This window comes from Folsomia candida, unplaced genomic scaffold (genome assembly GCF_002217175.1).
Source record: "Folsomia candida strain VU population unplaced genomic scaffold, ASM221717v1 Fcan01_Sc076, whole genome shotgun sequence".
NCBI lineage: Eukaryota > Metazoa > Arthropoda > Collembola > Entomobryomorpha > Isotomidae > Folsomia > Folsomia candida.
Genome location: NW_019091268.1, coordinates 1 through 72089, shown reverse-complemented (window position 1 = coordinate 72089; position 72089 = coordinate 1). Strand labels below are relative to the sequence as shown.

Below are 72089 nucleotides of genomic sequence, written 5' to 3'. Positions count from 1 at the left end.
TAGCAATAGCAGGGGGGTCATTTCATCACTTTGGATTAACATCACAAATTACGAAAATTATTAAATGTGTCAAGTTATCGAAGAATCAGCCTCCAATTTTAAGAAGTATTGAGAATTTAATATCGATTAAGATAGGTGTAGACGGGCTTCCAATTTCCGGAAGTCAACCCACAATGTCCGTCTAAACTAATTCAAAATATGTATCTACATTCATCTAAATATGTGCATACATATGGCAAGCATGCATTCATGAAAACGTTTTCAATAATTTTGAAATGCTTGCAATAATTTATTTATTTTCCCATGCTTATTTTCCGCAGGAATTTGATAAACTTCACTGAATCCTGGCTGTACCTTAATTATTGGATTAATTTTTTCATATTTGGTAAATGTGTATTTACATATTTAGGAGCTATATTATATAGTTTTCGTTCTAAATTATCATGGATTAAATTTGTTGACACAGATACGAGATCATGTCGGCTTGCCAGGACAGAATATGGGCCTCTCAGGCTATGAAAACCGCTCTGCTGCCGATAAAAAAAGATAAGCCAAAATTTTCTTTCGTGAAAGATGATTTTCAAACGATCTGCTTGGATGAACCAATTTGCACAAATTGTACACCTGAAAATTTCCATTACTCTACAAGATCTGGCTTCGAATTGGACCTGACAATTTCTGCTGAATTACGAAGTACGCCATCAATTATCACTGCGAGCCATAAAGAGGAAACCAAAATTTCAAGATATTATTCTACTTCAAATTACTACCAATCAAAGTTAGCAGTCGCAAAACCATTAATATATGATTGCTCAACTAATTATATCCCTTGGACTAAGAACTACTCCGAACGATATGCTCAATCCTTTTCACAGAAATCAATTTCGGACCCATTTTACCCAACCACAGAATTTTGCAAATTTGGTTGGGGCCCCATGTTCAAGACCAAATATGCAAATGAAAAACAAAAGCAGTCTGATAACGAGGAACGACGACTACAATTTATGTCCATCACACCAGAGGATAGTTTTTTTGACTTGAATCTATCAATCAAAAATCCATATATGGAGAAAAATGAAGAACTTCGAAAACAAAGCAAAGAACACATCATACAAGCAATTGATCGGGCTATGGAAGAAGAAAAGGAGCCTGCCCCACCTATTACGGTTTTCATTCTATGGGAGATGTACAATGGAAGACCTCCAAAATTAAATAAACCGGAAAAACTTACACTACGCGATCCTGTCGAAACGATAAACCACACACTAGTTCGCGTACTCAAGAAGTTATCAAACCACAGCAAAACTAATCCTTTGAAAGTAAATTGTCGAGCTGAAGCTTCGCACCACAACGACCAGGGCCAATTATCAGGCCAAATAATCATACCCTGGAACACACAGGAATGTGCATCAGAATGTTCAAAAACTCAACACAGTAAAATTACAAGATTTCTCAAAAATTTATTTGGGAGAAAGTCTGCATCTGAAATAAATGACGCAAACACCAAAATTGATGACCAGCCAAATTTCCGTAATATCGGAATGGAGGGCTCCTCGTTCAGTTCGGGGCCTTTCATTCAGATCAGTCTAGGGAAGGATCCTAGTCAACGGGAGCAAAATGCAGTCCCTGGAACACACTCGGACTCGGACCAGTCAACTACAATTTCTAAATCAAATTCAGGAAATTCCTCTACAAACAATAATGCGGATGAAGACCAACCACAAGACATTACTCCCTCTTCGTTAAAAACTGCGGACAGGTTGGATGCCAATATACCGTCCGCATTGTCTACCAATAGCCCTGATAATAACGACAACAATAAGGCCGATTTGGATCCAGAAACCATAATCAGAAGCACTATTACGCAAAATGAGTACAACACTATGATGGAAGCTGATCCGATAATGACCGCTGGTACCGGATTTACAGTAAGAAGGTCAAATCTTTCGGACATTGAAAAAGGAAGCAGAAATATAGACGAAAACGTTGTCGACGGATATATCTCAATGAGATTGAAGGAGTCGGACTGTCAAGGGATTGAGTATATTCCTATCCAATTCATGGCACCATTGGCAGAATATGACAGAGCTAAGCAAAGAGCTTTTCACAGAGTGGATGAGGACGGAGCTGTCGAGTATCAAGTAATTCAACAAATGATGACCAACGCCATAGCCAAAAATCCAAAAACAATATTACTCACAATATGCCAGGGGGCACATTATTATCTAGCTCATCTAGATGTGCAAAATTCAGAGATTCAGATAATGGACAGCATAGGATACGACGAAGAAAGAATAAAACAATTAAGGAAGGCAATTACAACAATTTTAACATCAGTTGAAGTAGAAATTGGGACGAGGAGATGGAAACTTTTTATTTTGAATAATTTACCAAAGCAGTCAAACTTTTATGACTGTGGACTCCACGTTATGCACAACGTGGAGTCGGTGTATCTTCACAGTGAAAATATTGTTCCAAGGTTAACGGCAGATGATATGTTGGTGTTCCGGGCCAAAGTGGTCAATCGCTTCGAGACATATCGCCAGAATCTATTGAGGACAGCTACAATTATTAATGTTGGCCCAATAATTGCCCACGAAACAATAACTAAAGTTCATGCAACCAAAGGTCCAAAACTTGGAATTTGTATTGTCGTCGAAGAAATTATTAATTTCGCCATCTCCAACTTCCCATGCACCCGAAAATTGGCCACATGAAAAAACAGAAGAATTAATGACAATTCCAAGAACCAATGTATTCACAAACAAAGATGACATTTATTTTACAAAGGATCATCTAGATTCAGTCAAAAATGAAGATATTTTACCCGATGATGTTCTGGAAGCCTATATTCGTACCATTTTGCGGAGTAGAAAAAACCAATTCACGCTATTGTCGACCCAATTTATGCGTAGAAATGGCTACGTGAAGATTAATGGGTCAAACATTACCGATGGCAACGGTTACCGCATTTCAAAGTTTGAAGTTGAAGACGAGGAACTATTACCTGTCATCACTCCTTTCATCGTCACTACGGTTTCACTGGAATCCACCAGCGTTCTCGTGATATTTTTTACTAACGAATCAACGATTCACATATTTTACCCGATGGAAATTAATCCTACATCAACAAGAATGTTGAAGGATTTAGGCAAAACTGCACAAGAAGCAATGAAGAAGGTATATCCATCTCAAAATTGGCGCTATCGGATTTTTGAACGCATCATGACAACAGATTTAAGGAATAGTGGAGTTTGTGTTCTGCAACTCCTGGAACAAGTTGTACACGGAAAAAAATACCAACCAATGAACACCAAATCAATGAGAGAAAAAATATATCGGACCCTAAACAAATTGAGGATGGGGGTTCCTGCTTCAACATCCCTTGACAAGAATGAGTTGGGCGACATTATTTCGGCCAATCCATCTATAAAAATAATAGAAGGTAATTTCCTAAAATTATCCTATATTTAATGAAAATCGTTTATTTTAAAACCCACAACTTTTTATGATAGAAAATATTCACCAGGATTCCAGCTCTGCTCCCATATCTGTTAGCAAAATTCAGTCCCCTGAATTATCTGACCACAGCGGTAAGACATGTACATATTTCCGCAAATCTAACTTTACTTGCTCGTGGAATTATTGCATATTTAATATCTTAATCCAGTAATTGTAAAAATGAATGATAAATTTAGTCACGGCGCATCCACACCGTATTATGTAATTCATACAGTATGTCAAATTATTGTTGAGCCAACTTAAAGCGCTGGTTTGTTACAGAGTGCAACACAGAAATCTGAAATTTAGTACCACCCATATTTAGTACCACCCAGTAACCGATTATTGGGATTATAATCATTATGTGATTATAATCGTCAAAAAATAATCCTCTCCCAGGACTATTGTTGGGATTATAGTTCTTGATCCAAATGCAATTTTTTTAAAACGTCCGAAAAAGTAGCCGTTGCTATGATACTATTTAATGAATCCTGCTGGATATTTTAGGCAAAATAATCAAAAAACAACAACAATCAGGTGCGTTCACGTTCACGGTATACGATTATAATCGATTGTGATTATAATCGTCCTGATGATTATAATCGGTTACTGTGAATACCACTAATATGTACATATGTACATAACACCAAATATTTTTTAAATGTTTAGGAGTTTAATAACGCCAAATTATTATTACAGATTCCGAACCTATTTCCACAGACCATCAAACTTCCGATATAAAAGAAGAAATTAAAGGCACTGGTAAGAATTTTAATGCATGTATATTTTATTCCAAATGATATTTATGTATTTGGAACATTAACAGGAATTTCCGAAACAACAATTGGATGGGAAAAATTGTCTCCTAAATGCAATGGTGAGTAATTACTGGCATATACAAAGTATAGAACTATAATGTAGCTTTATTAAGGGGTGAAGCGAAGCGAAATTTCTTATGGATATGTATTGTCTGTCTGTCCGTCCGTCCGTCTGTCGGTCCATCTGTATCCACGATAACTTTAGAACTAATTCGAATTTCGACATGCGGTTTTCGCCATCGTGATCCTAATTTTTGAAATCGTGTGACCATGTTGCTTCACCCCTTTGCTATATTTCGTTTACAGCATTTAAATTCTGTTCAATAGCTCTGGAATGGAAACAAAGACAGTGCATATCAGACTTGCTTAAAGAAGCAATTGATCAAGACTACAGTTATGCAGATTTCTGCGACTCCGCGAAATTGAAGTCTCTTCATCATGGAATAAAATGGTCAACCTTAGTCAACTTGATAAGGAAATTGCATAATGAAAACTTGAGGCAATTTACATTAAATGAATTACGCAAGAAGTACGATCCCAGGACCGCCCATGAAATCTGTGGGGAACTGACTCATTATTGCTGTATGCAGAAATTTGGGAAATCATCAGGTGCATTTTTTACTGATAACTTTGTGCTTAATGCAATGGGATTTTTATTTGTAATATCTTTCTAAATCTAGATAAGCACGTGCAAGGTTGCCTTAAACAAACGGTTTTCAACGAAGAAGAATTCAAGCTGATTGATGAGAAGCAGACACCTCCAAACCTGACAAGTCCAGAGCATGATATCATCCGAGGTAAAATAACTAAGTCTTTAACAGTTCGATATTTTTCATGCGTTTACTGGAAATTAATTAAACTTTAGAAACAGCATACCCGGACAAGCGGACGGACAATAAAATTAAACACGCTACATTCACTCCTAATCCTAAAAACCGTCCAAAAAATTTGAGGCAAAATCCAAGACGAAAAATTTACATCACTCCAAATTCTTCCAACCCACATAAAAAGGTCTTCTTAACGCCATCTTCGGGTTTCAAATTTTGCTCTTGCAAAATGGTTTCATTACGATGTCGCAGACAGCCCGAATCCTCCTTGTGTGGATTTGTCAGACTTACCATCTTTGGGGAAATTGGACTGGAAGTGTCCGTTTTGTACAAAAGATTGTAAGTATATGTATTTAGCAACCTCGTATTTAGAAATTGTAAAATAATAAATAATAACTAATGGCAAACATTACTCAAACATTAGATTACAAAAGTTCTTCAGAAGAATTGGGACAGCCCCGTAAACCTGTCACACAAACTACACGGTCATCATTTGACGGTACGTACATATCTCCAGAAATATATTAAATGGGAATGAATCAAATTAAATTACGCAATTCCCAATATTTATCTAAATGAGAGTGACGATACATATTTTAGAAACTAAACTAGATTGTATAAAAGCTTTACATTTTTTTCTACTGATGTAATTCTTCTAAATGTTTAGAATTTTAATATCCAAATTGTTAGTATTAACTTGTAAGACTCGGCTGGGTAGAAAATTCAAAATTAGTGTGCATTATGCTGCTTAAAATTTGATGTCATTTTGCTTACATGCAAGGATAATCTCTTCGTCGGTTTTGATTTTTTCAAAATTAATTGGTTACTACGAGTCATAGAGTGGCCGTGGAACTGTAGACAATGTCCCAATCATTGGCCCATAGTATACAATGCTAATGTCGCCAGATATCCCCACTGCTTCCGTGGCCGATGTCATCAGTTCCAAAGATTGGCGGAGGCAAATGCCCTTTTTATTTTCTCAGAACCGAGTTTAAAATTGGTGCTAGCAGTCAGCAATTCAAAACCAATCAATGTTGTCATTAAGTTCTAGACTCATTGGTTATTTTCATATTTTTTATATCTTTCATCATTTTAGATATCGTGCTTGATACCGAGCTTGCGATAGACGCCACCGGCACAGATTTTGATAATACCGATCGAGACAATAACGGTAAGTACAACTTGTCTATTGCAAATCGAATAGCATGCAGCTTCATTGTACTCTAAATAAAAATAAATACAATTTACTCAAGGTTGAGTAGAAAAGAGGACGACACAAGCAAAAGGTAAAATTTACCATTGACCCACCGTTGTTCAAAATGTATCCACCTGGTAGACAAATTTTACACAACTTTGGATAAATGTTACCATTTGGTTGTGTCGTCCTCTTTTTCACTCAACTTGAGTAAAGTGCATTTATTTTTATTTAGAGTGTAGCGTTGATTTCAACGCTGATTTTGACTTTGTATTTTGAAATAACAGAAAAATAGTTTTAAAATTATGACCACAAGCGTACACATACGTGTAGGTACTTATACGCATATGAAGATATACGTATGTATGTATGTTTGATGGTACATATAATAATATGTATGTGTTATGTTCCCAAAAATGCAGCTTAAAAAGCACTGCAAATATTAGAAAAACTCACTTATGCATATGTAGGTACATGAAAATGTGGATGAGTTGTTAGTCATGCCTTTGTGTGAAATTAACGAATAAGCAACAATTTTGGAATAATGACGCCTGAGCGACACAGTTTTGCTAGCAATACTCCTCAGCTCTTCATGGAAATACTTTAATGTACATACATATGTAAGTATGTATCACATTAATCCTACCCGTATTGATCAAGCATCCCTGGTTGAACGCCACAGCAATGTGTAAAAACCTTTACTCAAAGCTTCTGGTTGTTAACTTCTGGTACATCTTTTTTATTTTGTTTTCTCCAAATTTCAAACAATTGGCGAAAATCCCGCTCCATTTTTCAATTTTATTTAAAATTTTTGTATTTTTTAGTACGTTACAATTTTTAAAATCGTTAAAAATTATTTTTTGAATAATAAAGTTTAAATATGAATCCTTATAACAAATCATACTCCTCATGCAAAGATTTTTATAATCATGCAAACTGGGTTGGAATTATGAATAGTTCTTTTCAGATTTTCAAAATTAATATTTTTAAATTGTGCAGTGAATTTATTATATTGGAATATATTGTACAAAATTAGTTGGAGTCTTGATGCATACATGCAATACATAGTTTGTGGGTCGCAAGTATAGAACCTGTAGGTATTTCCCCATATACTTGAAGCAATTCGAAGTAATCAAAACTTTCCGGAAAGTTCAAGCTGCATCGTGCACCCGCTTGTTCAATTTCCAAATTTTTAAAGTGGGCCCTGAAACTGACCCCAAAGTATTCCGTGTCTTGAAAGAAGCGGTTTTCCATTCTAGAATCCCATATACATAATGTATAAACTAGGCCTTGGATGAAATAATTACTGTTTTTCAGACCACAGTGTCCAAAGTAATGAATTAAGTTAAAAAAACAGCCAAGAAATTTGATAGTGCAACAACCGCCAAATGCATGCAGCCGAGAAGTAAGTTAACCACGATCAAGAAAAATTTTTCAATACAAAATCAACTTACTTCAAATATTCAGGGACATGTAGTTCGCCTAGAAAATTAAAATTAGTTCGAGGTTCTATATTTGCGCCCCACTCTTTGTAGGCTGCTTTTTATCACAAGTACAGTTGACTGCGCTCCATCGTCCACGGTTTTTTCTATTTTAATTGTGAATGATGATTCTGAGTATGTCCAGTGCAGTTGCGTAGATGTGCGGAACATTAAAATGGCGGACAAATTGTTTTAACGCCGCGGGAGTTGGAACCCCTGTCAGGCATTTATTTTTATTAATTTTTACCATCTTTGTAAGTGTGGAGGGTTCGGAGACCACCATCCCTTTGAACTACATACGATGACCAGGTGACCGTATGAACGATATGAAAAGTGCGAAAATTTCTCACTTTTCATTCCGCATGCACGGACACCGGTTCATCGTAGGTAAATGGGACGGTGGTTTCTAAACCCTCTGCCTTAACAATTCAATAAAAATGCAAAACAGCAAATGCACAGACTGGGGCTTGATGTCAGTGAATTCGACTTTACAAGATGTCGAAACGGTTTAGATGAATTGCGCTACCAACCCAAATATTAGACCACCAATGCAAACAAGTCACTATTGGCTGAAAAACTAGGTTCTACGTCGAAACTTAGAACGAGTGATCCCTTTGATATTTTTTTTTAAATAGGAACGGCATCCATCCAAAATCTTTTATGGGTTTCACCAGGGTGCATAAACATTTTGTTGCCCGTGGTTTCTCCTAACTTAGTGATGCAAGGATGAATTTTTTCAAAAAAATTAAAAGTTCGGGAATTGCATGCAATTTTACCAGAGCAACCAACAAAATTCATGGCAAAATTGCATGCAATTCCCGAACTCTTATTTTTTTGGAAAAAAATCATCCCTGCATCACCCCCTTCCGAGAAATCACGGACAAAAAAAATGTTTATGCACCCTGGGGTCTCACCTATGCAAAAATGTAGACTTAAGATATAACGCACATTTGAGAGACTTGCTATGATCTTTATACCGCCACTAATTTCAAATTTGCACTTAATTACCCAGGGTGGCCAGACGATGAAGATTTGCAAAATGCTTCAAACATCATACCTGAAGAAGGGACACAATTCTTCACCATCGACGACATCATCGCTATAGAAGATCTTCCAGAATCTATAAAGGATTACGTTAGACCAAACACTCTAACGATTAAAATTCCTTTCCCTGAATTTGTCCCAATTTGGGACTTTAAGTTAAAACGTCATTTGAAAAAATCCAACTACGGAAAAGTTATTGACACTAAGCTGCAGTCGATGGATTTTCCGTCTTCGTTCAATGTCAAGACAACGTATCCCCTCAGCCCAAAGACTCAAAAAACAAAAGGCAACATTTCAAGCATTTTCGGGTACTGCAAGCACGCAAGACACGAACAGTTAAAACTTACTGATCCCTGTAAAACTACCTTCAGTTGCAAAATCAAAAACCATCCGGCCTTGCACCAAGATTCAACCGACGACACTGGACACAGACAAGCCACCGAGGTGGATGAACACGAGGAAGATGTCATAATCGAATGTGAACTGGAGGGGGAGTTTGTTTTGTTTCAAACACACAGCACGTGTAGACCTGCTAAAGCCGACCAACGTGATAAATTGAAAGAAGAACTCAAGACTTCAAGAAGCCTGAAGGTGCACATTCAGCACCATAGCGACATTCCAGCGCTTAGGCGGGTACACAACAATTTTACGGTATCAAGCGCTGAAGTGATGCGCAAAATACGATCTGAAGCCCTTTCCGATGGGTCAACAAGGTCGTTGGGATTTATCAACGCAATGTTACACGTTGCAGATAAACTGAATTCGGATCCCGAATTTCAAGACAGCACGAAGGGGCTAAGTGGATATATTCGGCACCAAAGTGCCTTTATCCCACATTACGTCGTAATGTTTTCTCCAATACAACTTAGATTTGCTTCTTTGTGCGACGAATTGTACCTTGACGCTACAGGAAGCGTCGTTCCTCCTACAGTGCTGGCAACCCTAAAACGGGTGCTTCTACATGTTACAGTTGCCAGAAACCAAGTCCAGACACCCGTTCCAGTATTGGAAATGTTGAGCACTGTAGGAACCGTGTCCTTCATAACTACAGCCATCATGGACTTTGTTTCCAAAGTCCGCAAGTGTAAATCTGGATGGACCCCACGGCTCGTGGTAACGGACTTTTGTCTCGCTTACTTGCACTCCGCATGTTTAGCGATTTTGGGTGAAAGCCTGGACACCTATATCAATAGGAAGTTTTCTCTGCTTACTAGCAAGCCGCTAGCAGATAAATCGACGATTTTGTTTGTGTGCTCGGGGCATTTTATGCGCGCAAATTCCAAATATCTACGCAAACATGCTCCCCCACAGTGCGTCTTCCCGGCGCTGCATGCGTTTGCACGACTAATCGAAACTCGCACCCCTGAGGAACTCGACAAGAACGTCGAGATCATAGTTCAGTTGTTTGGCAACCCACAACTAGAAGAGCACTTGGTATCCAGCTTCAAGGATTCGTTGATCGATGGAAACTCATTGTATATTACGACTCACTTCCCGGGCATATTAAACCACACCAGAGACAAGTTTATTTGGAAACTGTAGCAACTGCCATTAACCATCATTTTGGACTATCTGTTAATTGGACGAAGAGACCAAGCGTTTGCCCTGTACAAGAAGGATGCGAATGTGCACTAATGTGCTTGTTGTTTCTCAAGGCAATTGTCACACCACTAGCAACATTTGATGGTATTGGTGCAAAAGAATGCCTAGAATACAGGATTTCGTCAACTTCTAAATTGTTGCACACCACCGAAGTTGGGAAGAAATTCTTACAAGATTGCCAAAGAGAGGGTCATGGAGTTATGGATAGATTGCTTCATAGAAAAAGGGAAAGGAATCGACAACTCATAATCGAGTCAAAGATTGAGACATTGGCACGGTTAAGAGTTAATTACTTCACATCCTCCGGCTCAAATCCTGATGGAGCAGACGAAATCATCGATCTAATACTGGAAATACATTCGGACATACAATCGGGGTCTAAGAATTTTTTGGGTAACAACAACTGAAAACCAAGTAAGAATGAATATAACTCTATGAATTATTACAGATAAACTAATTCAATGTCTTGGTAAAATATATTAATTTTTCAACTTTTGCCCTTAGATACTGCCGCTTGATTTACGAAAGCCCTGTTCGACAAACATTTTCACCATGAATTTTAGAATTCCAAATTTATCATTTTAACCTGTCACTGAACTCAATGTGAACACGGATGCAAGATTTACCCAGTGGGCGATAAGAACCATCTAAGAAGACACCTCGGCGAAGGTATTTCTTTTATTTTTCCCAAATTGCAATTTTTTACGTCTGAACCTTCTCGTAACTACACGTTTGGGTTATTTCTCGATAGAAGAATTGGTTCCCATATTTACATAATGAATGCAGTAACAGGTTAAAATGATAAATTTGGAATTCCAATATTCTATTTATTGTTCATCGTTTTATAACCCAACAACGTTACCATACTCCATCAACCAATTGAATCAAAAAGTGGTTTTATTCCGTCCTTTAGTTAACTTAGTGTTACAATCTATCCCTCAGGATAGATTCTTAATTCTTGAAACGTTAGGTCCAAGCATAATGAAACCATGTGTATACATATGTACATATAAATCCGTACATTTATACCGATTTGTATTTCATGATAAATAACATGTGTAACTTACTTTAGGTAACTAAGATCAAATTTAACATACATACATTTTACATACAATTAGAGAAGATAAACACTTACATTCGTATTGTATAATTCAAATTAACATGAAAAAGTCGATGATGAGAATTTTATATAGGTATGTAGGTATGTAAATGTTTTTAAAAGAGAAAGTGATGAAACTTCGAGTGTTAAACTAAATCAAGAATAATTTATTGTACTGCCCGGCAGCAAATTCTCCACTACAAATATACCACATTAGCTTCTTTCACATATATTATTACACAGCCTTATAATATGGGTGTGTATGTATTTTTAATTTATGCATTTCGACCTTTTCATAATAATATCATTGTTTATATTAAGGAAACGACTCTTTTTAAGGCTAGGGAATTTGAGTGTCCGACTCTTTTGTAGTCAGCTTTTCTGATGTGTTATGTATGTGATATGATTATGTATTTGCAATATTGAAATTACAGAAGTTCACTGTCTCTTGAATAATTCATATAATCGTGGCAATAAATGAACAAATGTATTTATTAACCAAAGAGACGACGCCAAAATATGTATATGTATACAATTTATCAGTTGGAAAATTTTCATGAGTTATTGGTACGAGTTCTTTAATTTATTTCAGTTATATGCTAGCAATGCAGGCGTTTTACATAAAAAAGTCGGAATTAATGGGGACAAATTTTATTCTGTTCATCACAAAAAATAAGCAAACTAGTACTTTTTTTTCGTTTTCCGAAATTCTATGATTAAAACTACAGGCATCAATCTTTAGGGTTTTCCAAGCTACATAAAACAATTAGTTTGCAAGATTAATTAAGTATTAATACAAAAATACAAAAACCTTTTCATCAGAGCAGTTGTCACTAAACTTGAATTTCATAATGTTTTGCAAGCGTTTAAGCCCATCATAAAACCAAGCTCCTGTACACATAACTTTTAAAATCTATCGCAATCGGATTTTTAATAAGTATATCATACTAATTTATTTGAATGATTTACTTCCTACGTTCTTAAAAATCCCGTGTTGATCGTCACCGCTCCCTTAGCCACTTCACCAAATAGTGATAATTTTTCATGCATGGAGATAAACCTTGCCCTCATGGCGACAAATTTGCACTGATAATTTTAATACACTTTGGTGATAAGCATTATTCGCTCTGTACACCCAAACATGTAATGAGCATACCCCGGACAAATATTTTTTTATCCTACCCTACTCGTGTTGAGCTCAACATGAGTAGGGTAGGATAAAAAAATATTTTTCCGGGGTATGGTAATGAGGGTTAAAATTATGCACTTGATTGCAACTCTCCTGGTTTTTCTTAGTGAGGCAAATACCAAGCAACTAAAAAATTACTAAGTATGCATTTGACCCACCCCAAAAAAGTGACCATCTGCGATATCTCAACCGATTTTGATGAAATTTTGCACCGGTCATTGTTACATAATCTAGAAAAGGGATCTGATCCGACTAAGCGATTCTGTGATTTTGACCGGAGTTATGGGCAAAAATGTGGCCTTAAAAAGACATTTGTAATTATTGCTAATTACTGGCAAACTTTATCAACAGTTTGATACCCACGAATTGTAGAGCAGTTTATCCCGAAAATTTTAAGTATAAATATATCAAAATCCGCTAAGAATTGGCTTAGTTATTCCAATTTGAAGTTCAGAAATTAAAAGTAAGATATTAAAGAAATCGTCATTGACAACGACGCAAGACTAACAACACAAGAATTAGAAAACACTCCCACAAAATAACCATTCAAATTGTAAATGCAACAGTATTGCTAAACTGCGTTACATGGTCATTGTCTTACTCCTTTACACCTGGGATTTTGGATTTACGAAGTTTAGCCCGTCGTCAGCATGCGACTATTTCCTCCACCTCACCTTGGGTTTTCTGGGCCTTAGTCCGTCAGGTTTCGGCCTTTCTGGGCTTTGGTCCGTTAGTCCTTGGCGCGGTGGAGCAAACGACAAAAGGCAGTTGCAAGCAGTGGCCACGGAAGTTGTGGCGGCAGATGACGGGGACATCGAACAACCGAGGGAAGGTCCCTCTGTCCACACCCTTCCACGGCCACTCGTGGAGAGAAGAAGGAGATAAAAATGAGTAGAGCTAGATAAGATGACAAAATGAGTTACTAGCCTCCGTCCCCACTGGTTGCAACCAAATCGTAATTTGAATGACATCATTATAAGAAACAGTAGCAAATCAAAGACTTACTGTTTGCTTATGCTACCCCGCCCGTTTTTCGTTACTTTTGCAACTTTTACTCCCACCACTTCACCACTCTTTACTTAGGCGACCCGCACTACCCACCATTCTTTATTTGTGCAACAAGCACTACCCGCCACTCTTTACTTGTGCAACAAGCACTACCCGACACTCTTGATTTGTGCAATCAGCATTACCCTCCACTCTTTACTTAGGCGACCCGCACTACCCGACACTCTTGATTTGTGCAACAAGCACTACCCGCCATTCTTTATTTGTGCAACAAACACTACCCGCCACTCTTTACTTGTGCAACAAGCACTACTCGACACTCTTGATTTGTGCAACCAGCATTACCCGCTACTCTTTACTTAGGCGACCCGCACTACCCGCCATTCTTTATTTGTGCAACAAGCACTACCCGCCACTCTTTACTTGTGCAACAAGCACTACTCGACACTCTTGATTTGTGCAACCAGCATTACCCGCCACTCTTTACTAGGCGACCCGCACTACCCGCCATTCTTTATTTGTGCAACAAGCACTACCCGCCACTCTTTAATTAAAAAAACAGCTCCACCCGCCAGTCTATACCTATGCAACCGCCCAACTTTTACCGTCGCATGCTGACGATTGCAATTCATATACATATACCAGCATAAGAAATGGCGTTCAACATTCCGTATCACATACTCTGCAATGCCGTTGGAGGTGATCTGCGAGGTGAAAATTATTGCGAAGCAAAATCGGTGTATGGAATGGCTCTAATCAAATTAAGAGAAGAAAATACATTCCACGCACGAAAATTCTTGAAAGAAGTCATATCATTTTGTATCGAAGTAAGTAAAGAAAAATATACAAACAAAATTCAAGTGATGAAATTAAAACTGATCTCATTTTCGAAATAGGAAGTTAACTGTACCGAGTCCACGTGTTTGTCACCGTTGACACCATTCATTGGACTGCGAGACTCGGAGATCATTTCAGTACTTGAGGATGAATTAAAACAAAAGCCAACTAATTATGTAGTACCGGATCCTAATTCTTTCTACGTAAATATTGTAACAAAACTCGGATTGCAAAACACTCGAGCAAATCGAGAATATCTACGTGAATTTGTGAAGACGTCATATCTGGTACAAAAATTTAATATTATAAAAACAAAACAAGTATTATTCTAAAGATTTGGTTATTGTGAAACTTCTACAGGAATTTCTTCAAAGGAAAAGACATCAAGAAATCCTGACATCATTTAGCTTGTCTGATAACCACAACGTACATGCTAAACATGGAACCTCACTATATGGGGACGTGGCTTTGAGATTAAACCTTCCTAACATCGATGTAGTTCGCTTCAGCCTGTCCAGGTGGAGTAAACATTTTTCTAATTTTGTGGGGACGACTGGGAATGAAAGAAAGGGAAGACGAAACGAGCCCATTACAAGACGCCCTCCACGTAAACGACCCCACCTTGACATCGAAGATATCCCTTCCTCATCAATGCTGCAATTTTGTACAATAGAATTCCATACAGCAGTTCATCAGTATCCAGAGAAAGTTTGTGACCTGTGCCATCGCATGCAGTATACATTGAAAGCTCTCTCAACTGCTGGATTAAACTTTTTGCACGAACACTTTGTATTCCTATACATCTTCATTTATGCCAAAGATGCCATCGAGCAGCAAAGAAGAAAAATATCCCACCTCAAGCCTTCTTCAATGGAATGAAACAGGAAACAATACCAGAAGTGATTAAGTGCCTATCGCCTCCTGAATTTCAACTCATTTCTCAAGTCCGGCCATTTATGAAGATATTTTATCTCCGCAAAGGACGAGGACAGCAAGCAATAAAGGGTTCAGCCATTCATTTTCCAAACTCCTTGAAAGAAATATGCCAAGAACTTCCTCTACCCAATTCCAGTACAGAGTTTGTGGTCGTCCATGAAAAAATTGAAGGAATTCAAAATCAGCATGACTTCAGAGTTCGCCCATCTGCCGTTTTGAAAGCCCTGCAATGGTTGAAACAAAACAATTGGCTGTATAGAAATGTTGCCATATGTGAGAGGGATGAGAGTGCAATTCAGCCAGTAATAATCGAAGCTTCAGTTACTCAAGCAATGGTGCCACACAAGAATATACCAGTTACTATGCTTACGTACTCGAGTTTAGGACAAAACAGGCGAATTCTCCGAGCGTCTTGCAACCAAGCATCACATGGTAGATTTAATGAAGCTGGCCGAGGCAAGCAATGCACTGCAATGTCCATGACGAGCTTGGCCTACTCTTGCATTCAAAATCCATCGACTTGGACCACAGATACCCTAGATGATATTCTCCTTCGTGGCGACAAGTTATACCATGAAAAAGCCACTCGCGGAGAATTCCTTACAGCTTTTGAAGCCCAGGGACAAATTGATAACATATTTGGAGCATTGACTGTGGCAGTTGCTATTGATGAATCGGATGCAAGAAGTCTCAATGGACAACTCAATCGTCTGGCTAGACAATTGAGTTCGCAAGTTCTCCGCCTTGATGCAGCATTGAGAAACTTCATAGAATCTGAATACACCACTGCAATACTTACTGTTGGATCGTATTCAATGGCTATCATGAAGTACGTAGGAAATGTTTATCTGTTCGACAGTCATTCAAGGGGACCGCATGGACGGGTTGCTGTCAATGGCTTAGCATGCATTATCGAATTCGAAATATCATTTGCAGCAGCTGAAATTTCCAAACTTGTGCATAGGAATCTGGAGCCCAAACATGATCCAAAAAGTCAGAACACTGCTAATTATCTATTCAATATCACTCCAGTAATTACAGTAACAGAGTATCGAAGAGAAGAAGAAGAAGCTGTTGTCTCCACCAGTCATAATTCAAGACATTCAAATCCTGCACCTGCCACGTCTCAAGACACTGGTGACCGATTCAGTGATTTACTGCACGAAGCTCAAGCATTTGGGGAAAACGTTATGGTGGATTCATTGCTGCACAATGTTGACTTCAGTGTTCCTGATATTGGAGAAATTGTTACTTCCTCCAAGGCACAAAATACACCATCACTTCTTATCGAAAAGGAGAAAGGTCGCCCCCTATACCCTAATCATGAAGCGTTTCTAGAAGAATTAAGTTTTGTCAACCTCTTTCCCTTTGGGCGTGGAGGCGTTTCTTCTGTTAGACCTGTCCAAATCACACCACTCGACTATTTCCAAGCACGAGTTATGTCCAATGACACACGATTTTGGGATAATAGTTATCTCTTTTACGCCCTCAATAGAATGGAAGAGCACAAATTGAAACAAAATATTGCAGTATGCGGGCAAATGCGAACCAGTAGTAATGGCGTACAAAATTATGATGAATATCCTGGATTGACAAACGTTCACCTGTACATGTCTGCTATACGTGGAGGTGCATCGTACTGGAAATCTTACAAAGGATACCTCATCGCAATGATTGCTCAGCGAGGCATTCCCAACATATTTTTAACTGTATCATCGGATGATCTTAATTCCACTGACTCTATTTGCGGGCTTCTACTTGCTGATGCCATGCGAGGAAATTGTAACGCCGATTTAATCACACAAATTCAGCAGAATTTAGAATCTCGTAATTATGCGGAGTTGGATAAAATTGTTAACACGCTTAGTTATGAACAGAAATCAGATCTGCTTAATCGGCATCCAGTTCAGTCTGCTCGGCATTTCAGTCATCGAATCAACAATTTGATGACACTTTTACGAAAATGTGGGAAAGAGATATTTGGGCACGAAGTTGACGATCACAGTTGTCGGATTGAATTTCAAAATCGAGGATCTGCTCATATACATATGCTGCTCTGGCTTAAAGACGCCCCACGCGATTATCACTCTACTGAGGGCAAAAGACTTATTGAGTCAAACATGTCCTGCTCCATACCTGAGGATGACGAACAATTAAAGTCGTTAGTATTGAAGTATCAGCAACACCGTCATACCAAGACTTGCTTCCCACGTACGCAGTATTGCAGATTCGACTTTCCTAGAAAGGTGTCAAAGGAAACCGTCATACTTGAGGAAGATGACATTAACCGTAACAAGGGCCGGTTTTGTATCTGAAGCGGAATGAAAATGAAACTTACATCAACAATTACCACCCTATCCTTTTGAAAATTTTGAAGTGCAACATGGATATACAGCTCGTCACGGACGCAAATGCTATAGCATTTTATATTGCCAAATACATCAGCAAGGCCGAGCCCACAGACATCCAAGACGAAATTCAGATAATTATGCAACAGCTCCAATCGAACTCGAAGGCCTCATATTATCAGATGGCAACTAGTATTGCGATGAAGATAATGAACAAAAGACAAGTTAGTGCACCCGAAGCGGCGTACCGGTTATGTCATCTTAAGCTGCGTCACAGTTCAAGAGGATTTGTCTTTATCCCTGCATACTTGCCTAACAAAAGATTACATTTAATTCAGAAAGAATCAATAGGAAATGCGAATGTGAAAATAGGGCTAAGTATTATTGACAAATATTGCCTCCGTCCAACGAATTTGGCCGATATTTGCTTGCTGGAGTTCGCAGCCAAATACATTGCAGCTAAGAGAGACGAAACTGAAGCAGATTTACAAGAAGGAAATGAGGAGGAAGAAGAAGAATTTGAAGGACACACTATTCGTTTAAATAATGGAACAGTCATGAAGATCAGAAAAAGGCCAGCTATTGTAAAGTATCCTAACTTTGATGCCCTTAGTCAATCAGAAGATTACTATTACTGCATGATGCTCCTGTACTATCCATTTATTGACGAAAATGCTATCACGAGTGGCTTTCAAACAATAATTGATGCATTTAAAGAAAGATCAGGTGAATTTAGGAATTCTACTCATGCTGATTTCCTTCGCCCAACCCTTGCACAAGAGATTGACAGAGCTCTGATTAGAATACAAAATTTTGAAGAGCCAATGACACCGCTAATTGATGGAGAAAATTACGTTCCTTACGAGTTTGAAGATGAGGATAACAATGGTCCAGAGAATGAAATATTTCAGCCGATAAATGATGTAGGAAATTTGCAAGAACGATTCCATACGCTGTCAGAAGAGCAGAAAGAAGTGTTTTTGAAAGTTAAAAGCTACTTGGATGGAGCCGACCTTGGCAAAATGATTGCTGCTATCTCTGGATCTGGAGGAACAGGCAAAAGCTATTTGATAGACACTCTTGCGTCATTAATTTCTTCCTATTGCCTTAACGGTCACAACCTACTAAAAGCAGCGCCTACTGGAATGAGCGCGTTAAATATTAATGCAACCACTATCCATAGAGCCTTCAAACTTCCAGTACAGAGGGGATTCATTCCAGCATACGTCCCATTAAAAAGCAAGCAAGTTGAAGAGTTACGGGTTAATTTGAGGCAGTTGAAATGGATAATCATAGATGAGGTGTCAATGGTATCGTATCAAAGCCTAAGGATGATTCATTTGCGTCTTTGGAGGAATTTAATGTGCTTTATGAAAAATATGCAGGCTCAAGCAGCACGTAGATCCAACGAGCAGAATGTGAACATAGCTAGGGCATAAGCTCAAAATATGATTAAAATACACATCGTAAAATAAAATAAGCTATATAATACATTAATCGGATTGATGCTGACCGAAAGGGGCTAAGAAGAATGTGCCTGAAGATGGATTGTTAATTAAATAATTTAATGTTATTTTAAATATTTTTAAACCGTTTCACAAGATTTTAATATTAAATATATATTATATTGCTTTCACTAACTAATCATGGCACTAACGAAACCAGCTCAATATCTTAACTAAATTCTTTATAATTATGAATTTTATGTACTCTATGGGCAGATTTTGCCCGAAAGGGTTTTATTAAATTAATAAATCAATCAATCAAAATCAATCAATCATTTGCGTCTTTGTGAAATAACCAACAATGATGAACCCTTTGGAGGATTGAATATTTTAGTATTGGGAGATCTTATGCAATTTCGACCCATTAATGCTTCTTGGATATTTAAGCCGCCAAGCACCTACCTCCATGAAGTGAATCTTTGGAAGTTGTTTAGTTTCTACGAACTTTTCACCAACCACCGGCAAACTGGAGACACGCGGTACTTACAACTCTTAGAGCGACTGAGGTTTGGACAGTGCACTCAGGAGGATTTAGGCCTTCTTCAAGCCCGAATTTTTGACTTGGAAGATTCTGAGTTGTTTGCAAAGTTCTCGGATGCCTTGGCACTTTTTCCTACAAACACGGATGTCAACAAATTTAACGAGAAGCAGACAGAGAAATTGAAAGACCAATTATCAAAAGTCAATAAGAAAACCTACATAATGAGGGCAAAAGATACATATGCCGCAGGAGTTCATTACGATGAGCCGTGCCCTGAAAATTTGATTCCCAAGGAAGAAAGACTCACTGCTGGGATTCCAATCACTATTGAGATTGATGTTGGGAGTCGAATTATGCTTCGCCGTAATTGGAGTCTATCTGATGGTAAATTTTCTATAAAGTTTCCTTGTAAAAAAAATTAAGCATATTGTGGATTGCAGGACTAGTTAATGGGAGTGTTGGAACAGTGGTCGGTATCAAGTGGACTGCTCTTGGAGATGAACCTGTTCAGCCTGGAGATCTACCGCAATTTCTGATTGTTCGATTTGATGGGGGGATGGGAGGACGTAAGAAGGACATTAATGGATATGTACCGGTAGAATGTTCGACTTTTGAATTCCCTGGCATGGTTATAAAACAAATGTTCAAGGCATATATAAGTGCAAGGTACTTTACTAAAAAATTAAAATCTTGCTATCCAGGAAAAAGGCAGACGTTAATTAAGAGGAGGGCCTTCACTGTGATATTGTGCTGGGCGCTAGTTTTTCATAAAACACAGGGATTAACTCTTCACTTCGCTAGTATTGATTTATCGAAACGCCAGTTTGCTAAAGCGATGGGGTATGTTGCCTTGAGCCGACTCAAGTCTTCTAGTGGATTGCGCATAATCGGCGTGAATGAGACAAATATTTTGACGCTCAAGAAAAATGCCGCCCCATGTGACGAAGACGCACTCAGAGAACTATATCGACTCCGATTAATGAAGATTCAAGTTGACGAGAATGAAATTCACGATTTGTTAAACTGGGTGTGTGAATACCCGGTATGTTTGATTTGTAAAAAATGGATCTGCGGATGTGTATGTATATAAGTTTATATCATTTTTTTACATAATTTATGATCTTGACAAGACAGAAACAGTTTTATATGTAACGTGTTTTGAGAATGTCATGATGTATTAAAAGTCACTCGATTAAAAGTATTAAATAAACAAGGTCCCAAAAAAGGGTCCGGTGTCACATTTGCATCACCTCTCCCGGAACAATTGATTGCATGAGCATTAAGTTTGGAAGGAACGGAATTGCATCCCAGCTCTAATAAATCTTTCGGAATATGCATGCCAATTGATGAAATTCTATGGTTACAATTGACAAATTTTGGTAAACAACAAAACTTACAAACAAACAACAAACTTTAAATACAACACCCGAAATTTTAAAAACTGGAGATTTGCGAAAGAAGCACCATGTCGAGCCAATCTCAAGCCTCTACAGTTTGCTATGACGAGGAGGAGGAACTAGTCAAAGAACAAGTTGGGCTTATTCGAAAGCTTTATGAGGCGAACAAGCGTGCACGCATTCTCGAGGTCGAGAATGGAACATTGCGGTCAAAACTTTGGGTTTTGGAAAGTTCAGTTGAACAAGCAGCTTTCTTAGACGTTTGCAAGAAGGTAAATAAGAAATAAATATATAACAAGCATTGCATGGAAAAAGTAATGTTATATTTTAATCAGTTGAAGGACGCGGAGGAAGAAATCACCCGATTACGAGCCGAGAAGGAGGAACTTAGAAAAATTACCGACGCTAGGCAGACAAAACTTTTCCACAGAATTCTTGCAGAAAAAGTCAGCAGAAAATATTTTGCAAATGATGCCAAGAATGAATACGCTCAAAAGAAGAAAGTGAATTTACAGTTATCAAGACAGGAACGGATGGCAAAAGTTTGGGAGCAACGAGCGAGATTGAAAAATACTGAGCTGCGTCAAGTTAAAAAAATTAATGCCAGAAATGAAGAAAATCTGTTAACTGAACCAATCAATGTAGAAACTGTTCAGTTCCATGTTCACGAAAAATCTGCACATAATTTAGATCCATCAAACATAGAGCAGAGGTTATGTGCATGCGGTAAGCAGATGGAAGAAACCGGAACAAAGGTGGCAAAGAGGAAGGAACGGAGGAGGAAGGCCAAGTTTTATTCAAAATGTGAAGATGATAGAAAATCTTTCTGTCGAATTTGTTATAGAAGTTTGTGATTTCTTTCGGAAGTAATTGTCGAGTTCGGTCAGTAAGGTCGTAATTGTATGTATTAGCTCATTAGGTCAAATAACCCCAAAATTTACACATTTTGCAATAAATTTATTGGCGTTGTGCTGCAATTCCGTTCATGCCAAACTTAATGTTCATGCAATAAATTGTTCCGGGAGAGGTGATGCAAATGTGACACCGGAAGTTTTATTTATTTCTTGTTATTGCACGCGTGTCTCACTAAGATTTCCCCTTTTTTGGGACCTTGTTTATATGCAGTGGAAATAATAATGCATAAGAATTCTAGAAATACTAGGTATGTATCATTAATTGTGTTAACTAAAATGTTTTGGGTGCAAATAACAAATTGCAAAAAATTGCAGCAAGGAAGTAATTTCCTGAAGGCAGATATTTTGATTTCCAAGAAATTCAACGCGATAGACATGATGTCCCGCAGAGGTAAGTAATTCATACGGCGCGTGGGGAAATGGTGCTTATTTCTTTCAGTCTCTCACACTTCATGTTTACTGCGTTCCTTGTTTTGCTGTGCAAGAAATGTTGCACACCCGCAACAAGCGAAACGCTGATTTAAAAATATAAAATGTTAATTTAGATTATTATTTAACCAGGTTCGAGAAGATTTCTAATTTTCGGGAACCTTATCCAGCTCTGGAGGAATTCGCAAAGGTGAATGGTTTGCAGACCTGCACAAATTGAAACACAAATTTGGTACGACTTTTACAATTAATTTAGATTCGAAAGATTCTTATACGAATAAAAAATAACATTTCCTGAAAAACAACCGAATTTCAGTATGCAAATTACATATATTTCATTATTTAACTCTAGTCGTCATGACGGACTGGCACAACGAGTTGGACGCGAAATCGTGAAATCGTGACATGTCCGACAACCAACTAAAAAATATTGGCCACGAAATATTAATGAACTTATGTAAATAATCCTACACTAGAGTTTTTGTAATTGTTTTATTTATGGAACAGAATTTAACGTCGGATTTAGTGTCCCCCGACACAAGCGTCTTATGACTTCCGACCATCATAAGCAACACATCGTCAACGATGTCCTCATCTTTGCCACAATCGCCAGGAATTTTACACTGGTCACTTTGCTAGGTCTTTTGAATTTAGAGACTCGACCAATGTGCTCTCCACGACCCATTTTAAGCCCTAAACCATATCACGTCATTACGAAGAGAGTATAAACTTCACAAGTCGAAATATTAAATTTTAATCTTTGTGAAACTTATGGAATTTACAAATTTGTATTGATGCTTGTCATCAAAATTTGTTATGAAAATCTGTTTTTTTATTCATTAAATAATGAATAATAAATATGAATATATTAACCATATGAATATTTCACAAATCGTTAATAACTTGCGCCTTTTTTGCCCTTTTCGTTCTTTTTTTTCATTAAACGATTAAAATTGGTATGGAAGATCAGTTACTAAATTATGCTATGTTCTATGACTACATACGTGCATGGTTGGAACGTACACATATGTACGCTAACATATTTTTTAAGACGAACCAATCGTACTCGAGTTTTTAACACAAATGCAGCATATAATTAAACTTTTAATGTTTACGTACACCCAATCGCTTTTTATTTACAAAATAAAACCTTGCAATGCCACATATGTAGATCCTGATTGGTGAATTTATCATTTTAGCTCGTGCTTAGTTTCTGGTAATAGACCACATTCAATTAAACCAAACTTATCATAATAAATACTATGCTATTCACAGCTAATGGTAATAAATTTGGTAATAACGTTTTACGAGGTACTAAAAATTCGTTGCCATGATGGTAAAACTTTATTACCAAGCCATTAATACACGGTACAACTTATCTTTACCAATTTACTAGAGTCATATGCTTGTGCCTTTTGGTAATGTTTATTACCAGATTATTTACAGCTTACATTTTCTTGCAGTTTCATGCATTTTCTTAAGGCTACAATTAATAGAAAAAAACATGTTTATGTACTTTCATATACGTTTGTTTTCCAGCAAAAATAAAACTACATTCACAAAACGGTCTATGGTGCGGATGGGACTAAAAACAGAGCATGGAGTAGATTTAATATTACACATTTCTGCCTCACCATAGCCATTTGTTTACGTGCAAAATCATTTTGGGGCAACGTTCAGGCAAAACTTGGAAATATTAAATCTTAAAATTTGCTCAATCCTCTTATATTGGTCGAATAATCACCGAAAAGTTCTGTTTTATAAATATATTTACCTCCGTTTTCTGGGTTTTGGGTAGGCATTTTTTTATTGGTTACCTTTAGCGACGAGCAATTTTCAATTATGATATGCGTTTCAAGCAGCGTAAAAGGGTGAAGATACCATCATCAAAAGTTTCTCCTTTTTCAAACGATTTGGCTCGGATGTGTCTCAAATGATGCGTGGTCAGTACTCATACAATAAAATCAATTCCGGGCAAAATATCATTATGGCAAAATTTAATTTCAGGTTCATTTTAAAGTTAAATAGGTCCTAAAATTCTTATAACACTAGAGTTTTGCCAGACGAAAATTGAAAAGACACAAAATTTTTTAATTGCCTGATTTTTTAATTTCAACAATTCTTAAATAAATGCAACCGTTCGAGTTGTAGCGTTGGTATAAGTTTCAGGCCGGACTTAAAGGCATGCTCAGGCTTTGCCGTCATCATGGAACCTTGGTTTCGTGAGGGTGGCATTTGGTTATTTTGCCTCAACTAAGAAAAATCGTACATACGTACATACACACGTATGCATTATATATGTTTACACGGTACATTAGTCATTGCGTTTAGGTAATTTCGATATTAAAAATTATACATATTCCGTCGATGCATGGTTAGTGGGTGGTGTCGTGACCTTCTATGGGCAGGGCAGATTGAAGAAAAATTACTACCTTGGGAGGTATCGGAGTTCATTTTCGAGCAAATCAACTCCAAAGTCGGTCAAAATGCAACTTTTTGAGTCAGATTGACCAAGTTTAAAGTCCAAAAACTTTTTTATTTGGACGGTGCATTCTTAACGGATGGCGCCAGGACCTTCTAAGGTCAGGGTAGATTGAAGAAAAATTTTGGGGGTATCGGAGTTCATTTTCGAGCTAATCGACTCCAAAGTCGGCCAAAATGCAACTTTTTGAGTCAGATTGACCAAGTTTAAAGTCCAAAAACTTTTTTATTTGGACGGTGCATGCTTAACGGATGGCGCCAGGACCTTCTACGGTCAGGGTAGATTGAAGAAAAATTACTGGGGGTATCGGAGTTCATTTTCAAGCAAATCAACTCCAAAGTCGGCCAAAATGCAACTTTTTGAGTCAGATTAGCCAGTTTCAAAGTCGAAATACCTTCTAAGGTCAGGGTAGATTGAAGAAAAATTACTACCTTTGGGGGTATCGGAGTTCATTTTCGAGCTAATCGACTCCAAAGTCGGCCAAAATGCAACTTTTTGAGTCAGATTGACCAACTTTAAAGTCCAAAAACTTTTTTATTTGGACGGTGCATGCTTAACGGATGGCGCCAGGACCTTCTAAGGTCAGGGTAGACTGAAGAAAAATTACTACCTTTGGGGGTATCGGAGTTCATTTTTGGCCAAATCAACTCCAAAGTCGGCCAAAATGCAACTTTTTAAGTCAGATTAGCCAGTTTCAAAGTCGAAATACTTTCTTATTCTGTTAGCGCATGCTTAACGGGTGGTGCCGTGACCTTATAAGGTCAGAATAGGGATAAATAAAAATTACTAACTTGACAGGTATCGCGACCAGTTTTCGAGCAAATCGACTCGGATGTCGGCCAAATTGTAAAAATTGAAATGTCGAAATTTGGCGTCAAGAATATGGCTTAGCACGTATGTTGATGTTAATGTAGTATAATAGTGCTGAATGAGACTAATAAATTTAAAATTTAACATAAAAGTACCTAATTATGCTGGCAAAAAGATGAAATAGATATATAAAATTTTTGGTGTTTTTTGAATTTATTGGTCGAAAAATTGATTTTTTATGTTAATTCTTGTATTTTAACAAGTTTAAACTAATTCCCATGATTTTCATGTATTTGTAGCGCTTATAGCCCAAAATAGCATAAAATCGGTGATAGGGGTAACTTCATCCATTTAGGAGGCTATTTCAACCATCATCCTATCCTATAGGATAGGCTAACTTCACACTAATATAAACCCACCGCTTCAGTTATTCAAATTTCTTTCAAAGTACTAATATCATTAATCCTTTTGGATAGGAATGAACTACGGATTTTTTATGAGACCTTTAATCCAAACATGATAATTAGAATTTTAATTAATTTTATAATTGATGTGGAAAATGTCAAAATTGATTTGCAAGAAATTCCTCAATTGCAACGTACAATTGCATACGCTGTATCATGATGAACAATCCTTAATTAGAGTTCAAAATTTGCAAGTTCTATATTGCAAGGCAGCGTGCAAAATAGTTTTTGCAAGAAATTGCATCTCGTTTTTTTGCTAAATGTTGAAATCAACACGTATTTAGAGTTATTTATTTATGTACAATAAATATTTAATTGGGAAACATGTATGAACACAAGGCTTGCATTACATTCCCATAATTTGCAAATTTCAAAAATCATTATCTAACCTCAAGAAGAACATTTAATTTAAACTTTTCGTACTTTTTGTACTCGGCTGTAAACTGTAGCAATTTTTAATTACAAAATTTTTGAATTTCATAAAACGCATTTAACCAAAAACAACATTGCCCATTCTTTTCTACAGAGTTTACAAATTTAGCGTGAACACCCTTCATAAATAAAGTGTTCAATGTTTCCCCGACTCCACCCAAAAACCATTGAAATGCGGCAGAGATAACGATAAAGTCGACTGTGGAGGATTATGTGTTCATTTCATTTATGAATCTCATCCGAGCTTTTGTTCCTCTTCATTTCGCCATTGTTTTTCTTCACCAGCTTTTTTTCGATGCCTTTCTCCCACCACGTTCCTTATTCATGCCGACCCATTGTTTAGCATTAAGATGACGACGTGGCTCTAAACCAGCCACACCGTTTTTGGTGAGAGATATACAATAGGAAAGATGAGAGGGTTTTTTAAGGAGCAGCATTCAATTTTATGAGATAAAAATTCGCCTTATTTTGGACACGACCAGGACCTGGGTTTATTAGGGAGGAAATGTGCGAAATATATTTCGCCAAGTTTTATTTTCTCCACCGAATATTTTGACACGTGAATATTTGTCACGTATTTGGAAAATTCGCAAAAATTACCAAATAACAACAACAAAACTTACAAGATCAGTATATTATTTTGTACAGTATTTTATTTTATCTACCAAATATTCCGGCATGCGAGTATTAAATAAAGTTTTTATTATAAATTTACATACATTTTAAAAATTACAAAAAGCAGGGCAATAAACACTCGTACATGGTAAATCTTATAAGATATGTTTGTAAAATTTTCAACTTAGCAAATATCATTTCATCCACTAAATAACTGTAATCACGCGAATATTCATGACCCATAAATTTACAATCGTTGCCATAAATTTATAAAATTATGGGGGAAAACAACAAATTCATGTTCCTCTTACAAGACCATGCACTCTCAATAATTTAGAAGCAAAATTATTACCATTTTTACTACCCTGACAAGGTAACAACCTCTGTCTCTCATTAGGTAATAAATTTGTCACCAAAATTGTCAACATTGGAAGTGACAAACAGTATATCCTATCCGGAAATAATTTATTTCCTTCGAGGAAATAATTTCGTCTCCAAAATCATTTCCAATAGGTGACAATTTTTCTCCTTAAAGCCCAGCGCAAACTTTAGTCACTAAAGTTTAGTGGCAGTTAAGTTTTCTCTCACAAACGTTTCTCTCTCGCACCTGGCAGAATAAAGAAAATTGTTCGAGTTTTGCATCTTACTAGAGGAAAAAATTAGTAATTAGAGGTTCAAGTTATGGATTACCCTACATTTCAGGTAAATAATTTTAATTCACTGTTCATATTATGCTTTTGCTGTAATTTTATTGTTTTTTGTCCTATAAATATTTACACTAAAACAAGTTTTTTGTAGATCCGGATGCGCAAATTTCGTTCAAAGATGAATTTGGCGCAGATTGAGATGAAGATATTTTCGCAATTTTACTGCAATAACATTTCATCTCTAACGTTGCGTGTTCCACGGAACTCTTCGTGGAAGACGTTTTTATGGTAAGATAAAACTCCATTTAAAGTAGTAGTAATTAGTTTAATTTCTCTTTGAGTGTGATTTTAAAATTTATACAGTTGACGCTTCATTTCTGTTGGCCGTAATTAGACCAGTTGGTCTAATTTGAATTCATAACCAGCGTCAAATTCAAAGAAATGATCGAAATGCCAAATTATAAACAGGTGACAGGTGGGCCCTCACTTCATTTTTATTTATTTTATTTGTATATCTGCGATTTTTTTTTAGTTTGAGTACTGCAGGATAATATTTTTAATTTTATTTGATTTTCAGATAACGTAAATCTTCAGCAGCGAGCCAGCTAGTACGAGGATCAATTTTCACTAACATTATAAGTAATATAAGTATGTACATATATATATAAGCCTGCACAATTTAATTTTTATATTTTTAAGTGTATGTACGTAGTATGTAGAGACATGCGAAGAAATTTAATCTCTAACCAAATCTTATTTAAGTAAATAAATACATATTTTATAAACTATGTTTGCTTCCCCAGGGTTCTAATCTAGTACCGCAAGGAGATAAATATGTGCGCAGGATGGAGATAACTTATCTCTCATATTATCACCATATGTAGGTAAATTATTTCCATTCAGAGACACAAGTTACTTCCATGTTGCATAAATTGTCACCGGGAGTAACAAATTATATCCAAACAGGTGATAATACTATTTACCTCCGCTCGGGAGACAAAACATATTTGTCAACAGGCGGAGGTATATTATCACCCTACGGTAGAGTTGCATAGTACCTACACGAGGAGACGATTTTGGTGGCAATTTTGCTGAGAGTGTGCAGGGTCTTAATTTTGTAGAATTTTGTAAAATAATTTACACATAAATTAATTAAATGGGGTCCAAATAATGAATCTACAGAAACGTATTTCATCACTTAAAATACTTGTAATTACTAAAACGGTGCCTAACTCCCACAAAATTCCGATATACCCTCAATTATGTTATCTGGCTTTACCATTTTATTTAGTAATCCGAGACAATTTTGCTTCGAAATTATTTTAAGCGAACCAAATTTGGCTTGAGGTCTAGTTTTGAATATATATACAACATTTTTGAGATAAGCGTTTCGATTCAAAAGTGACACTATTTCAAATTAATTGCAAATTTCATGTACAAAATTTCCTATATTACGATTTGCACAGTTTTGGTGAGATGAATTTCTGCTATTTTGCAATTTCAGATCAACTGCGTCTTTTTATTTTGTTAAAGTTTGTAAAATTATTTTATAAAATTTGCGAATTTATTTTTGCGTGAATTTACTCTATATTCGTAAACCGTAAACTTTTAGAAATTTTCTGTACATTATCCAGAATTCTAACCTTTTAACACGTATTTATTTCTGTACATCCACGAGTTTAGCTTGTTGCATTGCATTATAGCCTCTTCAACAGTATCAACGAGCGTCCTAAGTAAAATAAAAGAGCCTCTAAAAACAAACAACACAAAAGAACGTTTTCATAAAATTTAATTTTCATTTCGTTCACGCTAAAGAAATATGGTGAAAATTTACCCAACCTTGATCAGATTTTATTCAACTGTTGATGCCAAAATGCGATGACACAACTATTGTGCATAAATCTCACTCACAGGTTGATTAATCCGTTCACACAATAGTTGAGTAAATTTTACTCAACTAGTTAGTGAAATGAAAAATGGGGTAATTTAATCCTACACCTTAGTTGAGTAAAAATAACTCTTCAATTAAATAAATTTTGCCTAATTATAGAATAAATTTTATTAAATTTTTGAAAAATATTTTCCCAGCAGTTGATGAAAGTGTTCATAATTTATGAGCATTTTTCACGCATTTATTTAGAATAATTATCCTCTGGTTCGTTTCAAAATAATAAGAGTAAATTTTTATTTAGATAAAATTTAAACACTAATTACAACATTATGGCAGTATAAGTTTAAGGACTTTAATGAATTATTACACAAACTACACCTATACAAATTCTCATTTTCTTCGTCCAACAAACCAACCTTCTTAATGCCAGCAATTATTTTTAGTCGATGTCCAATTGACGGAATCAGGCTGGCAAACAGATGATCCTCCAGTGAACCAGCAACGCAGTCAGGAAGTTGACGAAGAAAGTCATCGTCAAAGTCGTTTTCTATAATGATATTAAAATATTCAATATTTTAATAAACAATTTCAACAAACAAATAATAATAAAATTAATAAAGTTGGCTCAAATAAATAGAACCCCTTACCTTTAAATGTAACCAACAGTCCTTCAAGTCCAACAGTCTGAAGGACCGATTCCAACAGCTCCGTCATTTTTTTAAAATCCAATTTTAAAATACTTTTGAAGAAGTCACGAAACTGAGCTGGATTGTGACTGGGCATGAGAAATTTAACCTTGCCGGGCAGCGTCATTTTGATTCTCACAAATGGTTGGTTAATCTCAATACAACTGTTGTGGGAAATTTACTCAACTCGTGTGGAAAAAATATTCCTAAGTGTCACAAAATTCTCAACTTTCAGGTTGATGAATTTTTTGCAATTAGTTGTATAAAAATTATACAACAATTGCGACAATTTTAATCTATGCTGTTTAAAATCCAATTTACACAATATATGATTACAAAATTTACAACGTTGTGTAAATATCGACTCATGCAACCTCATTGGATAATTTTTGTTTTATGATTGAGCAAAGTTTACTCAAGGTTGGATAAAAATTCATCAATTCGGTTTTACTCAACCTGTTGTGCACAACTTTATTTAGTGTGAACCAACGAGAGATATAAACGTTATTAACGGTTTATTTTCACGAAAAAATGCGTGTGAAATTGTGTAATAAATGAAACTCGTCACTAGAATAAACACAACAATAGATTTAGGTGATAAATAAATTTGCCAGCTAAATTGTGTGTATTTTTATGCGAAAAATTTAGTTGATCAATATTTGCAATTAACCTCCATATTCCCCGCAATAAATAATTTTGTAATAGTTGCTTGACAGTTTTTTTTGTTTAACGTTACATACATAGTTACAAAGATATAATTCCTTCTTATCATTAAATTAACGTTACATGGTTTCAAAGATGTAATTCTTTTATTACCGTAACAAAATTAATTATCGATCTGGTTGGAAGAATTGTTCCTCCACATTAATGTTTGTATTTCTTGTTTAACCATATTGACACAATTTCACCGGAATATTTGTAAACTGCTTGAGCAGAAATTTAACTACAAGTTTACACAGGTTACGAAGAATAAACGAAGAATTAATTGTAAATTTATTTAAACGTCCCTGTTTATAAACGTTGAATGAGTTGGACGACATATTTTATTATCTTCTACTTATTTAACGCTAGGGTGACCATATTTGATTGATTGATTGATTGATTTATTAATTTAATAAAACCCTTTCGGGCAAAATCTGCCCATAGAGTACATAAAATTCATAATTATAAAGAATTTAGTTAAGATATTGAGCTGGTTTCGTTAGTGCCATGATTAGTTAGTGAAAGCAATATAATATATATTTAATATTAAAATCTTGTGAAACGGTTTAAAAATATTTAAAATTACTTAAAATTACATTAAATTATTTAATTTATTTAATTAACAATCCAGGGTGACCATATTTGTCCTGACTAAAACCGGGACATTTTTTGGCAAAAAATGTTTTCCATAATATCTAGTCCTTGGCGAAAATTTTGCCATAATATCTAGTGCTTGGCGTAAAATTTTGCCATAATATCTAGTGCTTGGCGTAAAATTTTGCCATAATATCTAGTGCTTGGCGTAAAATTTTGCCATAATATCTAGTGCTTGGCGTAAAATTTTGCCATAATATCTAGTGCTTGGCGAAAAAAATTTCCATCTTATCTAGTGCCTGGCGATTCAAATAACACCGAATTTTGAGAATGAGCCAGGAAAGGAAATTAAGTAAATATTACATGCATGTTACTAGTATTTATGTACTATAATGTACTTTTTCATCAAAATTTTGGCGAAAAAGTTAAATAATTTAACTTTTCTCTACAATTTCAAAACCGGGACACTTTATCAAAACCGGGACATTTTCGGGACGCCGGGACAGGGGTTGAAAAGCGGGACATGTCCCGGCTAAACCGGGACGGATGGTCACCCTATTTAACGCTACATGATTGGATAGATGACAAAGGAACAGTTACGAAGTAAAACGAACAATTGAGTTCAACCAGGGTTCGGAAAAACCCAAGGTTTTACTCTGAAAACAACTACCCCGGGGTTTTACTGGGTTTTACTCAATGTTTGGAGTGAAGTAATAAAACTTACAATGTTACGTCAATTTGTTAAATTAATGAATTTTATCAAGATTTATCAAAAAACTTCAATTCAAAATGCCAGGAACACAAAAAAAATACGAATTTGATCAAACTCCAAGTTAAGCTGTAAATTATGATTTTTGGATAATAAGCAAAAATTCGAAATAAATAGAGAAATTTACTGAATATTGATCGGAGTACTTAATTCGAGTTAGATATGCATCTGCAAACTGATTCTATTGATTTATCTATTTGAATTTTAGATAAAACTTAGTAAAACCCGAGTAAAACGTAAAACCCAGTAAAACCCCTTTAACATAGTAAAACCCCAACCCAGTAAGACCCCAAAACCCCAACCCAGTAAAAATTTAGCGCTTAGAAATATTATTTTAGATAACTCACACTGTGTACATTCATGATATAATTATTTTTGACAGTTTACATCATTGAATGTAAACAAATTAGTAATTTATCTGTACCACGAAGAGAGAAGTCCTTGAACTTACAAGATTACTTTGCATTAAATAAATTGCATGCCCGTAAATAATAGTAAGTTCGTAAAACATTTCTGAGCCTGTTGCATTTACGAAATTTTTTTTTGAATTATGACTAAATATGACGGTATGTAAAATATATGGCTGAAGGTTTTTTGATCTGGGTAAATTACGTTCAGCAACTAAAAAATCGTCTTTTCACATATTTTCTAAAGTTTTTCAATTATTGCAAACTTTCACCCTTTTTATCTTAACGTTGTAAGTTTGTTTAAAACAATATCGGCCAAACTAGAGCTGTGCGTAGGGCCGGGTTTACCCTAAAAAAAACCCTACCCTACCCTACCCTATAGGGTTTTGGGCGGTTTTTTGCCCAGGAAAATCCAGTCGGGCCGGGCGGGTCGGGCTTTTTCCAGTAGGGTTTTGGGCGGGCCGGCCTTTTTGTAGGGCTTCGGGCTTTTTAATTTACCCTAGTGATAAAGTACAATATGGCAATTTGAAACAAAACTTTGTAGTTTTATATAGCCTCAGCTAAAGCGGAATTGTTTATCTGTAATGATACGGACTTGTTTTCACTGGTTGGCTGTTTCATTACACGAATCAATTTCATGAATAAATAAATCTCAACTGTAAATCACATCAGTGAGATTAAGACCAAATTATAAATACAGTTCTATTAAATACAAGGGCTTAACTCGATTTTTGTTTAAACTAAAATAACACAAATTTAGCAAATATTGATAATAATAAGCATTGGACTTGTCCACCATTGCATTTTTATTAATACCTAGTGAACATGTCTAATCGAGTCTCCGAAAGCCTTAGCAAGTGCTGGTTTTTTAGGATAAATACGTGCAGAACTGCACATGGGTGGGTTTACCCTAAAAAAGCCCTACCCTATAGGGTTTTGGGCGGGCCGGGCTTTTTTTCAGAAAAGCCCTATAGGGCCGGGCGGGCTGGGCTTTTTCCAGTAGGGTTTTGGGCGGGCCGGGCTTTTTTTCCAGAAAAACCCAGTAGGGCCGGGCGGGCCGGGTTTTTTCCAGTAGGGTTCTGGGCGGGCTGGGTTTTTAAAAATCGGGCCCGTGCACAGCTCTAGGCCAAACTGAAGGAAATGAGAGTAAAATTCTAAAGGAAATGTTTCGCAATTTCGCAAAGATACCTCAAATTTAAATGTTTTCAATTTTTGGTCAATTTTAAGACTTCTGGCAATACCAAATCCTCACGAAATTTTAGATAGTACATGTTTGATCGTTTTCTTTAATTTTTTAGTACGTTAGAAAAGTTTTGAGATTTCAAAACAGCAAGGTTCAAAAAGGTTCAAAAAGTTATAAATTTCAAAAGTCTATTTCGTAAATAATTTTTAAATTTTTAGTTACTTCGAAAAATTAATAGAAATTACCCTCTCACCTTCTTTTCTAGTTCCCACAAATTTCTTACAATGCAAGTCTTTTACGTGTACAACTCAGATCCGGTTGGGACCAATTTTATTTTGTTCGCCACAAAAAATAAGCATACCCGTATTTTTTCATTTTTTATAATGCGCTAATTTGAGCGCGGGGCGCGAATTTTAAAACATTTTTCAGCCAAAACCTCGGGTTTTAAAAATTCTGTAAATTTTCTAATTTTGACACGAATCCAAAAATTCGAAAACATGTCTCTTCAGAATGACTTACCTGACTTATGAACAATCCAATTGTCTCGAAATTTGATTTTCAAAATTTTTTGCAAGTTTTTGAAATTCATTAAAATTATAAACTCTTTCAAATTTTTAATTTTTCAAAAAATAATGCATGTGGATTTTTTATTAGTCAAGTAAGTCATTCTGAAGACACATGTTTTCGAATTTTTGGATTCGCGTCAAAATTAGAAAATTTACAGAATTTTTAAAAACCGAGGTTTTGACTGAAAAATGTTTTAAAATTCGCGCCCCGCGCTCAAATTAGCGCATTATGAAAAATGAAAAAATACGGGTATGCTTATTTTTTGTGGCGAACAAAATAAAATTGCTCCCAACCGGATCTGAGTTGTACACGTAAAAGACTTGCATTGTTAGTGTGTTCTAAGTCCTCAGAACTTATTGTAACCCAAACTCACAATGCATCCTGCTCGCTCCTGGATATAGATATGTGCGGAATAGATTTCACCACAGAATTACACATCCATTTTCCATTCTGTCCAAAAATGAGCCCTTAACAGCATTGTTAACAAATTATTTTTTTGCCTGCGTCCCAGGCAGGCTTAACTCGAATAACAGTTGATTGATAAATCAATTGAAACTGCATAATACTGACATGGTTGTATCAACGTATAAAAGAGGGGCATCAAGATCGGTGATGCAACAATGCACCATAATTTTCACCGCATGATAAATTTATTTTTCTACTTTTAATTGCACCACAAGACTCACCTAAGCAATACGATCTTTTCGGGTTTATTTATAACGATTGGAAGTAATTACAGATATTTCACATACACACATTAAAAAAATTACATGTGCAAAATAATTTGAGGAAATTAAGAAAACAAGTGGAAAGAAATTTCCGAGAAATTCGTACTGTGTTTAAATTCCCAATCATTCCTTAATTTCTTTGTGACGGTTAATTTTGTAACTTTCACTTCTTTTATGGAGGGAAAGTAAGCTCATGAACTGAATTTTCCGGAAGAATGATCCTTTTCTGTATGTCAACCGTTTTTTCCCGTTGATCTTGTTGACATTTTATCCGCACCCTGGTCAGACGATTATTAATAAGAGATGAAGGATAATCATTTTTCTCTAGTATGATTTTGGTAAGTTTGATTTCATCATCAAGGTGTTCCACGTCTGAAAGTTGGATGGCTCTGGTAAGTAGCGTGTCGATGACACCAATCTTGTGAGCACGAGGGTGGAATGACCGGAAATTGAGATATCGGGATGTTTGAGTTGGTTTTCTGTAAATGTAATGGCCTAAAGAAAAGTCATTTTTAGGATAAATTAAAATGTCAAGGAATGGTATTCTTTCATCAATTTCTTCCTCCATTGTGAATTGGATGGATGGATGAAAATTGTTGATCATTTGTAATATTTGGTCTTTTCTCCTTCGTCTGATTATACACAATATGTCATCCACAAAGCGTCTCCAAAAGTAGATGTGGGGGTTGCTTCTGATAAGTGTTAATTCCAGGGTTTGAAGGAAAAACTCTGCCATCACGGGGGAAAGAGGAGACCCCATCGCCGTCCCATGGTTTTGTTTGTAATATTTCTCTTCTAAATGGAAATATGAAGCGAATGTACATAATCTTAGGAGTGATATGATATCTTCCACGGACAGTTTTGTTAATTCTGCGAGTTGTGGATATGATTCCAATCTTTCTTTGATGTAATCTATAGTCTCTGGTATTGGGACCATTGTGAAGAGAGAGGTAACATCGAAAGAAACTTTGATGTCACCTGGTCTTGATTTTAATTTCTTTAGATCCTTGACGAGTTCAGTAGAGTTTTTGATTGAGAATTCATGTTTTGAGGCGACTGGAGTTAGAATATTTGCTAAATATTTGGACAATTTATATGTTGGAGAGCATCTGTAATCCACAATTGGTCTTAACGGGATGTTGCACTTGTGGATTTTGGGAGCACCATAAATTATTGGAGCTCGAGGATTCTTTTCTATTAATTGTGGTAAAATATTTTCGGGCAGGATCTCATTTTCTTTCAAGATTTGACACTTTTCTGCAACGTTTTTCGCATGAAGTGGGGTTGGGTCATGGTTTAGCATGGTGTATGGACCAGACATGATCATTTCAGCCATTTTTTCTCTATACGTTTCTCTGTCCATGATGACCACGCAATTTCCTTTGTCCGCTTTAGTCATACATATTGTCGTGTCTTGAAGTAAGGATCTGATTGAATTATTTATCCACTTTTCCCATCTTTGTTGGATTTGTTCTTTTTTAATGTGTTTGGCCATTATTCTTGCTACTCCGGTTCTGATTTTGTTTTTGTCATTATCTGTCAGTTCCATATCCATCATTCGAAGTTCCAGGGTCGCTGCAGTGTCAATCATAGTGTTTCCAACATTTTTTATGGGAAGAGAAAAGTTCAGTCCTAGGTTGAGTAATTTTTCTTCCAATGCAGAAAGAGGCCGGGATGACAAGTTTTTAATTGTTGGTTTCTGGAGTAAATCTTTATTATTTTGATATGCTGTGGTACAGACATTTTCGGCTCTTTTCTCCATAAGTCTATTGAACTTATTTTTCTGCGTGCTGGAAATTTTCAGATGAAGGGAGTTTCTCATATTGTTCATTAAGTTGCATAGCCAGTTCCATAATGTAGGGATTGACTCTCGAATGATTGTTCTTAATTTCTTCATTTCTGATTGAATTTTATTTTGCTTGGTGTAGTTTACATTGATAAGACAGTTTAATAAGTTTGACTCAGTTCGTTTTTGAAAACTTTGGATCTTATCATGAGGTCCGAACCTTATGGAGAAATCTTTGAGTAGTAGTCCGGTTGGGATAATGTCATACTTTTTTGCAACGTCGTAGAAAAATAGTGTTGTTTGTTAAATGGACTAAATTTATAACATTAAATTTATAACATTTATAAATTTGCAAATTTTACAAAATTCCCAACAACTAATCCTTATTACAAACAATACAAATTTAACTTATCGCATAAATGGAAATTTTGAATTTTTTAACAAAATTTGATAAACCTTACAAACTTGTTGACAAAAATTTTGTAACAAATTGATTTTTTTGCAGTTCCTCTCCGCGTGCAAATATCTCCTCCGACGTAAATTGTGGGCGTGGGACGGTCCGCTTCGCTCCGATGTCTCGTTTCCGGTTCGACGATCCATTCCCTCGTTTGGCTCAAGGACGGCGTGCCCCTCGCCGAGCTGGAAAACGGGCCCAGCTCCTCCACCAGATTCCAAGTGGGGCCGCGCGAAGTCTTTAAATTGGTGCGTGTTCAGCCCGACGACGTCGGGATGTACCAGTGCCTCGCCTCCAATGACTTCATGGCGGGGCAGAACTCCTCCCAGATACGATTAGGATGGCGCTCAGTTTTGAATTTTACAAAATATTTTAGGTGTATATATCTAGTAATTAATCTGGTGAAGCTGAATCTGGTAATCTGCGAAAAATCTATAAAATTTCCAATTATGACAGGTTAATACGATTAGAATGTGACGATGAAGTTCAATTTTTGACTTAAACAATTTTTTTTCAATGTTTCTGGTAATTAATCTGATGTAATTGAAGCTAGAAAGTTTTTAAAATTTCAATTTCGTACATGAGAAATTTTCAGGCGATTCACATCTAATTTAGTAAATGTGTAAACTTGGGCATTGTTATTGACAAATAAAACTACGCGCACTTTCCTGGTGACATAATTGATATAATTGCAAATTTGGAGTTATTTTGTTTCAATTTTGCATATGTTACACACACGTCAGATTTTATTTATTTCGTTGGTTTTGCCACTTTTTATAATAAGGTTCCAATTAGTCAGCAACAAGTCCACAACTATTAAGTGTACAGTTAATTTTACAATTAAAAAAAACTCTCGTGAATTTATCTATAATCTTTTAAATTTCTCAAAATTACTGGTTACTGTTCAAAAAAATATAGAGAAAGGTTCTTAAATTTTTCTGAACTTTTTTAAACAAACTCTGACAGATAACCTCTTAGATTTGGTTGTTTGTATTGTTTTCGAACCGTAGAATCTCTTAGAACAAGGGTTTCAAAGTACCTTTTGGCGAAAAAATGTAACATTTGGCAAAAATGAAGATTTTATGGGTATGTTAAATCATAAAGATAATACTACAAAAATTTACCTATTTTCTTTATTTTCATATCTTAATGTATTTGAATGAGACCGTTATCCAAAGGAATTCCACGTATTCCAAAGGAATGTTATCAAACTTTGAGTTTATATATAAAAGACCATGTCAAAAACTCATAATCCTTTCCAAATTATATTAGACTTTGAGGTGTTCCTTGAAACTTCGATTTACGGATGTAAATAATAAGTTCCAGAAAAGAATTAGGATTCATAAACCACCCATCTGGAAATTTATGTATTGTTTACAGCGCGAGCAAAATGCTATTGATAATATTCTTTATAAAATTGATAACGGTACTGTCCTACCCAAGTTACAAAATAAAAAAATATAGGAGATTGGATCACTTTTTTCGCGAAGTAATGAGTAAGTATAGGACTCGAGCTAATAATGAAAAATTTGTAACTTGATTATCCAAACTTGCCAGAAGCTCTCCAGATTAGAAGTCCTAATTTTCTGGAATTTGAATTATTTAATAGTTTATTTATGCAATTGTTTTATTTTGAGGCGTTTGACATGATTAAATGCAAAATTTATATTTCACCAAAGGTGCTTTTATGAGTTTTTAATTCTCGCCATATGTAACAAAAATTTCGCCATCCGGGACTTTCATTATAATTTTTTTCCCACTTTGGCGAAAAATTATTTTCGCCAAATTGTCTGTCAATCTTTTACAAAATTGCCAACACTTACATGAAATGGCTAATTATAATTTATTGGAAAACTATTTTGTTAATAATTTTAATAATTTGTAGCTTGAAAACTATACTTAATTACTAGCAGAAAATTTCCCTGTAATTGGATATTACTTAAAATTTACACAATTCGAAAATTATATCTCCCGATTTTATAAAATTTGCACAATTTAATTGTTACAAAGATACAAGTGAAAAAGTGACTGATTGACAAATTCAAAAGTCATATTGAATTTTGTTTGAAAATTTAATTTACTCTGATAAATCTCAGATACATTCTGTGCATTGAAGGAATTATACCCAAAAAATGACGAACTAATTTGATGAAGAATAAATATTGACAAATCGTTAAATTTGTCCAAATCTCCAAAATTACAATTTTACCAAACAATTAGTTTTTACAGCCTAAATCAGTTTAACTCGACAAGCTGAGAGGAATTCGCGTAGTCATTGCTAACTTGGTAAAATCAAATTTATGTAAAATTATTTTATAATTTACAAAATAAAGAGACTCCGTTGAGCTGAGTAAGTTTACAAACATTTGAAAGCTAATTTTCACTGGGAAATTTTGTAACAGTTCATAAGAGTTTGTGAGTTTACGGATTTTACAAGTTTTACAAAGTTATCAGGGACCTGCGCGAATTGTTTCAATGGTTTGGCGAATTTTTTTTAAATGAATCTAACATTAAAAACCAAAACGATTTTTCAATCGTTCTTAAAGCAAGCCAGCAGTGTTGTTTTACGTATGTGTGGATTTAACGTCATATTTAACTTTTGGAAAGTTGCCTTATTATTACGACAATTTGCAGATCCATAAGTCTTAGCATGGGCCATAAGTCTTAGCATGGGCCATAAGTCTTAGCATGGGCCATAAGTCTTAGCATGGGCCATAAGTCTTAGCATGGGCCATAAGTCTTAGCATGGGCCATAAGTCTTAGCATGGGCCATAAGTCTTAGCATGGGCCATAAGTCTTAGCATGGGCCATAAGTCTTAGCATGGGCCATAAGTCTTAGCATGGGCCATAAGTCTTAGCATGGGCCATAAGTCTTAGCATGGCCCATGCTAAGACTAGGTACTTAAATTACCCACAAAACACGTTGTTACTTACCCAGAAAGTTGTTACTTATTTTGACCAATCAATTGCCCAGAAGCAGAGGGTTTCAACATAAGTAAACGGAAGCCATGCGATAGTTCGACTTAGGAAATGTGGGACACTCCCAGCCAATCTCAACCCAAATTAGACGAATCCGTGGGTAAGGTTTCCCTATTTTGAAGAAGTCGGCCATCACTCTACTAAAAGGGCACTAACGACCAAAATTCACAAACCATAGGTTTTCTCCACTTTGGACAAACTTGAGCTGATGCTTATCCAGGGCTTGTTTGGTGGTACTGAAATTACCAACAAAATGCGCCATCTGCGAGCCAAATCGGCTGAAAGATATTGAAATGACGAGTACGATTACCTGAATTAATTTTGACGAAAAACGTTGGCCAGCAACCAGTGGCTAAGCAGCACAAAAACAACGAAGCCATCCACTACGCTGGAATATTTTAAGCAAATGTGGGCAAATTACATCCGTCTACAACCAAAACTAAACCAACGCGTCAGTTACCTCGGCTTATTCATAGGAACGCGTGAGTCACTACCAGGTGACTTTACGAATGTTCAAATTTGGACGAAAATTCAAGTATTTTTGTGTTTTTGACCGGTGGCTCGTCTAAATACCGGCACTCAGTCCTCGAATTACGGGCACACTCACAGTTTTCGGAAAAGCCCTCAAATAAGTCTGTAGCCCTCGGCGCACTAACGTTTTGAACTAAACTGCACAAGGGCACCACAGACCAAAATTCACAAACCATAGGTTTTCTCCACTTTGGACAAACTTGAGCTGATGCTTATCCAGGGCTGGTTTGGAGGTACTGAAATTACCAACAAAATGCGCCATCTGCGAGCCAAATCGGCTGAAAGATATTGAAATGACGAGTACGATTACCTGAATTAATTTTGACGAAAAACGTTGGCCAGCAACCAGTGGCTAAGCAGCACAAAAACAACGAAGCCATCCACTACGCTGGAATATTTTAAGCAAATGTGGGCAAATTACATCCGTCTACAACCAAAACTAAACCAACGCGTCAGTTACCTCGGCTTATTCATAGGAACGCGTGAGTCACTACCAGGTGACTTTACGAATGTTCAAATTTGGACGAAAATTCAAGTATTTTTGTGTTTTTGACCGGTGGCTCGTCTAAATACCGGCACTCAGTCCTCGAATTACGGGCACACTCACAGTTTTCGGAAAAGCCCTCAAATAAGTCTGTAGCCCTCGGCGCACTAACGTTTTGAACTAAACTGCACAAGGGCACCACAGACCAAAATTCGCAAACCATAGGTTTTCTCCACTTTGGACGAACTTGAGCTGAAGCTGAAACAGGGCTTGTTTTTAGGCACTGAAATTACCCACAAAATACGCCATCTACCAGCCCCATCAGTTGAATGGGTTTGAAATGACGAGCGAAGACCCCAGAAAGTTGTTACTTATTTTGACCAATCAATTGCCCAGAAACAGAGGGTTTCAACATACGGAGGCCATGCGATAGTTCGACTTAGGAAATGTGGGACACTCCCAGCCAATCTCAACCCAAATTATATGAATCCGTGGGTAAGGTTTCCCTATTTTGAAGAAGTCTGCCATCACTCTACTAAAAGGGCACTAACGACCAAAATTCACAAACCATAGGTTTTCTCCACTTTGGACAAACTTGAGCTGATGCTTATCCAGGGCTGGTTTGGAGGTACTGAAATTACCAACAAAAGGAATCCGTCTTCTGCGCCTAATTCTATCCGAACAAGGTTTACATGTGAAAAGTGTCCTCGGACATTTCTCTCCAAGGATGGCTTCTTCGCCCATTGGAAGGATTATCATTCCACCATAAAAAAATACTCGTGTCATTTGTGCCCCTTTAAAACCCGGCATAGGACCGGCATACCAAAACACTTGAAAGGGACGCACAGCCAAGGATCGAAGTTCTTTGAATGTTATTTTTGTAAAAGGAAACTAACAACTAAGGCAGGCCTAGAGCTTCACATCGCTGCTCATACGATGGAACAAGAACCTGCCTCCTGCAGCTACGCTGGATGTGGTAAAACATTTACAAGAAAAGGCAATCTGCACAGGCACGTTAAGATGGACCATTCTGAAAACCCTGAGCTTTTTGGGTGTACCCTGTGCGGCAAGGAATTCAAATCGAGAAAAATTTTGTACACCCATATTGCCGTTCATACGAAGGAGAGAAGCAATAAGTGTGACACATGCGGGAAGAGCTTTATAGATCTGACGGTTCTTAAAAGACATTTGGTAAGCGGAAAGTGGACACTCTTAGAAATTGTACTTCAATAATAACTAAACTTCAGACGATCGTAGATATTTGACTCAATTGGCATGGTTAGAAATTGGCTATAAGGTTTTGAAAATGTTTTTGCCCGCTAGTTGTAAATGTAACCTGTTGGTAAGAAATGGACGACCTTGGTGATTGAGTAATAGATCAACATTTATATTTTTTAGTCAAAACGTATTTTTAAGAGTGTTTTTTTTCATTTATCTCATTAAAGGACTTTATTAAATATATTTTATCTTGCTAAAATTTAAATTGTAGTGGACGCACCAAGGAAAATCGTCGAATCAGCCAATCTTCCAATGTCAAGAATGTCCTCGGACTTATCTGGACAAATCCAGTCTTATGTCTCACGTCAATAGTTATCACGGTTCTGCATCAGCTAAATATTGTTGCCAATTTTGCACCTATACGACATACCAAAAATCTCATCTAAACCGTCACTTGAGACGGAAAAATAATTGTCAAGTAGAATAGGAATTTTCTTCCTGGGAAAAAAATAGTATGTAAGATTTTTTAACAGGTTTAGGTACCAGTTTATTGGAAAATATTTGCAATTGATTAGTTCATAAGTGGGTTAAGTTGGTTTTTTACTAGTAAAGTTAAATAATTTCCATATTTGTAAATAATATCTTTATTAAACTTTTCTTCCGAAAAGTAAATATTAAAATTCTCACGGTTGCCTTATTTGTTGACCGATTTTAAAAATTGGAATCTCTTGGAAACTTTGTATACGTAGGCGTTACGACTTGTACCTGCACGATGCTCCATAATTTTTTGAGTATATCAAGGGAACAGAACTACAGACAAATTTAGAGGAGTGGGATTATATTTAAGGAAACATTACAAATCTTTAAATGCTAGCGAAGGATTTAATTTTTTGAATTAAGCAAGACTGCACAAATGTAGGATTCCTACATTTGTACAGTCTTGCTAGGAAATAAAATTTGTTGTACTTTCCACCAATTGTCAACTGAAGACAATCTGTAGTAAACGTTGAAGATTAATACTTACTTATTAATACATTCTCCATGTAATTTTTAATTTACACATATAACTAACTCTGGCAACGGTTAGTACTTACAAAGTTGTGCCTGTGAGAATTTTTATAAGTAAGGCAACATACGTACCGTTTAAGAATTGCAACAATGGAGATTCCTTGGTCCTGCCTTGCGTTAAATATTGGAAACATATTCCTATAGTCTCTGTAAAATTAATAGGCCGTTTTTTCTTAAAAACAAAAATTTCAAATTAGCACTGATCGGTGAGTTTGTGAGGGATTTCAAAAATTGAAACGGTTTTGGAAACCTAAAAATTTGCATTAAGCATTACGTATCAGCGATTTCAGTAATCCCAAAAAGTCAAAAAAACGGCCTATTAATTTTACACAGACCATACCATAAAATATGTATGGATAGAATAATGTTGTCTTAAAGTCGGGCTCACACTAAAAGCCCGAGAGTATTTATTTATGTTGTATAGTTTAGGTTCAGTCGCTCCCATATACATATATATATTTTTAGAGATACATAGATAGCCGTACTGATTTTACGAAGAAATGACTTTCTAAGTTATGACCCTTTCTATAAATACTTTATTTACTCGGTGGACTAATCCAGCCCTCCACTCATAGTCGAGGATCTGGCACGAAATCAGCGTCCACTAACTATAGTTAAATATGTGTAATTTAGAAAACAATTTTAATTTGTGATAAATCGTAACTTTAGTTTAGCGTGAGCTTTGTTTTACAGTTTTCTTACCACACCTATTTACAAGTGTTAGGGTATGATAATTCCAAAATAAAAATCTTCAGGAGGTTAGTTCAAACAAATTTTCTAGATTGTTAGAGCGGCCTCGCAACATTCATAGTGAACGTACATACATAAAACGAAAATACTGTACTCGCACCCACGGTTAAAATATTTAAAATGGAATCAAGTAAAATAAGGAAGTGGGATTGCCCTCACTGCTCAAAGAAATTTACTACCAAGGATCATCGAAATCGTCATGTCGTCATTCACGATCCCGACGGACAAGTAAAATGTGAGGTATGTTATTCAAAAATAATCCACTGACATTTTACATAATTCTTCCATTCATTTAAATTGTACGCAATGCTTAATAAGTTTTCTAACTTTACAGATCTGTGGGAAACTTTTGAGAAAATTATTCCTGCCTGGACATCTTTCCAACGTGCATAGAAACCAAGAAGAAGATATAAATTGCAACATTTGTGAGAAAAGGTTTTGTTCGCTCCCTAACTTGCGACGTCATTTAAAATTCGTCCATAGCGCTAGTCCACGAGAAAGGATTCCATGTGGATTTGATGAATGCAACAAAACATTTCTTTGTAAGACTGGCCTCGCAAGCCATTTTAAAATAGAACACGACAAAAATTATGTTAAGTTTCCTTGCGCAATTTGCGGCAAGGAATTTAACCTTAAGGGAATCTTAAGTCAGCACATTGGCACGCACACGAAAGAAAAACCCTTCAAGTGTTCGATATGTGGGAGGACTTACCATACAAAAAGCTACCTCGATCGTCACGAGGTAACATGGAGATTTGAAAATTAAGATTAAAAATTTATAAACTTAATTTTTTATCAATCCTCAAATTGCTTTTCTTCCCACGTAAATAGGCCACCCACTTGGACAATTATGACCCAACAAGGTTTACATGCCAAGAGTGTCCCCGAACATTTTTAACTAAGGATAGTTATAGGAACCATATTAAGTATTACCATTCCACCTTGAAAAAATATTCGTGTAATTTGTGCCAATTTAAAACCCAGTATAGAGGCAACTTATCGACTCATTTGAAAATGAGACACGATCCAGATTGCAGGTTATTCGAATGTTACTTTTGTAGAAGGAAATTTAAATCTAAAGGAGAATTAGAGAATCACATCGTCACTCATACGACGGAACGGGAAGAGTGTCCATGCAGTTTTACTGGATGCGGTAAAATATTTTCCAAGAAGAGTAGTCTAACCAACCACGTTAAAATGGAGCATACCGAGAATCCCGTCCGATTTGGGTGTACCCTGTGCGACAAGGAATTCAAAAATAGGACCTGTTTGAACTCACACATTGCCACTCATACGACGGAAAAAGCATACAAGTGTACCACATGTGGAAGGAGGTTGGCAGGTTTGAGCGGTCTAATCAGGCATGGGGTAAGTTGAGAATTTACAATCCTAGAAAACACATGATAGTTACAACAATATGCAGGCTTAGATGCATATGAGCCTGGTTATATGAGAACGGTTATATATTTGTTACCAACTGGTCATTATTTTATTTTTATGGTGGTCATTATCTGCCTATAACAAGTTTACAACAGGTGATTAACAAATTTATAGCCTTAGCGTAATATTCGCCTTTGTACGTCAATACACTGCCAATAATCGTAACCTAATTTCTAAGAGACCATTACATATAAATAAACCAATTCAAGGACTTTATTGGATTTCTTTGTTCTGAGGAAGGTTTAATTTACTTTGCAGAGGACGCACAAAGAGAAATCTTCACAACCAATGTTCCCATGCAAAGTGTGTTCTCGGACTTACAAGGACAAAAATGGTCTCACCCTTCACGTAAAAATTCATCACGATCCTACAGTATTGCCTAAACATTGCTGCCAATTTTGTGGCTATAAAACTTACCAAAAATCCCATCTGAACCGTCACTTGAACAGTTGTCGAATAAACCACGACTGATATCACTGTTGGAAAATATTCTACAGCGTACAAAAAGATTACTTTGTATGATTTGTTACTATATAATAAGATATATACGAATAGTTGCGGCAACTTTGTTAATTGCAGGAGTGCCGAAAATATGCAATGGTAATACATAATATTGTCAAACGCCATAATTCACCATCATTTCCACGGTAATGGTTCCAGTGTAATAAATAAATCTGACGACGATTTGAATATATTTTAAGTCAAATCTTTGCAATTATTTAGTTTATTCACAGACATATTCACAGACATCGTATTTAAGGTAATTTTTAGCCCGAGCCAGGGCTTATGTACCCGTTATGTCTGTCTGTCTGTCCGTCCGTCCGTCTGTCTTCGCGATAACTCTCTTCAAACTCAACCGATCGACTTGAAATTTTTACCACATCTATATCTACCCAAAAGACAAATCAAGTTCGAAGATGAGCCGAATCGGTCAAGTGGTTGGCCGGTGGGGGCCATATGGGTGGTGGGGTTATTATGCATCAAATTTTCAAAATTGTTGTAGAAAGCTGAAATTTGGTAAATATGTAACTAATGGCTTCTAATGAAAAGATATGAAGTGAATTTGCGAAAATTTTTATCTGGAGGGACCCTATGGGGTCACTCAAACTGATTTTTCAAAATCGTCCAATTAAGCTGAAATTTGGTATGGAAGTCGATAGCAGCTTATAATGGGAGTTTATGATGTACAATTTTGAAAATTTTGACCCAGAGGAACCCGGTGGGGTGACCCATACTGATTTTGCAAAATCACTCAATTAAGCTGAATTTTGGCGTAAAGATTGGTAAACAAATTCTAGTTGTACCCACCCTGGCTCGGGCTAAGCAAAGCTGCACTGTAGGTTTTGTGTTCTTGGCGTATTTTATAAAGTCCGATCACGTTTAGTACCACGTGTGTTACTTACTTATTTATGGCCTGCAAGCATACACGGCCCTGGTATTAGATAGTTGTAGGAATTTTCTAGGAAACCAATTATATCGCTTCTTATTTTTCTAAAGTATGTATCCTATTACAATGGCCAACCAAATCCTTCAAAGCAAAGAATTTCTTTGAACAGAAATAACATTGGTGCCTCTTCTCATTTTCGTGCATCCGTTTGAAATGTGTGGTAAGTTTTGATTTTACCCATGTCTTATATTCGCACTTCTCACATGACAAAGTGGGTCTCTTTTTCTCTTCATGTTTTGCGATCATGTGATACCTTAAACCGCTATAAGTTTTGAGTCTCTTGTCGCAAATGGTGCAATGATACTCAACCCCAGGTTTATTGTGAGTGCGGATATGATACGAGATTCCAGATGCGGACATGTACGACCTTGAACATATGTGACATTTGAAAACATTGCGGTCAGAATTATCTTGATGGAGTTCCTGGAAAAAACAAAAGTGATTAATTTTAATCATAAAGAGCTATAGTATGTATTTTATAATTAGACCGTTTTTTATAAAGGACGATATAGAGCTGCCGGTAAGACGAGATGCGGTGAGATAGACCCCATCTCATCTCACTACCACGTGATACTCAAAATTCAATCTCATCTCATCTCATTTAACTTGAGATGAGATGAGATGAGACACATAAGAACTAATAGATCTCATCACACATCAACTCATCTCATCTCAAGTTCTCACATCTCATTTTACCGTCTCACATCTCAACTCATCATAGATACGTCTCATCTCATTTAGCGGCCATCTCATCTGGTCTTATCTCATCTCGTCTCATCTCACTTGTAAATGAGATCATCTTATCTCACCGGCAACTCTAAGACGATATTCTAAAAGCTTTCCAATTGTCATGTACAGACCATCTAATTTTCACTCAATTATTGAGAGCATGACACAAAAATCCCACTCCTTAATATCTACGGTCTGAATTTTATAATTAGACCGTTTTCTGTATTACGTGCTTTCTAAAAAACAGTCTAATTATAAAATTTCTACCATGAACAAATGGGCAGGGTTTTTGTATTGAATTAAATTGTTAATTTTTTTAATTGTCTTACCATATGCTGTTTAATATAATTTGGACGGGCGAAGCGTTTCTCACAAATGAGACATTTGTAGCCTTTTTCTGTCGTGTGGCTCGCAATATGATACTCGAGATTGGGCTTTGCCTTGAATTTCTTGTCACAAAGCGTGCATTGAAATCGGACCGGATCACTGACATGTTCCAAATTATAGTGGTTTTTCACACCTGCTGGCGTACTAAATGTTTTGGAACACCCTGACATCGAACAGGGAAACCGTGGCCTTATTTTTTTGCCGTGAATGACATTGACATGTTGAGAAAGTACTATATAATTTTTGAATGTTTTCCCGCAAACCTTGACAAATTCCAGAAATTATTACTTTTACATTGTGATTTTCTTAATAGTAATTATAATTAGGTTTATGAGTCAACCATACCTCACAGTCAACTTGCGCATTATCATCATGTGTGACGGCATACCGAGAAAGGCCATGGTTCGTTTTGAACACTTTTGAGCAGTGGGTGCATATCTTTAGATTGTTGGAGGGGGCGGATTCCATTACTACGATTTAAAATATCTTCATATACGTAATGAAAAAAACATCATTTATTATTTGCGGAGGTACTCTCACAATAAATTGGTAATGGGGGCTATTACCAGCGGTGACTATACATATATGATTCTACCACATAGTAATTAATTGGCTACGGCGGGTAGTAAATATCTACACGGGCTATTGCCTAGTGGTTGGATATTACTCTAATTCCGTAACAAATATATTACTATCTATGTGGTAAAGTCAGATGTAATTACCCCCGGTAATAGCCGTGTTATTATAGCCAGATTATTTTCAGTGGATTGAAAATTTAAATAATTTGCCGGATCGCGTAACGTAATAAACACATACCAATTAAATTTGAATATCCGGTCTACAATTAATATAAAATAAGAAGCTTTATCCTCACAACATAAGAGCAAGTCATGTAAAGGGTGGGCGAGCCAGAACTGAGACACCATTCCGAGAAACTTTAAAATGCAATAACTTTACAACTGTTGGACGTACGTTGATGAAATTTTTGATTTATATTCTACACTGCCTAGCAGACAACATGCAAGTCCTCAATATTGAATGAAATTTTTTAAACTCGTCTATCGTCGAACTTTTTCCAAAAAAGGGTGTCCAGGAGCACCCTTTCAACATGGGCCAATACGCCTATAGTAGTGAAGAAATGAAGTCCATAATAACGACCTATGCTGCACATCACATCTGGATCACTAATAGCAAAGGCAATTCAAATTTGAAAAATTCGGTCTACATAAAAACCGGCAACAAACCAAAACTGGCTAAAGCGGAACCGTGCCCAAAGTAAGACTAATGGCCCCAGTTCTGTAAAGGTTTGTGCAAAATGCTACCTTTGGCAGTAATTACGTCCCATACATCCCAACGAAGTAATACGTAGCCAGAAGTACTTGAGGAATCGGATATGATCTACAATAAGGGCTTGGGAAGGCTCAATTTTGTGCATTTTGTGTAGTTTCAATATAATGGCCGCAAAGTCAGTGCACGGTAAAACCGTGAATTAAGTTGAACGGTTTTAGAAGCCCATAACATAGAAGGTTCTACACAGCCAAAACGAGAATTGTACCAGAAACAGATTCACGGATACATGGGTGCAAAATTTAGGTATACTTGGATTTGTCCGCTATATGCTACACTATTGAGCGTTATAGAAACTTACTGTTCAAACTTAGTATTACCGCAATGACATTATTCGTCCCTACAGTATCTGACACCTAATGGACCCTACTTTATTTCAAGCATGAAGAAAAAAATCAATTTTGAAAGTGGACGCCACTTCCAGCACGAACACTAGTTACTGTGTTTTTAGTAGTGTCAGGTTGTGAGGTCCGAAAAAATTGGTTATGGCCAGAAATTCATTTAGATCGAAAGGCTGTGTAAAACTGGCAGTGTTTTCTAATAGAATCCGTGACTTAATGTTTGATATCTCCCGGGATACATTAATTGGCTTCAGTATTTCAAAAATAATAAAAATCAATTCTTGTCCGGCAGCTGAAACGTCAGTCAGGATAACTCCCCAGTTGAATTAATTAAATGCTAAATACCAATAAAATGCTCACAACGTATTAAAGAATTAGGGATAAAAATTTCATTGCGGTGCGTCTAGTATTTGTGAAGTAATTACGTTTTGAAATTTCATTGCCAAAGTATCTCAGGTTTAGCTCGCCCACCCTTTATGCTGTAACTAAATTTTAAGATGAAATTTTATAGTGATTTACCTTCCAGAATAGTTCACAAGTTTTACACTGTTCACGTTTTCATAAAATTTGATTTATTAATTAATTAAATTTTGTTTTAAGATCACTCGTCTAAGATGAAACATTTGTGAAACCTGTGAGAACAAAAATGGTGGATGGTACATATATACAAAGGAATTTGGTAAAATCAACTACCCTTAAATACACGGGTGAGATTGTAAATACGACAGATTAAATGAACCCAGTTGAAAATATACAAGTACAGACTTGGGTAGGATGTTAAGAGGAAGGGTACCCCCAATTTCAGCTTTGTAGAAGTATCCTTCATAATGGAAGAAAGGATGCAAAACCTGTTTTCCATGTCCCTGGCCCAAATCAACACTATGAAATCCATACAAGGCACCAGTGTGCCTTTCCCTTTTTTATCCTCTCCTTCGCTTTTGGACTATCTGATAGAATATGTACGGAGATGAGGCTCATTTTCAGCAGGTAAACGATAAAATTAATGAACTGATAATGAATGACATTAAAAAGTAATTATATAATAATCTGGGTTATACTTAATATAAAATAAGTTAATAAATCATTTATAATTATGAATAATTATAATGAAAATAATTACACATATTCCACCATACATACATATAAATATTTCCTTTCAAATAACTTGCTTTCAAATAACTTCGTTATGTTTTTATTAAAGCAGGCATTATGAAGAGGCATGAAATTTTTGAATGGTTTAACATAATCAAGAAATATTGGGATTTGAGCGAGATTTTTTCGAGTTATACGAAAAAGAATTTAAATATGGATATTTTACTTGATGACGTTGGTATGCGTTGCGTGAATTTTGTACCTTTTGCAAATCGTAAAATGTTGAACATGATGTCATATTCGTTCTGTTATGTATCTAAAGTCTAAAGTCACAAATCTCCCTTATAATTACCCAGTGTGACTCTTTCATTCATTCATTCACTCCGAAGCAAACTAAATTTGACAAAAGTTTTGACAAAAAAATTAAAGGAAAAATTTGGTCTCCCCCATTTTGGCAAAAATTTTGACAAAAGTTTTGACAAAAAATTGAGGTAAAACTTTAGTCTGGAGATTGTTTATGGAGTCGAATGACAAAAATTTTGACAAAAAACTAAAGCAAAAATTTGAAACATTTCTTTCAAAATTCGCAAATACTTAATTTGCGTTGTTGTTTGTCGTTATGGCGGACTCCCTTTCTGCACAGAAAACGGTTTCCATCCTCCCTTATAAAACCCCAGTGTGACTCTTTCATTCATTCATTCACTCCGAAGCCGAATAAATCTTGACAAATTTTGCCTCCCTTATTTTGACAAAAATATTGACAAAAGTTTTGACGAAATAAATTGAGGTACAAATTGTGTCTATTGATAAGTCATGAGGTCGAATGACAAAAGTTTCAAACACATCAGGTCAATCTGACATTTTGCTGAGTTTTAATAGTCTGACGGACTAGTATTTAATAACTTACATATCGTCGTACTAATAAAGAAATAAGTTAAGTGCAGTCGATGCTTAATAAAGAAATAAGTTAAGTGCAGTCGATGCTTAATAAAGAAATAAGTTAAGTGCAGTCGATGCTTAATAAAGAAATAAGTTAAGTGCAGTCGATACTTAATGCAGAAAACAGTTAAGTGCACAGAAAAGACGATAAAAAACAGCTAAGTGCACACATGCATTTAGTTATGCATAATATTTACTAAATACTGCGATCCATAACTAAATATATGTGTACACTTAGCTGTTTTTCATCGTTTTTTCTGTGCACTTAACTGTTTTCTGCATTAAGCATCGACTGCACTTAACTTATTTCTTTATTAAGCATCGACTGCACTTAACTCATTTCTTTATTAGTACGACGATATACAAACTGTACTCCAAATCGAGGGATCATGTAGATTTCATATTGAAGCCTTAATAGTTTTTTATTTAATGAATACTGTTGGCATTTTTTAACGAAACTAGAATTGTCATGTAGAGCTTGAAAGCAGACTAAAGTATTAAATATGATTAAGGTTTTTATGAAACCTTGTTTCGTGCGGGCAAACATATTTACATAAATGGTTATTTAACATGTTTTCCTACTTTTAAAGCTTTTGCCAATCTACGAAATGTTCGAATGTCACGAAAATTTTGTCATCTCGGAATTAATTAACTTAATGTAAGGCAACAAAAAATCTTGCAAATATAGTTGTGCATGTATTCATATTCGACAATAGGGGTAACTTAACGTTAATATTCGATTAACCTAACATTAAATCATTGTAATACAGAAGTGTTTGTCTCTTGGTTCAGCAGGAAAAATCCGCAAACTGCAAATTTTATACAAGTATTTACTGGCAAAATGATACGAAAAAGTAAATTTGGATTTCATTGAATTTTTATATACGTACTATTATATTTACCACGTAGCGTCTAAATTTCATAACTTTTGTCCTGCTGTTATCAAAGCCATTTGAGTGTTTGCGAAGCTTCACGAATTAAATATTTATTAATTTTACCCAACTAGTTGAGGGATTAAGTGTGTAAGCTAAACAGCAACGCGATTGCTTTCAGATTAAATTGAATATAAGCACTTTCAAGATTGGTTTTAGTTCCCTTGCAGGTTTTTAAATGTTTAACGTTGATAAGTTGTAGCTTCAACGGAGATTCAGAACTATTCAGAAAATAATTCCCTGCATTCAACTCAGGCAGAATGTTCGAGGGTCAAATCCACATACTTATTGTTATATACATGATATGTAGACTTTGAGAAGGAGACAACAACGGGAGTGTAACTGAATAACCCATCAAGTATATAGCACCCCTTTCCCTTTTCTGGCATACAGAGCTAACAGCAAACTAATAGTTCGGGGCACATGTTCCCGAATTCGCCAGGATAACCCACGTGGACAAGATCCCGTGAGATCCCTTCATGATGACCTAACGAGCAAAACATGCTCAACAAACTTATCGACTTTCCCCTATTTATCCACATTTGGTTTTTTTAACTTTCTGAACTTTCAGTTCCGGAAAATTGCTTTCACTTCCGTAACAAACAGACATTCTGAATTATAATATAGATATTAAAGCCGCTTAAATAATCAAATTGAACCAGCAGACTTTTTAACAGTTTTCAACATACATATGTAGTTGCGAAATGGACTAGCTTACCCATTGTGAGAACTCGATATCGTATGTTTGAGCGTTTCGCTCCTTACCGAAACCTACATCATTAACAGACAGAGCCAAATTTCGTAGACTTACATTTACTGCAGCCTTAAGACCTTTAGAATTTGGGTAACATACATCGAAGTGGTATAAACTGAAACTACTTATTTGTTGCAAGAGTAATCAGTAATTCAAATCTATGGCATATAAATTCTTATCGATAATTGAAATTCTTGGAGCTAAAATGTCGATCTCATCGCTTCGCATCTTATTATCTCACATTCTAATAATCGAAGCAGGTCTGTCCCCCAAACCTAGCGGATTATCCAATCTGCGCGACTTCCTCGTTATCCCAAATGAATGTGACGTACGGATAATTGATACGGGAAAATTCCATAGGCAATTAAGTTTTCCCAATTTGAATCTCGTCGCGACAATTACTTCCCTACCAAAGTACAATTACCCAGAATTCTTTAGTATCATATATGCTGACGTGCCTGTGGCATTGAACATTTTTAAGAACCGTTTTCCCCAGTGTAGACTAACTTTTATTTTATACAGCCAACGAGGTGATGTGTCCCCTCATGCAGCATGGACTCGCGCAATACACTGGAAAATAATAGCATCAGATTATTATCTTTATTATGTCGGGATACAAAGGAGATACAATCACATATTCGTACCCACTACCAATGCAGTAATAACCGTTATAACAGACAAGTTGAAATTGCTACCAGACTAATGCCATTCGACATACATTCGCCCCCTGTACTTCATTTTTGCTACGGTTTTCGTTGGCAAAAAGTTAGAGATTTGTTTTTCTCGCCATATCCACTTGCCTACTTCGAAGGCGGAATATTCAATGGGGCTAAACTCTAAAGCATACTTAATAAATGGTGACTACGTTTCCACTATGACCATATTAGGTATGCCGCGGGAAGAATGGTGTGTCAGGGTATCGCTGAAGGAGACAAAAGAAGCAATTGACAGTAGAAGTGGTTACGATAGAACACTTTACAAAACTATTCAAACTTTGTATCAAGATGTGTTCGCAAAAGGGAATATTAGTTATAGAGAAAGTAATTATTGCAACCTGGATACGGAAGTCCGGCCACACTACCAAGCAGACAGAGAACCCCCAGTTATTGATGTAGCCCTCATTGTCACTGGAAATGAGGGTTATCAGTTTCTAACTTGCTACTCCCAACCATATATCACGTTCGCTTTTTATTTGTCCCCGTATCAAACCGAACTTTGGATAGTTTTGGGCTTTACGCTGGCCACAATTATCGCATTAGCGACAACCGTTGTTCATTTTCTTAGTCGGGAGGATAGACAGCATTTCTCCGCATGGTTATTCGTTCTAGCCTCCCTCTTCGAAGAGTCGGGCTTTATGCCTAGTAAGATAGAAAAGGCAGCCTTCTTCCGCATCTGTTTCGGAATATGGAGCATCATGTCCGTAATCTTGACAAACGGTTATAATGGAATTATGATTTCAGACCTAAATTCTCCACGGAGATTGGCTCACCCAGAGTATTTTGACGATCTGAGGTGCGCAAGTCCATTTGATGATGCCATAAAATACTTACGATTAGAGGCTGAAAAGGGGGGGGTTAAATCAAATTAAAAGTTTAAACTTATCCAAAGCTGAGTCGCAATGGAAGTTTGCCTGGGATGAATTTTCAGAATTTATTTTCTCCGTACAAGTGGGGTCAACGTCTAATGTGACCAATGCGTCAGATAAGTGCTACCGATTGCTATCACCAATAAGAGCAAACGTGGGGCATTTTATTCCAGAGATTCTATTCGCTCTGTTTAAATTGGGTTTTGATTTTCTTGGCCGCTATACAGCTGATAGTGATAAATTAAAAGTTGGGGTTTCATTTAAAGAGTTGAACCTTTTCAATCCAAGATATTCTTACTATCCGAAAGGATTCAGTGAGAAATATGGATATTCCGAGTTACAGGGTAAAATTGAATCGGATGTGGTGCAATGTGGGAAAACGGTGTTTATAGCACATGCATCCGAGGTTAAATTGGAGTACGAATTTCTATCGAAAATGTATCCACTAACGAAATTTTTCGTTAGTTCAGAAGCAATTGTACGTTTTCCTACGGGTATACTATTCCAATTTCCGTGGAGATCCCGGCTTGTAAAAAGCCTTAACAGATTGGCAGAAGGTGAGATTTGGCAATATGTAGACTATGATGAGAAAAGGGGAAATAATTTTAATCGATCAGCCGCTAAGAAACAATTTGTGAATGATCAGCTCGTTAATATTGCTACGCTAGGTGGCGCGTTACCTACATTATTTATCTTAGCTGGTGGATTGATCATGGTGACGGGTTTCATCTTTATGATGGAATGTCGAACAGAAATAACTTTGAAGGCAAGACATGTCTGGCAAGCTTTGTTTTTGGGACGTTTTCGAAAGGTGGAGAAACTAGAAGTTAAATCTGCCGGTTCTGGTTTACGTGACATAGGCAGCAGTAACTAAATTATGAACATTTGTAGTGGATCCCGTAGGAGTTGTCTTGCGGAGATATATGTACATGATAAGCGAGAAACGGAGATTTTTTACAATCATGAGGTTTTGAAGACACGTAACTGGTTAGATACTCTGCGTGTCTCTGCGTATTGTGAAGATGCAGTATTAGCAGCACCCTATAAAAAAAAGTTAAGGTGGATAGACCGTAATATTCGTGCGGTTTTATTATTCGGAACTGTAAATGAAAGGTGGAGCTAATGCTGCGACACATTAAATTGCATAAAGTTATGAAAACAACGTCAAACCTTGTTCATGACTAAGAGGCTTCATTATCCTTAAAAACGAACGTTGAAGGAGTGTTGAAACTTGGGCAATGAACCCACATGGTTTTGGGGAAGAAGGAAGGGAATCAAGTTTCTGTAGAAACTAAACACACAAATCTAACTTTCGAGCGAAACGCCCATTCCCACGAAAGTTTGTATAGGTATGTATTTACATAAGTATGCATTCACCTCGCAGCAAATGCTGTGAATAAATAAAGATTTTTTTGGCCTAATCGTGTAAGATAAGTATAACACATTTCGCAATTATCTATCTAATTATCAACAAACATCCCGGCAGCATAACAATAAAAGTTTCCAGGTTATAGGCAATGTAAGGCCACCTTTGTGCTACCGTGGTCTAAGTGTGGTAAGAAGTTTTGCCACGCAATATTTTGTTCAAATAATTATATATAATAAGCACTTGCTAATGGTGATTACAGGGTTAGAATATTTTTATGACAATTCTTTGTTTTCCTTGAAAAACTTCTGTCGACAACTTTTATGTTCATTTAGAATATTTCCGTATCTATCAATGGTCTGAATTTTAAATAAGAAACTTCGCGCCATAAGATTTCAGCACGTCAAAAAGTCTCTAAAAATTTGACCCGGGCATATGAAGGCAAATTGGAAATTTGTGTTACAAAATATGGACAAAAATTAACCATACGATCAGAAGACTGAGCACTGAAGGAAGTAAGTATGTCGGGAACGGAAAACTAAAGCAGGAGATAAAGTAAGGCAGAAAGAAAGTAAGATAAAATTTTCAAAGGCTTTCTCAGAAAAATACCCATAAGACATTCAGAATCTGATAACTTCATCTTCATACTATCATAGTCTGTATAAAGTTCTGAAAAGCCAGCACTAAAATTCAATTTGACTGAGGTTTCTGTTTTTAATTGGTGAATGGTAAAGGATTCTTAAACATCTACCATGTCAATTTCCCTGTTTGTTCTATTTTGTTGCGCGATATCCATAATATTTTCACCATACTCGGAATGCAGTAGACTTTGGCGTGGCTTATTTAGCGGTGCAGACGTCACCCTTGTGTTCACTCCGGTCTGCCCAGAAAGAATCAATGCTACTGAGGAAAAACGTTACGTTCATTATGAAAATGTCAGAGCAGAAAATCCATATACCCCGCTGCGCTATATCGTTCTGTGTAATACTTTATCTGCAAACAAGATTATGTCAGGAATCGATTCCTTGGCAACATTTGCCCCTCCTATTTCAGGAAAAATATCATATTCATAATCATATTCATAATCATATTCATAATCATATCCATAATCATATTCATAATCATATCCATAATCATATTCATAATCGTATTCATAATCATATCCATAATCATATTCATAATCATATTCATAATCATATTCATAATCATATTCATAATCATATCCATAATCATATCCATAATCATATTCATAATCATATTCATAATCATATTAAGTATTTTTAATAAGTTATGAACCGGCTGAAAGGAATTTTTGCAGTACACGCAGATAAAAAACCATTCGATTTCAATCAGCCTAAATGAGCCTAAATGATTTATTTTTACATGAACAGCAAAAACTCTTCGCGGCACTCGGGTATCGTCACTATGTTCTGCATAACGTAGATAAATAACCTGTGACGCGGGCAGTTGAGAAATTATAATAAATGTGGAATACCTCAATGGTCTAAGAGCCTCTCTTGTGTTACGAAAATATTCCTCGCGAAAGTAATAATCGTGGATGTCAAACTTAACAAAAACTGTGACCGTGCAGATCTCATAGAATCTAAAATCGGAGAACATCATATCTTCTTCAATATCCCGGTGCACAAATCTTCGTCGGCCATTGACCGTATAGACCAGGGTGGTTGGATCGTTGACGTGGATGAGGTACTCCGTCAGATCGCCGTATTCCATGCGATCGCTCAGCCGCATGAATAGCAGGATAAGTGCAATGACAAATACAAGAAACATGCTGTAACTTTAAGATACTTTCGCGTACTGTGCCTAGCCGCTTTCAAAGTTATTTATGTATGTGCTGGAAAACTGACTACAGGAAAGTGAACTTTAAATAAAAATGGTTGTTTACATGCTTCGGACACGAAGGTTTACCTTTTAGTTCACCTTTTACAAGAGTGGTATTTACGTCATGCCACAATGAACAATGTTCCAGAAGGATAATTATACATCTATGTGTAAGAAGTTTGTCTGAACAAACTCCAATTGGGTAATAAGGTTTCAAATATTTCTACAACTATTAAAGAAAAATTAGTCGTAATAATGTTTTTCTGTTCAGAATAGAATTTTTAAGGAATATTTGAAAGGCTGTATTATGTATATATGTATATGTAATTAGATTGTTATTTGTCTTTTATGAAAAGAGTGTCTAATTATAAAATTTCTACATACCAATGGAGAATCCACCTATCCAATACAAACCCCTAATGAACAAAATTTTATAAATACATTGGGTTATCAAAATACGATTGTGTTTTCGGACACATAATTGTCTTATCAGAACCAAGAATTGTGCAGTGGTGTGTGTGTGTGTGTGTTACCAGTTGAACTTGGCGCTTGATTACACACGTGTCTCACATGGTCCAAGCTAATGTCACCTAGCGGCAGTTTGGGCACTATGTTGCATTTTTCGTTTCTAGAGGGCGTTTTTCGCTAAAGCTCGCTAAAACGTTGACGAACACGATAACAACGAAACACACCCTTTAGATCTCCCGAGACTTGATCAAATGAACGGGCACACCCCCAGAGTTGACATTTGACCTGTGACCTGGGCACACCCACTAGATTTGAACTGTGACCTGGGCACACCCACTAGATTTGACCTGTGACCTGGGCACACCCACTGGACTTGACCTGTTACCTTGGTACACCCCCCTGGACTTGACATTTGACCTGCGACCTGCATACAATCCCTAAACTTGGCACTTAACGTAGTTGACACTTGACCTGTGACCTGGGCACACCCACTATACTTGACCTGTGACCTCTGTGCCCCACGGTATCGTGGACACTTTACCTGTGCCTTACTAATTTTAATTACCTACCAGCGCCACCTATCGGATATTGGCTGTTTTTCAGCGCTAGAGGGCGGGGTTTTGCTTTAAGTGCCTAAACGTTCTTAAAACGTTAGAACAATGCCATATTTTAGAGTTGTGACCGAAGGTTTAACCTTTAGAGTCGTGACTGAACGTTTTTCGTGGTCACAACCTTTAGAGCCGTGACTGAACGTTTTTCGTGGTCACCCCCTTTAGAGTTGTGACCTAACTTTTTCGTGGTCATCCCCTTTAGAGTCGCGACTTAACGGTTTTCGTGGTCACCCCCTTTAGAGTCGTGACCTAACGTTTTCCGTGGTCACCCCCTTTAAAGTCGTGACTGGATGTTTTTCGTGGTCACGACCTATAGAGTCGTTACTGAACGTTTTACGTGGCCACACCCCTTAGAGTCGTGACTAAACGTTTTACGTAGTCACACCCTTTAGAGTCGTGACTGAACGTTTTTCGTGGTCACAACCTTTAGAGTCGTGACTGAACGTTTTTCGTGGTCACAACCTTTAGACTTGTGACCTAACGTTTTTCGTGGTAACTCCCTTTAGAGTTGTGACCTAACTTTTTCGTGGTCATCCCCTTTAGAGTCGTGACTGAACGTTTTTCGTGGTCACAACCTTTAGAGTCGTGACTGAACGTTTTTCGTGGTCACAACCTTTAGACTTGTGACCTAACGTTTTTCGTGGTAACTCCCTTTAGAGTTGTGACCTAACTTTTTCGTGGTCACCCCCTTTAGAGTCGTTACTGAACGTTTTACGTGGCCACACCCCTTAGAGTCGTGACTAAACGTTTTACGTAGTCACACCCTTTAGAGTCGTGACTGAACGTTTTACGTGGTCACACCCTTTAGAGTCGTGACCTAACGTTTTCCGTGGTCACCCCCTTTAGAGTCGTTACTGAACGTTTTACGTAGCCACACCCCTTAGAGTCGTGACTAAACGTTTTACGTGGTCACACAATTTAGAGTCGTGACTGAACGTTTTACGCGGTCACACCCTTTAGAGTTGTGACTGGACGTTTTTCGTGGTCACACCCTTTAGAATCGTGGCGTCACGAACTGTATTATTACACATCGTCCTATACAACGTGACAGTCCAGTCAACGCTCCTTTGTTCTGTGTGAATGTAAATGTATAACAATTATTCAGCGAACATTTGTATAGCTAAACTAAATAGAATCGTTATGCTTAGAGCCCGCATTGCGGGCTTGAGAGACTAGTTTTAGTATATTTCAACGCAGAAGGCTTTTTGGAGCGACTGGAGATGTACAACATTGTCGAAGCAGAAAATTATATTGCAGCGTTCGACAACAACTACACTGTAATAAATCTACATGAAGTTTTTAAAGCCATAAGAACCTTCGTGAACTCGATAAACTTATTTATCTTCTATCGCTGTCAATATTTTGAAATATAGATAAACACAATATTTACACGCAACGAGGTTTAATGCGGAGTAGGGTTGCAAGTTGCGGATTAGATGCCCATGACCCGGCAACCCGCTGAATTTGACGGGTATATACATACTCTACCGCTACCCAGTGGGTAGTCCATGTCAGCCGGCAGGTGAATATTTTGGTTCTTGTCTTTTTCCTAGTGGTTAGGTTAGAAACCAGAGAAGAAAACTTTATTTCTGAATTTCGTGGTGACGTTATTAAGGGCTGAAACCCCTTTATGGAAATGTCTTGTCTGTCCGTCCGTCCGTCGGTCTGTATGCACGATAACTTTCGAACGGATGCGAATTTCGACCTGAAATTTTTACTACGTGTTCCTGGGGTCAAGATACAAGTCAAGTTCGAAGATGGAGGTCATAGCTCACAAAAAGGTCACGACCTGTTTTTTCGGGTTATTCGACATGTGGGCAGGCCCCGATTTTGGGGCGGGCAACACGGGCAATTGCCCGCGGATAGTGACCTCAGAGGGGCGCCTGGCGGCGCCCCTCTATACACTAGATATAACCGACCTGAGGAGTTAAGAGCGCCGGGGTCTTTTGCCCGGGGCGCCGATGTCAGATTTATTTCTACATCGGGTCCTGCATGTGGGGCATCAGTTTATAGGGAAATTTCACCAGGAATTCAATGGCGCCAATATTTTTGACCTCTGGTTTTCGGGTTACCTTGCTGGCGAGGTCAAAGGTCAAACAAATGAATTTGACCATGTGGGGTGTCGTTGAAAAGTTGTGATCGAGGAGGTTTAAATTTTGCGGGTGGCGTTTTCAGATGGGGCGACATGAGACTTGGGGCAATTTGAGACAATGATAGAAAATAACGAGTAAGTGATGGGGGTGTACAAATGGGTTAGTTCTAAGGACATTACCACGTGGTTTCACCCCTTTGCTACATTTCGTTTGCAACGGTTTATTTTGGTATCTGTACCACTCAATTCACCCACATCCACAAATGCCCATATACGTAATGGGTACCATTGTTTAATTCAGCCAGATTTAATTCAGAGTAAAACGTTTCGTTCAACCCGTTAATAATAATATGTCTTTGCATTCTACATATATGACACAATTAATCCAACTTGCTAGGAATACACAGACACTTGAATTTCTTTAATTTATTCAGCTATCAAGTTAATTAAAACATCAGTTAGAAACGTACGGCAGTTTTAGTGAATGTTACTTTACTATCGAAAAAGAAAAGAAATTAACAAACAAAACCAACGGGCCTACTCATCCACCTACTCCCTTATAGTGTAAAGACAATATCAGAACTGCCAAAACTCGTCTGAATGGACAGCTTAATCTTCCTCAGTTTATCTATCAGGAGGAGGAGCAAATTTGCCAGGATGGATCCCACAAATCCACCCGAAATTAGCCCCAGAATACCTCCAATCACACCGCCAGCCAACATTCCCCAGGGACCGGCCGCTGCGCACAATGTCACACCCGCCCAAGCACCACCCACTGCCCCAGCAATACCGCCCACGACGATAAAAGCTTGGCGAATCCTCTTTGCGCACTCCCGTCCATTTCGAATATTCTCCCTGACAATGGTGAATGAACATGTGCATATAAAAGAAAGTGCGGTAAAAAAATAATGTCCTTTTCATTCGTGTCATGCATTTATTGATTTGTAGTTCATATTACGTAGTAGGGAAACTTACCGGGTCTCCTCATCGCCAGAAATATCGCCGCCCCCGCCGTTTCCATTATTCGCGCCATTTCCGATGCTTGCACCACTTCTTCCTCCGCCTGCACACCTAACAGCAGTTGACGGGACAAAATTGTAAATGTTTTCTGCTTCCGTCAGCAAACTGTCCGTATTTTCAAGAAACACCGCGATCCGCTCCCTGTGCTCTGGTGACAACTCCCTGCAAAAGTTATAAAAACACAGTAGAGCTACATATATTTTTTCTATGGAATTTTATTCATGATAAGGGTGACTACTGGGAAGCACAGCCAAAGACAATAATTATAGGCATCACTATAGTGGTACACATAATCATGCAAAGATTTGCATCGCGTAAGTACCCTATGAATTTCTAACAACCAACAAAAATAATAGAGTAACCCCCAGTCCTCCGATCGAGGTATCTCGTCTCGGCTCAAAATTTTCGAGACGTCTCAAATTATAGAAACGCAAATTTTTCTCCCGTCTTATTTTACCCCTAGGAATACTACTCAGACCTTGAGCAGAGATACCTTGTACCTTTTTTGATAATAAAGGCCTACGAAAAATGCCCAAATTATAAAACACCGACCATAATTCTTCATGTACAAGTTGTCGCACATGAAGGTTCTTTGCTTAAAAAACAAAATTGTGATCCTTTGTATTTTAAAATTTGCCTTTTTTTATAAACAGTTATTACCAAAAAAGGTCTAATTATTAAAATCCTACAATAATTTGCTTCGTCTTGCTTTACAAGTATCAACAATACAAAGACCTACCTGACTTCGCCTTCCAGATTGGCAGCGTCTTGCACCAAAGTACTATTTGTATCTACTCGTAGCATGGTTTCGTATTAATATGTATGTAGGTACAGATATCTAAGGAGATTAATTAAGTACTATCTTTAATGAATGTTCTATCCTTAATGGATTATAACAAGATAAGGTATGGTTCTTATTATTAGAAAATTTCTCTAAACTCTTGCGCAGAAAGGTATATACTCTTCATCCAGTGTATTCAATAAATCAACCCACTGGTCAGCAAAAGCAACTAACGGACGATACCACGAAACAAATTGTGGTACATATATACATGCGTCAGTAGCTTTAATGCCTTCCCTTGCTGGGTAGGAGAATAACGAAAGTATTTACAGACAGATAACAACAGCAGATAAGAACAGACAAATATCAAGTCAAACGATCTCATTTCGTTTCTACTCTGCGTTGTTTGCTATATACTGCCAATCAACACTCCACCAAAGTCCACAAGAACTTTTGATTCCAGCAACGAACGGTTCATCCAATTCACAGAAAAACGTTTCGATAAAAAATTTTGTTCAACCAAATCAATTCCTTCCTTCAACCTGGAATGCATTGGGTTAAATAAATACACAGAGTGCTTATCAGAACGGACAGAATTCCTGGAAAACCTTGGCTAACAGTGTGGACTGGAATGGACGATAGATAATGAACTGCAAACAAGTGATATACTGTGTATGTACATATTTCATTGCATATGATGCCTAGTTAGGTTAGAATCGCAGTTGGATTAGTCGAGGTACACCAGCAAGTGAATGCGAGTGAATCAAGTTTCTATCTCTTCAAATTGTCAGGCAAGAAGTATAAATAAATCATCCAACAGTATTATTCTCAGAAAATATAATAACTCCTAACATTCCCTGTTAATTAATCTGTGTATCCGTAATTCGTCCAAGCGCATTTAAAATTGAAACTAATTGATTCAAGTTGAAGCAAGTAAACAAGGATGGTGGACTCAACCCGGAAATATCTTCACGAAAGGGGTCATGATGTGTTCGAAGTCGTTGAGGATGTTAAACAATTTTGCTCCCCGATTGAAAAACGGTACATTAGCTGTAGATTAGAGTAAAGTTTAATAAAACCTTTAACTTAGTTTAATAAAATTATGCAAATTTGTCACACATAAATTTACCATTTATAAATTTACACTTAACCATTCTATGAAAATTGCATTCAGTCAAAATTTCAATTTCAGGATCTTATCCCCAGAACAACTCCTATCTATTCAGAAATTCAGTCGAGATTGCCAACAGTACCTGGAGAATGGAGCCGCCATCACCAGAACAATTCCCCCTTTGAAACCATGGGCGTTGATCCAGTTGGAGGACACCATGCGGAAAATGCGGAGCGAATTGAGAATTATTGATGCGGTGGTTTTGGCAGCGGTAGGCGATTCCTCGTCCACGATTTCTCTACTAGGCGGTGCTGCCGGGAAACCTGTGGCGACCCTAGTGGTCGCTGGGGCGTTGAAAGGAGCCATTATTGGAACCCCGTTGTGTGGAATTGATGTCGGAATTGTAGCTGGGATAGGGGCAATTGTTGTAATTCTAACGAGCTTGGCGTCCCATTCTGACAAATTGGAATCCAACGAGGTGAAAATCCTGCTTCAAAACTTGGCAAATTTAGTAGAAAATGTCAAACGGATGAATGGGTTGATGAGGGAAGCGTATGGGATGAGCAGCGACAGGACTAATAAAGGGGAGGAGTGGAGTAAAACCAACAAAATTTCCGAGGTTGATTATTTGATTGATTGATAATGGGTTGATCCACTTTTATAAAGGTCGATGTAATAATTGGCTAAATTTACAGGTGTTTACAGCGTATTAATTCATTTATTAATTTATTAAGTCATTTATTAATTTATTCTAATCATAATAACCTTAATTTAATTAATTAACTAATTAATTCATTCATTCATTCTTTCATTCATTCATTCATTCATTCATTCATTCATCCATTTATTAATTTATTAATTCATTCATTGATAAGAACCATAATAAATTTATTTATATACTCCTCCATATTTATGATTATTTATCTGATAGAAATTTCGACTCAGTTTTATAAACTGATATCTATTTAAACTTAAATAAAAGCTGACTTGACTTCAACCTTAACATAACATACGTATCACGCCATTCCCTGCCTAGCCACTTCCATACAGCTTCAAAATCTTGGCTGACATTACGTTAGCATATGGAGTCGTTTCCAACACCACCATAACTCTAATACATGTACAGATATTTCAATTGGCGTGCGTTAACTACACTGTTAAAACTCCCCTCGGTATATATGGGCGGACGTACTCAAAATTAAATACATCCGTAGTACTTTTGGCATTGCGAGAGGTCCCCACTTATGAAGGGTACATAATGCGTACTGAAATGTTGTATTGATATTCCCACTCACAATCAAGCTGGTAACGCATTTGCTTTCCTAGTCATGAATTTCAGTACGTTAATGTACTGCGTTCGGGACAGAAAAGAGAGGTCGCGCTGTAACCTTTGTGGTAATCGTAAATATTTATACATATTCTATAAAAGTGTGACAGCCAAGTTTGTAGCAGACGAAATAACTAACAAACATATATTGAAGAAATCGAAGAAAGGTCATCCTACCCGGAAACATATTATTTGTTATCGCAATGGAACAATCGGAATTGTTTTGAATCATTGTTGTCATTCTTCATTCCCATGTTAGCATAGAATGCCCTGCGTAAGCATCACGTACATTATATTTTGAGAAGTAAATACGTGAATGTACATAATAATTTATAGTATAATTTTTACTACTTTTATTTGTACAGAATGCGAACTTACTTCGCACTACTTTTGTGTTCAGTTTTTGCTACCTATCAAGTGGGATGCAGTCGGATAGAACTTGTTGAAAAAAAATTGCCGCATCTCAGGGAAGGTTTTCATTAGTTGAGATGTAAGCGAGATCCACTTTTGGTTTAAACATTATTTATATTTTTATGAACAACTATGTAATAACCTCACAACTTTCAGTATGGGGACGAGAAGTTCTACATCTGTAGATGTAGAACTTTGTAGGTTAATAAGGTTTTTAATGCAATTTGGACAGCTAGAACCCGAGCAAAACTACAGATTGGGCACCAATGGGAGAATGTGAGACCCGCTGGAGTTAGTGGGAGTATAAGTGCATATTCAAATTTCAATATATGATTTTTTTTTAATTTCCTATGTGCATTTAGAAGTGGGTGCCAGTGGGAATCTTTCCAACTGGAATTAGTGGGAATTGTTGAGTGAATAGGGTAAGGCTAGGAATTTAACCACCCAACCTCAGCTTACTCACAGTGGCCGAGTGGATAGGAGGGGTGCTATGAAGCGAGGAGACTCTGGTTGTTATCGGTAAATTTCCATACCTTACATTTCCATCCCGGGTTCGAGTCCCGCTTGCTATTTTTTGCAAGAATGCAAATTCAAGTAGGATCAGACTAATCAAAGTCCAATGGGAGTGGGTAGTCTGAAATCTCAATCACTTTCCCATTAGCCCTCCCATCTGCCTTGCATATTGGCGCTAGTGGGCCAGTTTTACTCGGGAAGTCAAGCACATAAATTACAGCTAGGTGGGTTTGAAATGCAACCGATGGTGCAACTGGATCCGATCTGCATTGACTTACAACGACTAGGAGGCAATACGCAAAAAAACTTACATGTATCAGAGTCACCTATCAGAGTCAGTAAAACGACGCGAAACCAACTTTTCTGTCTTGCTTTTGGTTAACTCCAACATTAACTACTACCTTCTCACAGGTATCATGCCTTCCAAACCGCACCCTATGTACTTTGTGGGGTGGCCGAACTACTCATATTTAGAGATAGCCCGACCAGCGGCGGTAGCGCATTGAAGGCTAATTGTCGACCAAACCGCGCCCTAGCTCATTTACATATACATAAGTAAAATTGGTAACTCCTCAAAGTTAAAAGTCAAAAGTCAAAAGTTCCTCAAAGCTCGGCATTTAGTACGGAATATCATTTTTCGTTCCTTTTAAGCAATTGGCACACATACATATGAAGTACTAAACGTGATCGGACTTTATAAAATAAGTCAAGAACACAAAAATGACCTTAAATGCGATGATTGTGAATATCCTTAATTTGCTCAATGTGTTCCCCATGAACCTGGGCAACAGTCCGACAACGCTTTTTCCACGCCAAAAATACGCATTGACACATTTCAGGGATGATTTTCCCACGCTCCCTTTGCAATAGTTTCCAGACCCCATAATTTTTTGCTTGGAGCTCTGTTCGACATTTTTTTTCGAATTGACTAAATCCGAAAAAGTCCAAGTGAGATATATCGGGTGACTTGACCAGGATCAGGGTATTTTTGGTGATTTTTGTGGATCGCCTGGCCTTAGGGTCTTCTGTGTATCACTGACTGAAGAGGGCAGTATGAGTGGACGTCTTGAAATGGAGATCACCAAATTTGCCATAGTCTGTGGGAAAGAGTTTTTCAATTCTTATCCCAGAAGTTGTTTTATATTATCACATGGATAGCTAGCAGAAGTTTTATTTGTGTTTGGGAAGACTTTAAATTAAACGACGACCTCACTGCCTGTAATTGTGCCCACCACCATAATCTTGTAAGAAAACTTTCTCTCTCAGGACAGACATATTTCTCAGTCTCCTCCTGACCCTTGGTTTAGCAGATTTTCCTAACCCTTTCGCAGACTTGGACATAAGACCAGCCTCATCCATTGTGACAACATATTCAGATCTTGCATCTACCAAGTGGTCCTCATACTGGCGCCTACGGTTGGGCGTCAGATTTGCCTTTTGCGTGTCTTTCAGCACGTGAACGGACTACTTCCGGTGGATTTTTTGTCCAATTTTGTTTATATTATTCGGTTTACATGTTATTTTGACAAGTTGACCTGTTTTATGATGCTTTGTTGGCGAAGTGAATTTTCTTGTGCGTCAAACCATTTATTATTTAGGTTACCGTTTTTGAGGCTTTTTGAAAAGACTGATTTTTTGGAGGTATATGGAGTCCAGAATTTGTATTTTTTTATTTAATTATTAGGTAATGTATCATGTTATGAATTGAGCCCAAAGATAACTTCATATTACTGCTCTGAAGACATTTTTAGCTATCATCAACCGAGAAAAACTCTTGGAAACTATTAAAACGGATCTCTCCACTTCTGGATTTATTTTGGGAGCCATTTGTGGACAGAATTTTTTGAAATTTTTAGCATTCCTGGCAGATAAGTAAAGTAACATGTGCTCAAAAATTCAAAATTTTCCGACCCGCGGTTATCGAGATATGTGTGTGGCAACATTATTTTATAATCTCCGATCACGTTTTGTAGAAGGTCAAAAAAAATAAGCATTACAAAAGCCAACATACAAATACTAGTGAACTCTTGGTGAGAAAAACCTCTAATTTATTTACATAACATATATTACAACATATCTGGTGGAATATATAATTTTGCTAAAACTCCAAGGCACTTTGTGCATATTTTATTTATCCTTGAGGGGATTCATGATTCGCTGTATTTTTCGTATTGTAAAAAAACTTACGAAGGTTACGAGACTTCCTAAGCATTGTAAGATTTTGCCCTTAAAAATTGCGTCAAGCATCTAATTCATTGATTAAATGTTGAATTAATAGGTTCAAATGATGCCGTCCTGTTGGGCCTAAAATACTTTAAAGATGTTCTGGCCAAACATAGGCAGGAGATTCGCCGTCGGCTCCAAATTCGCCGTCGGCTCTATAATTCCGCCTCATAGCGTAATATTTTTGTAGGATGTTAATGGCACAAACTTTGTCATAATAACCACATCTTGCCACTTCGATTTGGCAGGCGTAGTTCCTGTAGCAGTGTGCCAGCATTGGTCTACACATGCGGTCACTCCGACACCCGGCTATGCTTTCTGGAATTGTGTTGGAAGTAAAGCTACTCGGCGAGTACTGTCTGATCTGACCAGATCCTGTGTATGGTGAACTGTAAAAATTAGACAGATTTAGATCCGACTGAGTAAGGTGCCTTGGTTGCTGTGTGTGTGCAGACTTCAAACATTTTGGTAACAACAATTCACCACTAAGGAGCACGTACTTCGTTGCCCGTGGTCAGGGTTCGGAAAACCCCTGGGTTTTTCCGCGGTTTTTGGGATTTTTGTGGGTTTTTCCACGGTTTTGGAGAAATATGAAACAAACTTCTTCAAAATACATATTAGAGAGAAATAACTGCAATATTAAGATTCAGCATGAAATTTCAAGAATTTTTACATGTGACTTGAACTTTTACCTCAAAACAGGGTTTCGGAAATTCACACTTTGTTGGGTATTTCCCATCACAGTGGGAATAACTGTGAAAACTAGGAAAAACGGGGAAAAATTGTGAAAATGCTTGTTTATGGCATTTTACAGACCTAAATTCCCAACCTGCCGTTTATTGAGTAGATTTGGAGATATATTTGACTTCAAACTGCCTAGTACGAGGCTAAATTTCAAATTATAATTTGTTGAAACCAACTTTATTTTTCAAGATAGACTTCTAAAATAGTGCTAAAAATACATTTACAACATGATTTTACGAAATTTATACCAATTACACCGTTATTTCTAGTCGATTTTATGACTTTATTCGTTTCAACTCGCTTCAAATTACCCCAAATTGATTTTTACAGTTATCCACAACGAGGCCAGGTGGTAATTACCGGTAATAACCGTTAACTACCGGCGGTAATTACCACCCGGTAATTACCACCCGGAACCCTGCCTCAAAATTTTACTTTTAACATACAATCATATGGGAAAATAGGTTAAATGTGCTATTGATACTTAAATAGTCAAGTCACACATAAAAATGCTCAAAATTGCATGCTGAATCCGAAAACATAAATAATAGATAGTTGGTGCAGCCATGGACGCAAAACTTATAACTTAAACTTATGACGTATAACTTAACTTATAACTATAAGTATACGTCGACTTATGGCGTTTCTATGACTTATGACTTATAAATTACGTCAAGTTATATGTCCCTGGCTGCCCCTTGTATCTAATATTGATCTAAAATTTCAAAATCATACAAACACCTTGCAAAAACCCCATAAAAACCCACAAAAAACCCCCGTTTAGCATTGTAACCGTATGGGGTTTTTCCGACGTTCGATATCCCCAAAACCCCAACCCGCAAAAACCCAGGGTGGCGTACCCTGCCCGTGGTTTCATCTTAGGTGGTGGTGCAAAGATGGCATTTTATATACGTATCAGGATGTACGCCATTTTTCCGTCTGTTTAACTACACAATCAAGAAATTACCGAACTCTTAAATTTATAGACAATCGTTCATGCTTGCAGCACCCCCTTAGTATCTTGAGACCACGGGCAACCAAGTATATTCGCCCTGGGTATTCGCACTTATCTTGTTTCGGAATTAGTATGACGAAATATAACTATTCAGGAAATAAAGTAATCCAAATAATTTGTGAATTACCATCCTCCATAAATCACGAATGGCATCTGTCTGGATTTCCTTTCTGTTTCCACGAAAACCTTGGCTTTTGAGTCTCAAATTTTTGATTCTTTGTTTCCAATGGATTTCTCCTGACACCAAAAATAAATATTAATTTCATTACGGACTACTTTAAAAACATATTATCCAAACTTTTTTACAAGATTTTTTTCCACGGCTGAGATTGTTGAAGAAATTAGGTTCCTCTGATTTCCCACATTATGAGCAAATATAAAATTTGAATAGATGCACATCAGGACGACCACCTATTTTGAAAATGTTAAAAACTCCTTTTCTCAATTACTTTAAAACTACCATAGCCCATAATGTGTGCACAAACTCATCTACAATCTAAACTTACAATTAAACTTACCAGTTTGTTCAGACTTGCCATTTTTGTATGTTTTAACTCTTATTTTTCCCTATTCTTCATTCATGAGTGAGAGGCTAGACGCAATAATCGACTGCCAAAAAATAAGCAACTTTAAAAATTTGGTCATACATAACTAAACATCATACATATAACCAGATTAAAGGCAACTGGTTTCGCAAACCATGTCGAAGAAACA

General features: G+C 36.7%; 5 protein-coding genes and 1 long non-coding RNA gene across 8 annotated transcripts; 3 read left to right on the top strand and 3 right to left on the bottom strand.

Annotated features, from left to right (window-relative positions):
* The first annotated feature begins 28260 nt into the window (after nucleotides 1-28260).
* LOC118433711 lies at nucleotides 28261-28793 on the top strand. The gene is made up of 3 exons (XR_004833536.1): nucleotides 28261-28349; nucleotides 28425-28536; nucleotides 28639-28793. It is a non-coding gene; the product is annotated as an uncharacterized LOC118433711 (long non-coding RNA).
* A 6967-nt stretch (nucleotides 28794-35760) lies between these two features.
* Nucleotides 35761-37485, bottom strand: LOC110862888. The gene has a single exon (XM_022112097.1). It carries the CDS (start codon nucleotides 37483-37485, stop codon nucleotides 35761-35763), a length of 1725 nt encoding a protein of 574 aa, XP_021967789.1.
* Nucleotides 37486-45872: 8387 nt separating this feature from the next.
* LOC118433712 (gastrula zinc finger protein XlCGF57.1-like) lies at nucleotides 45873-46869 on the top strand. Its single transcript, XM_035845916.1, has 2 exons — nucleotides 45873-46226; nucleotides 46557-46869. Exons 1-2 carry the CDS (start codon nucleotides 45873-45875, stop codon nucleotides 46767-46769), a joined length of 567 nt encoding a protein of 188 aa, XP_035701809.1. The 3' UTR covers nucleotides 46770-46869.
* A 498-nt stretch (nucleotides 46870-47367) lies between these two features.
* LOC118433716 (zinc finger protein 888-like) lies at nucleotides 47368-51453 on the bottom strand. Its single transcript, XM_035845923.1, has 4 exons — nucleotides 51069-51453; nucleotides 49207-49331; nucleotides 48804-49124; nucleotides 47368-48168 (listed from the first exon to the last, which is right to left on the bottom strand). The coding sequence occupies exons 2-4, from the start codon at nucleotides 49327-49329 to the stop codon at nucleotides 47782-47784; spliced, it is 831 nt and encodes a 276-aa protein (XP_035701816.1). The 5' UTR covers nucleotides 49330-49331; nucleotides 51069-51453; the 3' UTR covers nucleotides 47368-47781.
* An 11179-nt stretch (nucleotides 51454-62632) lies between these two features.
* On the bottom strand, nucleotides 62633-64303 carry LOC110862892. The gene is made up of 3 exons (XM_022112102.2): nucleotides 63990-64303; nucleotides 63206-63412; nucleotides 62633-63085 (listed from the first exon to the last, which is right to left on the bottom strand). Exons 1-3 carry the CDS (start codon nucleotides 64052-64054, stop codon nucleotides 62788-62790), a joined length of 570 nt encoding a protein of 189 aa, XP_021967794.1. The 5' UTR covers nucleotides 64055-64303; the 3' UTR covers nucleotides 62633-62787.
* Nucleotides 64304-64492: 189 nt separating this feature from the next.
* On the top strand, nucleotides 64493-65975 carry LOC110862891. Of its 3 annotated transcripts, none has more exons than XM_035845921.1 (3): nucleotides 64493-64822; nucleotides 64956-65072; nucleotides 65224-65975. In XM_035845921.1, exons 2-3 carry the CDS (start codon nucleotides 64975-64977, stop codon nucleotides 65780-65782), a joined length of 657 nt encoding a protein of 218 aa, XP_035701814.1. In that variant the 5' UTR covers nucleotides 64493-64822; nucleotides 64956-64974; the 3' UTR covers nucleotides 65783-65975. The 3 variants fall into 3 exon arrangements, with proteins under 3 accessions (XP_035701814.1, XP_035701813.1, XP_021967792.1); XM_035845920.1 differs by having other exon boundaries at nucleotides 64493-64829; XM_022112100.2 differs by having other exon boundaries at nucleotides 64495-65072; nucleotides 65224-65974.
* The last annotated feature ends 6114 nt before the right edge of the window (nucleotides 65976-72089 follow it).

Bases quoted from the DNA above. Each gene is read 5' to 3' on its own strand.
- LOC110862888 (XM_022112097.1), bottom strand. From the start codon at position 37,485: ATGAAGAAATTAAGAACAATCATTCGAGAGTCAATCCCTACATTATGG.
- LOC118433712 (XM_035845916.1), top strand. From the start codon at position 45,873: ATGAGACACGATCCAGATTGCAGGTTATTCGAATGTTACTTTTGTAGA. The intron at 46,227-46,556 runs GTAAGTTGAGAA...TTTACTTTGCAG, and splicing joins GCGGTCTAATCAGGCATGGG to AGGACGCACAAAGAGAAATC.
- LOC118433716 (XM_035845923.1), bottom strand. From the start codon at position 49,329: ATGGAATCCGCCCCCTCCAACAATCTAAAGATATGCACCCACTGCTCA. The intron at 49,125-49,206 runs GTATGGTTGACT...GAATTTGTCAAG, and splicing joins ATGCGCAAGTTGACTGTGAG to GTTTGCGGGAAAACATTCAA. The intron at 48,169-48,803 runs GTAAGACAATTA...TGTTTTTTCCAG, and splicing joins ATTATATTAAACAGCATATG to GAACTCCATCAAGATAATTC.
- LOC110862892 (XM_022112102.2), bottom strand. From the start codon at position 64,054: ATGCTACGAGTAGATACAAATAGTACTTTGGTGCAAGACGCTGCCAAT. The intron at 63,413-63,989 runs GTAGGTCTTTGT...TAACTTTTGCAG, and splicing joins AATCTGGAAGGCGAAGTCAG to GGAGTTGTCACCAGAGCACA. The intron at 63,086-63,205 runs GTAAGTTTCCCT...CACCATTGTCAG, and splicing joins TCTGGCGATGAGGAGACCCG to GGAGAATATTCGAAATGGAC.
- LOC110862891 (XM_035845921.1), top strand. From the start codon at position 64,975: ATGGTGGACTCAACCCGGAAATATCTTCACGAAAGGGGTCATGATGTG. The intron at 65,073-65,223 runs GTACATTAGCTG...TTTCAATTTCAG, and splicing joins TGCTCCCCGATTGAAAAACG to GATCTTATCCCCAGAACAAC.